Raw genomic sequence first — 72089 nt, 5'->3', positions numbered from 1 at the left:
AATTGTGACCGCGCGCCTTAGGGTTTTTTTCAAAAAAAGTTGTTCAGAGGTCGCGGGCTAATTCTGTTTCCGGTGATAAAAACTCATCTGTTTCCACTGAAAAACCTTTCAGGGGATCGTTTGCAACAGTTTGGCACCATTTCTGAGTGAATTGCAGAACGTCAGAAATTTTGAAGAAATTGTGACCGCGCGGCTTAGGGATTTTTTCAAAAAAAGTTGTTCAGACGTCGAGGGCTAATTCTGTTTCCGATGAAAAAAACCCACCTGATTCCACCGAAAAACCCTTCAGGGGATCCTTTGCAACAGTTTAGCACCATCTTTGAATGAATTGCAGAACGTCAGATTTTTGCTGAAATTGTGACCGCGCGGCTTAGGGATTTTTTCAAAAAAAGTTGTTCAGACGTCGAGGGCTAATTCTGTTTCCGGTGATAAAAACTCACCTGTTTCCACTGAAAAACCTTTCAGGGGATCGTTTGCAACAGTTTAGCACCATCTTTGAATGAATTGCAGAACGTCAGAAATTTTGAAGAAATTGTGACCGCGCGGTTAGGGATTTTTTCAAAAAAAGTTGTTCAGACGTCGAGGGCTAATTCCGTTTCCGGTGATAAAAACTCACCTGTTTCCACTGAAAAACCTTTCTGGGGATCGTTTGCAACAGTTTGGCACCATTTCTGAGTGAATTGCAGAACGTCAGAAATTTTGAAGAAATTGTGAATGCGCCGCTTAGGGATTTTTTCAAAAAAAGTTGTTCAGACGTCGTGGGCTAATTCTGTTTCCGATGATAAAAACCCACCTGATTCCACTGAAAAACCTTTCAGGGGATCCTTTGCAACAGTTCAGCACCATCTTTGACTGAATTGCAGAACGTCAGATTTTTGCTGAAATTGTGACCGCGCGGCTTAGGGATTTTTTCAAAAAAAGTTGTTCAGACGTCGAGGGCTAATTCTGTTTCCGGTGATAAAAACTCACCTGTTTCCACTGAAAAACCTTTCAGGGGATCGTTTGCAAACCCTTCAGGGGATCGTTTGCAACAGTTTAGCACCATCTTTGAATGAATTGCAGAACGTCAGAAATTTTGAAGAAATTGTGAATGCGCCGCTTAGGGATTTTTTCAAAAAAAGTTGTTCAGACGTCGTGGGCTAATTATGTTTCCGATGATAAAAACCCACCTGATTCCACTGAAAAACCTTTCAGGGGTTCCTTTGCAACAGTTCAGCACCATATTTTTGCTGAAATTGTGACCGCGAGCCTTGGGGATTTTTTCAAAAAAAGTTGTTCAGACGTCGAGGGCTAATTCTGCTTCCGATGATAAATACCCACCTGTTTCCACCGGAAAACCCTTCAGGGGATCGTTTGCAACAGTTTAGCACCATTTTTGAGTGAATTGCAGAACGCCAGAAATTTTGAAGAAATTGTGACCGCGCGGCTTAGGGATTTTTGCAAAAAAAGTTGTTAAGACGTCGAGGGCTAATTCTGTTTCTGATGATAAAAACCCACCTGATTCCACTGAAAAACCTTTCAGGGGATCGTTTGCAACAGTTTAGCACCATTTTTGAGTGAATTGCAGAACGCCAGAAATTTTGAAGAAATTGTGACCGCGCGGCTTAGGGATTGTTTCAAAAAAAGTTGTTCAGACGTCGAGGGCTAATTCTGTTTCCGATGATAAATACCCACCTGTTTCCACCGAAAAACCTTCAGGGGATCGTTTGCAACAGTTTAGCACCATTTTTGAGTGAATTGCAGAACGCCAGAAATTTTGAAGAAATTGTGACCGCGCGGCTTAGGGATTTTTGCAAAAAAAGTTGTTAAGACGTCGAGGAATAATTCTGTTTCTGATGATAAAAACCCTCCTGATTCCACTGAAAAACCTTTCAGGGGATCCTTTCCAACAGTTCAGCACCATTTTTGAATGAATTGCAGAACGTCAGATTTTTGCTGAAATTGTGACCGCGCGCCTTAGGGATTTTTTCAAAAAAAGTTGTTCAGAGGTCGAGGGCTAATTCTGTTTCCGATGAAAAAAATCCACCTGTTTCCACCGAAAAACCTTTCAGGGGATCGTTTGCAACAGTTTGGCACCATTTCTGAGTGAATTGCAGAACGTCGGAAATTCTGAAGAAATTGACACCGCGCAGCTTAGGGATTTTTTCAAAAAAAGTTGTTCAGACGTCGAGGGCTAATTCTGTTTCCGATGATAAATACCCACCTGTTTTGTTCAGACGTCGAGGGCTAATTCTGTTTCCGATGATAAATACCCACCTGTTTCCACCGAAAAACCCTTCAGGGGATCCTTTGCAACAGTTTAGCACCATCTTTGAATGAATTGCAGAACGTCAGATTTTTGCTGAAATTGTGACCGCGCGGCTTAGGGATTTTTGTAAAAAAAGTTGTTAAGACGTCGAGGGCTAATTCTGTTTCTGATGATAAAAACCCACCTGATTCCACTGAAAAACCTTTCAGGGGATCCTTTGCAACAGTTCAGCACCATCTTTGAATGAATTGCAGAACGTCAGATTTTTGCTGAAATTGTGACCGCGCGCCTTAGGGATTTTTTCAAAAAAAGTTTTTCAGATGTCGAGGGCTAATTTTGTTTCCGATGATAAATACCCACCTGTTACCACCGAAAAACCATTCAGGGCATCGTTTCCAACAGTTTGGCACCATTTCTGAGCGAATTGCAGAACGCCAGAAATTTTGAAGAAATTGTGACCGCGCGGCTTAGGGATTTTTTCAAAAAAAGTTGTTCAGACGTCGAGGGCTAATTCTGTTTCCGATGATAAAAATCCACCTGTTTCGACCGAAAAACCTTTGAGGGGATCGTTTGCAACAGTTTAGCACAATCTTTGAATGAATTATAGAACGTCAGAAATTTTGAAGAAATTGTGACCGCGCGGCTTAGGGATTTTTTCAAAAAAAGTTGTTCAGACGTCGAGGGCTAATTCTGTTTCCGATGATAAATACCCACCTGATTCCACCGAAAAACCCTTCAGGGGATCCTTTGCAACAGTTTGGCACCATTTCTGAGTGAATTGCAGAATGTCAGAAATTTTGAAGAAATTGTGACCGCGCGGCTTAGGGATTTTTTCAAAAAAAGTTGTTCAGACGTCGAGGGCTAATTCTGTTTCCGATGATAAATACCCACATGTTTCCACTGAAAAACCGTTCAGGGGATCCTTTGCAACACTTTAGCACCATCTTTGAATGAATTGCAGAACGTCAGATTTTTGCTGAAATTGTGACCGCGCGGCTTAGGGATTTTTTCAAAAAAAGTTGTTCAGACGTCGTGGGCTAATTCTGTTTCCGATGATAAATTCCCACCTGTTTCCAGCGAAAAACCCTTCAGGGCATAGTTTGCAACAGTTTAGCACCATTTTTGGGTGAATTGCAGAACGCCAGAAATTTTGAAGAAATTGTGACCGCGCGGCTTAGGGATTTTTTCAAAAAACGTTGTTCCGACTTCGAGGGCTAATTCTGTTTCCGATGATAAAAACCCACCTTTTTCCACCGAAAAACCCTTCAGGGGATCGTTTGCAACAGTTTGGCACCATCTCTGAGTGAATTGCTGAACGTCAGAAATTTTGAAGAAATTGTGACCGCGCGTCTTAGGGATTTTTTCAAAAAAAGTTTTTCAGACGTCGTGGGCTAATTCTGTTTCCGATGATAAAAACCCACCTGTTTCCACCGAAAAACCCTTCAGGGGATCGTTTGCAACAGTTTGGCACCATCTCTGAGTGAATTGCTGAACGTCAGAAATTTTGAAGAAATTGTGACCGCGCGTCTTAGGGATTTTTTCAAAAAAAGTTGTTCAGACGTCGTGGGCTAATTCTGTTTCCGATGATAAAAACCCACCTGATTCCACTGAAAAACCTTTCAGGGGATCCTTTGCAACAGTTCAGCACCATTTTTGAATGAATTGCAGAACATCAGATTTTTGCTGAAATTGTGACCGCGCGGCTTAGGGATTTTTTCAAAAAAAGTTGTTCAGAGGTCGAGGGCTAATTCTGTTTCCGATGATAAATACGCACCTGTTTCCACCGAAAAACCCTTCAGGGGATCCTTTGCAACAGTTTAGCACCATCTTTGAATGAATTGCAGAACGTCAGATTTTTGCTGAAATTGTGACCGCGCGGCTTAGGGATTTTTTCAAAAAAAGTTTTTCAGATGTCGAGGGCTAATTTTGTTTCCGATGATAAAAATCCACCTGTTTCGACGGAAAAACCTTTCAGGGGATCGTTTGCAACAGTTTGGCACCATTTCTGAGTGAATTGCAGAACGCCAGAAATTTTGAAGAAATTGTGACCGCGCGGCTTAGGGATTTTTTTAAAAAAAGTTGTTCAGACGTCGTGGGCTAATTCGGTTTCCGATGATAAATACCCACCTGTTTCCAACGAAAAACCCTTCAGGGCATCGTTTGCAACAGTTTAGCACCATTTCTGAGTGAATTGCAGAACGCCAGAAATTTTGAAGAAATTGTGACCGCGCGGCTTAGGGATTTTTTCAAAAAAAGTTGTTCAGACGTCGTGGGCTAATTCTGTTTCCGGTGATAAAAACTCACCTGTTTCCACCGAAAAACCCTTCAGGGGATCGTTTGCAACAGTTTAGCACCATCTTTGAATGAATTGCAGAACGTCAGATTTTTGCTGAAATTGTGACCGCGCGGCTTAGGGATTTTTTCAAAAAAAGTTTTTCAGATGTCGAGGGCTAATTTTGTTTCCGATGATAAAAATCCACCTGTTTCGACCGAAAAACCTTTCAGGGGATCGTTTGCAACAATTTGGCACCATTTCTGAGTGAATTGCAGAACGTCAGAAATTTTGAAGAAATTGTGACCGCGCGTCTTAGGGATTTTTTCAAAAAAAGTTGTTCAGACGTCGTGGGCTAATTCTGTTTCCGATGATAAAAACCCACCTGATTCCACTGAAAAACCTTTCAGGGGATCCTTTGCAACAGTTTAGCACCATCTTTGAATGAATTGCAGAACGTCAGATTTTTGCTGAAATTGTGACCGCGTGGCTTAGGGATTTTTTCAAAAAAGTTTTTCAGATGTCGAGGGCTAATTTTGTTTCCGATGATAAAAATCCACCTGTTTCGACCGAAAAACCTTTCAGGGGATCGTTTGCAACAGTTTGGCACCATTTCTGAGTGAATTGCAGAACGTCAGAAATTTTGAAGAAATTGTGACCGCGCGGCTTAGGGATTTTTTCAAAAAAAGTTGTTCAGACGTCGTGGGCTAATTCGGTTTCCGATGATAAATACCCACCTGTTTCCAACGAAAAACCCTTCAGGGCATCGTTTGCATCAGTTTAGCACCATTTTGGAGTGAATTGCAGAACGCCAGAAATTTTGAAGAAATTGTGACCGCGCGGCTTAGGGATTTTTTCAAAAAAAGTTGTTCAGACGTGGTGGGCTAATTCTGTTTCCGGTGATAAAAACTCACCTGTTTCCACCGAAAAACCCTTCAGGGGATCGTTTGCAACAGTTTAGCACCATCTTTGAATGAATTGCAGAACGTCAGATTTTTGCTGAAATTGTGACCGCGCGGCTTAGGGATTTTTTCAAAAAAAGTTTTTCAGATGTCGAGGGCTAATTTTGTTTCCGATGATAAAAATCCACCTGTTTCGACCGAAAAACCTTTCAGGGGATCGTTTGCAACAATTTGGCACCATTTCTGAGTGAATTGCAGAACGTCAGAAATTTTGAAGAAATTGTGACCGCGCGTCTTAGGGATTTTTTCAAAAAAAGTTGTTCAGACGTCGTGGGCTAATTCTGTTTCCGATGATAAAAACCCACCTGATTCCACTGAAAAACCTTTCAGGGGATCCTTTGCAACAGTTTAGCACCATCTTTGAATGAATTGCAGAACGTCAGATTTTTGCTGAAATTGTGACCGCGTGGCTTAGGGATTTTTTCAAAAAAGTTTTTCAGATGTCGAGGGCTAATTTTGTTTCCGATGATAAAAATCCACCTGTTTCGACCGAAAAACCTTTCAGGGGATCGTTTGCAACAGTTTGGCACCATTTCTGAGTGAATTGCAGAACGTCAGAAATTTTGAAGAAATTGTGACCGCGCGGCTTAGGGATTTTTTCAAAAAAAGTTGTTCAGACGTCGTGGGCTAATTCGGTTTCCGATGATAAATACCCACCTGTTTCCAACGAAAAACCCTTCAGGGCATCGTTTGCATCAGTTTAGCACCATTTTGGAGTGAATTGCAGAACGCCAGAAATTTTGAAGAAATTGTGACCGCGCGGCTTAGGGATTTTTTCAAAAAAAGTTGTTCAGACGTGGTGGGCTAATTCTGTTTCCGGTGATACAAACTCACCTGTTTCCACCGAAAAACCCTTCAGGGGATCGTTTGCAACAGTTTAGCACCATCTTTGAATGAATTGCAGAACGTCAGATTTTTGCTGAAATTGTGACCGCGCGGCTTAGGGATTTTTGCAAAAAAAGTTGTTAAGACGTCGAGGGCTAATTCTGTTTCTGATGATAAAAAGCCACCTGATTCCATTGAAAAACCTTTCAGGGGATCCTTTGCAACAGTTCAGCACCATCTTTGAATGAATTGCAGAACGTCAGATTTTTGCTGAAATTGTGACCGCGCGCCTTAGGGATTTTTTCAAAAAAAGTTATTCAGACATCGAAGGCTAATTTGGTTTCCGATGATAAATACCCACCTGTTTCCAACGAAAAACCCTTCAGGGCATCGTTTCCAACAGTTTAGCACTATTTTGGAGTGAATTGCAGAACGCCAGAAATTTTGAAGAAATTGGGACCGCGCGGCTTAGGGATTTTTTCAAAAAAAAGTTGTTCAGACGTCGTGGGCTAATTCTGTTTCCGGTGATAAAAACTCACCTGTTTCCACCGAAAAACCATTCAGGGGACCCTTTGCAACAGTTTAGCACCATCTTTGAATGAATTGCAGAACGTCAGATTTTTGCTGAAATTGTGACCGCGCGGCTTAGGGATTTTTGCAAAAAAAGTTGTTAAGACGTCGAGGGCTAATTCTGTTTCTGATGATAAGAAGCCACCTGATTCCATTGAAAAACCTTTCAGGGGATCCTTTGCAACAGTTCAGTACCATCTTTGAATGAATTGCAGAACGTCAGATTTTTGCTGAAATTGTGACCGCGCGCCTTAGGGATTTTTTCAAAAAAAGTTATTCAGACATCGAAGGCTAATTCGGTTTCCGATGATAAATACCCACCTGTTTCCAACGAAAAACCCTTCAGGGCATCGTTTCCAACAGTTTAGCACTATTTTGGAGTGAATTGCAGAACGCCAGAAATTTTGAAGAAATTGTGACCGCGCGGCTTAGGGATTTTTTCAAAAAAAGTTGTTCAGACGTCGTGGGCTAATTCTGTTTCCGATGATAAAAACCCACCTGATTCCACTGAAAAACCTTTCAGGGGATCCTTTGCAACAGTTCAGCACCATTTTTGAATGAATTGCAGAACATCAGATTTTTGCTGAAATTGTGACCGCGCGGCTTAGGGATTTTTTCAAAAAAAGTTGTTCAGAGGTCGAGGGCTAATTCTGTTTCCGATGATAAATACCCACCTGTTTCCACCGAAAAACCCTTCAGGGGATCCTTTGCAACAGTTTAGCACCATCTTTGAATGAATTGCAGAACGTCAGATTTTTGCTGAAATTGTGACCGCGCGGCTTAGGGATTTTTTCAAAAAAAGTTTTTCAGATGTCGAGGGCTAATTTTGTTTCCGATGATAAAAATCCACCTGTTTCGACGGAAAAACCTTTCAGGGGATCGTTTGCAACAGTTTGGCACCATTTCTGAGTGAATTGCAGAATGTCAGAAATTTTGAAGAAATTGTGACCGCGCGGCTTAGGGATTTTTTCAAAAAAAGTTGTTCAGACGTCGTGGGCTAATTCTGTTTCCGGTGATAAAAACTCACCTGTTTCCACCGAAAAACCCTTCAGTGGAAACAGGTGGGTATTTATCACCGGAAACAGAATTAGCCCTCGACGTCTGAACAACTTTTTTTGAAAAAATCCCTAAGCCGCGCGGTCACAATTTCTTCAAAATTTCTGACGTTCTGCAATTCACTCAGAAATGGTGCCAAACTGTTGCAAACGATTCCCTGAAAGGTTTTTCGGTGGAAAGAGGTGGGTATTTATCATCGGAAACAGAATTAGCCCTCGACGTCTGAACAACTTTTTTTGAAACAATCCCTAAGCCGCGCGGTGACAATTTCTTCAAAATTTCTGACATTCTGCAATTCACTCAGAAATGGTGCCAAACTGTTGAAAACGATCCCCTGAAAGGTTTTTCAGTGGAAACAGGTGAGTTTTTATCACCGGAAACAGAATAAGCCCTCGACGTCTGAACAACTTTTTTTGAAAAAATCCCTAAGCCGCGCGGTCACAATTTCAGCAAAAATCTGACGTTCTGCATTTCATTCAAAGATGGTGCTAAACTGTTGGAAAGGATCCCCTGAAGGGTTTTTCGGTGGAAACAGGTGGGTATTTATCATCGGAAACAGAATTAGCCCTCGACGTCTGACCAACTTTTTTTGAAAAAATCCCTAAGCCGCGCGGTCACAATTTCTTCAAAATTTCTGACGTTCTGCAATTCACTCAAAAATGGTGCTAAACTGTTGCAAACGATCCCCTGAAGGGTTTTCCGGTGGAAACAGGTGGGTATTTATCATCGGAAACAGAATTAGCCCTCGACGTCTGAACCACTTTTTTTGAAAAAATCCCTAAGCCGCACGGTCACAATTTTTTACAAAATTTCTGACGTTCTGCAATTCACTCAGAAATGGTGCCAAACTGTTGCAAAGGATCCCCTGAAAGGTTTTTCAGTGGAATCAGGTGGGTTTTTATCATCAGAAACAGAATTAGCCCTCGACGTCTTAACAACTTTTTTTGCAAAAATCCCTAAGCCGTGCGGTCACAATTTCAGCAAAAATCTGACGTTCTGCAATTCATTCAAAGATGGCACTAAACTGTTGCAAAAGATCCCCTGAAGGGTTTTTCGGTGGAAACAGGTGGGTATTTATCATCGGAAACAGAATTAGCCCACGACGTCTGAACAACTTTTTTTGAAAAAATCCCTAAGCCGCGCGGTCACAATTTCTTCAAAATTTCTGGCGTTCTGCAATTCACTCAAAAATTGTGCTAAACTATTGCAAACAATCCCCTGAAGGGTTTTTCGGTGGAAACAGGTGGGTATTTATCATCGGAAACACAATTAGCCCTCGACGTCTGAACAACTTTTTTTGAAAAAATCCCTAAGACGAGCGGTCACAATTTCTTCAAAATTTGTGACGTTCAGCAATTCACTCAGAGATGGTGCCAAACTGTTGCAAACGATCCCCTGAAGGGTTTTTCGGTGGAAACAGGTGGGTTTTTATCATCGGAAACAGAATTAGCCCTCGACGTCGGAACAACTTTTTTTGAAAAAATCCCTAAGCCGCGCGGTCACAATTTCAGCAAAAATCTGACGTTCTGCAATTCATTCAAAGATGGCACTAAACTGTTGCAAAAGATCCCCTGAACGGTTTACCGGTGGAAACAGGTGGGTATTTATCATCGAAAACAGAATTAGCCCCCTACGTCTGAACAACTTTTTTTGAAAAAATCCCTAAGCCGCGCAGTCACAATTTCTTCAAAATTTCTGACGTTCTGCAATTCACTCAGAAATGGTGCCAAACTGTTGCAAACGATCCCCTGAAAGGTTTTTCAGTGGAAACAGGTGAGTTTTTATCACCGGAAACAGAATTAGCCCTCGACGTCTGAACAACTTTTTTTGAAAAAATCCCTAAGCCGCGCGGTCACAATTTCAGCAAAAATCTGACGTTGTGCAATTCAGTCAAAGATGGTGCTGAACTGTTGCAAAGGATCCCCTGAAAGGTTTTTCGGTGGAATCAGGTGGGTTTTTATCATCGGAAACAGAATTAGCCCACGACGTCTGTACAACTTTTTTTGAAAAAATCCCTAAGCCGCGCGGTCACAATTTCTTCAAAATTTCTGGCGTTCTGCAATTCACTCCAAAATAGTGCTAAACTGTTGCAAAGGGTCCCCTGAAGGGTTTTTCGGTGGAAACAGGTGGGTATTTATCATCGGAAACAGAATTAGCCCACGACGTCTGAACAACTTTTTTTGAAAAAATCCCTAAGCCGCGCGGTCACAATTTCTTCAAAATTTCTGGCGTTCTGCAATTCACTCCAAAATAGTGCTAAACTGTTGCAAAGGGTCCCCTGAAGGGTTTTTCGGTGGAAACAGGTGGGTATTTATCATCGGAAACAGAAATAGCCCTCGACGTCTGAATAACTTTTTTTGAAAAAATCCCTAAGCCGCGCGGTCACAATTTCTTCAAAATTTCTGGCGTTCTGCAATTCACTCAGAAATGGTGCCAAACTGTTGCAAACGATCCCCTGAAAGGTTTTTCAGTGGAAACAGATGGGTTTGTATCATCGGAAACAGAATTAGCCCTCGACGTCTGAACAACATTTTTTTAAAAAATCCCTAAGCAGCGCATGCACAATTTCTTCAAAATTTCTGGCGTTCTGCAATTCACACAGAAATGGTGCCAAACTGTTGAAAACGATCCCCTGAAAGGTTTTTCAGTGGAAACAGGTGAGTTTTTATCACCGGAAACAGAATTAGCCCTCGACGTCTGAACAACTTTTTTTGAAAAAATCCCTAAGCCGCGCGGTCACAATTTCAGCAAAAATCTGACGTTCTGCAATTCATTCAAAGATGGTGCTAAACTGTTGGAAAGGATCCCCTGAAGGGTTTTTCGGTGGAAACAGGTGGGTATTTATCATCGGAAACTGAATTAGCCCTCGACGTCTGACCAGCTTTTTTTGAAAAAATCCCTAAGCCGCGCGGTCACAATTTCTTCAAAATTTCTGACGTTCTGCAATTCACTCAGAAATGGTGCCAAACTGTTGCAAACGATCCCCTGAAAGGTTTTTCGGTGGAAACAGGTGGATTTTTATCATCAGAAACAGAATTAGCCCTCGACCTCTGAACCAATTTTTTTGAAAAAATCCCTAAGCCGCGCGGTCACAATTTCTTCAAAATTTCTGACGTTCAGCAATTCACTCAGAGATGGTGCCAAACTGTTGCAAACGATCCCCTGAAGGGTTTTTCGGTGGAAACAGGTGGGTTTTTATCATCGGAAACAGAATTAGCCGTCGACGTCGGAACAACTTTTTTTGAAAAAATCCCTAAGCCGCGCGGTCACAATTTCAGCAAAAATCTGACGTTCTGCAATTCATTCAAAGATGGCACTAAACTGTTGCAAAAGATCCCCTGAACGGTTTTCCGGTGGAAACAGGTGGGTATTTATCATCGAAAACAGAATTAGCCCCCTACGTCTGAACAACTTTTTTTGAAAAAATCCCTAAGCCGCGCAGTCACAATTTCTTCAAAATTTCTGACGTTCTGCAATTCACTCAGAAATGGTGCCAAACTGTTGCAAACGATCCCCTGAAAGGTTTTTCAGTGGAAACAGGTGAGTTTTTATCACCGGAAACAGAATTAGCCCTCGACGTCTGAACAACTTTTTTTGAAAAAACCCCTAAGCCGCGCGGTTACAATTTCAGTAAAAATCTGACGTTGTGCAATTCAGTCAAGGATGGTGCTGAACTGTTGCAAAGGATCCCCTGAAAGGTTTTTCGGTGGAATCAGGTGGGTTTTTATCATCGGAAACAGAATTAGCCCACGACGTCTGTACAACTTTTTTTGAAAAAATCCCTAAGCCGCTCGGTCACAATTTCTTCAAAATTTCTGGCGTTCTGCAATTCACTCCAAAATAGTGCTAAACTGTTGCAAAGGGTCCCCTGAATGGTTTTTCGGTGGAAACAGGTGGGTATTTATCATCGGAAACAGAATTAGCCCACGACGTCTGAACAACTTTTTTTGAAAAATTCCCTAAGCCGCGCGGTCACAATTTCTTCAAAATTTCTGGCGTTCTGCAATTCACTCCAAAATAGTGCTAAACTGTTGCAAAGGGTCCCCTGAAGGGTTTTTCGGTGGAAACAGGTGGGTATTTATCATCGGAAACAGAAATAGCCCTCGACGTCTGAATAACGTTTTTTGAAAAAATCCCTAAGCCGCGCGGTCACAATTTCTTCAAAATTTCTGGCGTTCTGCAATTCACTCAGAAATGGTGCCAAACTGTTGCAAACGATCCCCTGAAAGGTTTTTCAGTGGAAACAGATGGGTTTGTATCATCGGAAACAGAATTAGCCATCGACGTCTGAACAACTTTTTTTGAAAAAATCCCTAAGCCGCGCGTTCACAATTTCAGCAAAAATCTGACGTTCTGCAATTCATTCAAAGATGGTGCTAAACTGTTGCAAAGGATCCCCTGAACGGTTTTTCAGTGGAAACAGGTGGGTATTTATCATCGGAAACAGAATTAGCCCTTGACGTCTGAACAACTTTTTTTGAAAAAATCCCTAAGCCGCGCGGTCACAATTTCTTCAAAATTTCTGACGTTCTGCAATTCACTCAGAAATGGTGCCAAACTGTTGCAAACGATCCCCTGAAGGGTTTTCCGGTGGAAACAGGTGGGTATTTATCATCGGAAACAGAATTAGCCCTCGACGTCTGAACCAATTTTTTTGAAAAAATCCCTAAGCCGCGCGGTCACAATTTCTTCAAAATTTCTGACGTTCAGCAATTCACTCAGAGATGGTGCCAAACTGTTGCAAACGATCCCCTGAAGGGTTTTTCGGTGGAAACAGGTGGGTTTTTATCATCGGAAACAGAATTAGCCGTCGACGTCGGAACAACTTTTTTTGAAAAAATCCCTAAGCCGCGCGGTCACAATTTCAGCAAAAATCTGACGTTGTGCAATTCAGTCAAAGATGGTGCTGAACTGTTGCAAAGGATCCCCTGAAAGGTTTTTCGGTGGAATCAGGTGGGTTTTTATCATCGGAAACAGAATTAGCCCACGACGTCTGAACAACTTTTTTTGAAAAAATCCCTAAGCCGCGCGGTCACAATTTCTTCAAAATTTCTGGCGTTCTGCAATTCACTCCAAAATAGTGCTAAACTGTTGCAAAGGGTCCCCTGAAGGGTTTTTCGGTGGAAACAGGTGGGTATTTATCATCGGAAACAGAATTAGCCCACGACGTCTGAACAACTTTTTTTGAAAAAATCCCTAAGCCGCGCGGTCACAATTTCTTCAAAATTTCTGGCGTTCTGCAATTCACTCCAAAATAGTGCTAAACTGTTGCAAAGGGTCCCCTGAAGGGTTTTTCGGTGGAAACAGGTGGGTATTTATCATCGGAAACAGAAATAGCCCTCGACGTCTGAATAACTTTTTTTGAAAAAATCCCTAAGCCGCGCGGTCACAATTTCTTCAAAATTTCTGGCGTTCTGCAATTCACTCAGAAATGGTGCCAAACTGTTGCAAACGATCCCCTGAAAGGTTTTTCAGTGGAAACAGATGGGTTTGTATCATCGGAAACAGAATTAGCCATCGACGTCTGAACAACTTTTTTTGAAAAAAATCCCTAAGCCGCGCGGTCACAATTTCAGCAAAAATCTGATGTTCTGCAATTCATTCAAAGATGGTGCTAAACTGTTGCAAAGGATCCCCTGAACGGTTTTTCAGTGGAAACAGGTGGGTATTTATCATCGGAAACACAATTAGCCCTCGACGTCTGAACAACTTTTTTTGAAAAAATCCCTAAGCCGCGCGGTCACAATTTCTTCAAAATTTCTGACGTTCTGCAATTCACTCAGAAATGGTGCCAAACTGTTGCAAACGATCCCCTGAAAGGTTTTTCAGTGGAATCAGGTGGGTTTTTATCATCAGAAACAGAATTAGCCCTCGACGTCTTAACAACTTTTTTTGCAAAAATCCCTATGCCGCGCGGTCACAATTTCTTCAAAATTTCTGGCGTTCTGCAATTCACTCAAAAATGGTGCTAAACTGTTGCAAACGATCCCCTGAAAGGTTTTTCGGTTGAAACAGGTGGATTTTTATCATCGGAAACAGAATTAGCCCTCGACATCTGAAAAACTTTTTTTGAAAAAATCCGTAAGCCGCGCGGTCACAATTTCAGCAAAAATCTGACGTTCTGCAATTCATTCAGAGATGGTGCTAAACTCATGCAAAGGATCCCCTGAAGGGTTTTTCGGTGGAAACAGGTGGGTATTTATCATCGGAAACAGAATTAGCCCTTGACCTCTGAACAACTTTTTTTGAAAAAATCCCTAAGCCGCGCGGTCACAATTTCAGCAAAAATCTGACCTTCTGCAATTCATTCAAAAATGGTGCTGAACTGTTGCAAAGGATCCCCTGAAAGGTTTTTCAGTGGAATCAGGTGGGTTTTTATCATCGGAAACAGAATTAGCCCACGACGTCTGAACAACTTTTTTTGAAAAAATCCCTAAGACGCGCGGTCACAATTTCTTCAAAATTTCTGACGTTCAGCAATTCACTCAGAGATGGTGCCAAACTGTTGCAAACGATCCCCTGAAAGGTTTTTCGGTTGAAACAGGTGGATTTTTATCATCGGAAACAGAATTAGCCCTCGACGTCTGAACAACTTTTTTTGAAAAAATCCCTAAGACGCGCGGTCACAATTTCTTCAAAATTTCTGACGTTCTGCAATTCATTCAGAGATGGTGCCAAACTGTTGCAAACGATCCCCTGAAGGGTTTTTCGGTGGAAACAGGTGGGTATTTATCGTCGGAAACAGAATTAGCCCTCGACCTCTGAACAACTTTTTTTGAAAAAATCCCTAAGCCGCGCGGTCACAATTTCAGCAAAAATCTGACCTTCTGCAATTCATTCAAAAATGGTGCTGAACTGTTGCAAAGGATCCCCTGAAAGGTTTTTCAGTGGAATCAGGTGGGTTTTTATCATCGGAAACAGAATTAGCCCTTGACCTCTGAACAACTTTTTTTGAAAAAATCCCTAAGCCGCGCGGTCACAATTTCTTCAAAATTTCTGACGTTCAGCAATTCACTCAGAGATGGTGCCAAACTGTTGCAAACGATCCCCTGAAGGGTTTTTCGGTGGAAACAGGTGGGTTTTTATCATTGGAAACAGAATTAGCCCACGACGTCTGAACAACTTTTTTTGAAAAAATCCCTAAGACGCGCGGTCACAATTTCTTCAAAATTTCTGACGTTCAGCAATTCACTCAGAGATGGTGCCAAACTGTTGCAAACGATCCCCTGAAGGGTTTTTCGGTGGAAACAGGTGGGTTTTTATCATCGGAAACAGAAGTAGCCCTCGACGTCTGAACAACTTTTTTTGAAAAAATCCCTAAGCCGCGCGGTCACAATTTCTTCAAAATTTCTGACGTTCAGCAATTCACTCAGAGATGGTGCCAAACTGTTGCAAACGATCCCCTGAAGGGTTTTTCGGTGGAAACAGGTGGGTTTTTATCATCGGAAACAGAATTAGCCCACGACGTCTGAACAACTTTTTTTGAAAAAATCCCTAAGACGCGCGGTCACAATTTCTTCAAAATTTCTGACGTTCAGCAATTCACTCAGAAATGGTGCCAAACTGTTGCAAACGATCCCCTGAAAGGTTTTTCGGTCGAAACAGGTGGATTTTTATCATCGGAAACAGAATTCGCCCTCGACGTCTGAACAACTTTTTTTGAAAAAATCCCTAAGCCGCGCGGTCACAATTTCAGCAAAAATCTGACGTTCTGCAATTCATTCAAAGATGGTGCTAAACTGTTGCAAAGGATCCCCTGAAGGGTTTTTCGGTGGAAACAGGTGGGTATTTATCATCGGAAACAGAATTAGCCCTCGACGTCTGAACAACTTTTTTTGAAAAAATCCCTAAGACGCGCGGTCACAATTTCTTCAAAATTTCTGACGTTCTGCAATTCATTCAGAGATGGTGCCAAACTGTTGCAAACGATCCCCTGAAGGGTTTTTCGGTGGAAACAGGTGGGTATTTATCGTCGGAAACAGAATTAGCCCTCGACCTCTGAACAACTTTTTTTGAAAAAATCCCTAAGCCGCGCGGTCACAATTTCAGCAAAAATCTGACCTTCTGCAATTCATTCAAAAATGGTGCTGAACTGTTGCAAAGGATCCCCTGAAAGGTTTTTCAGTGGAATCAGGTGGGTTTTTATCATCGGAAACAGAATTAGCCCACGACGTCTGAACAACTTTTTTTGAAAAAATCCCTAAGACGCGCGGTCACAATTTCTTCAAAATTTCTGACGTTCAGCAATTCACTCAGAGATGGTGCCAAACTGTTGCAAACGATCCCCTGAAGGGTTTTTCGGTGGAAACAGGTGGGTTTTTATCATTGGAAACAGAATTAGCCCACGACGTCTGAACAACTTTTTTTGAAAAAATCCCTAAGACGCGCGGTCACAATTTCTTCAAAATTTCTGACGTTCAGCAATTCACTCAGAGATGGTGCCAAACTGTTGCAAACGATCCCCTGAAGGGTTTTTCGGTGGAAACAGGTGGGTTTTTATCATCGGAAACAGAAGTAGCCCTCGACGTCTGAACAACTTTTTTTGAAAAAATCCCTAAGCCGCGCGGTCACAATTTCTTCAAAATTTCTGACGTTCAGCAATTCACTCAGAGATGGTGCCAAACTGTTGCAAACGATCCCCTGAAGGGTTTTTCGGTGGAAACAGGTGGGTTTTTATCATCGGAAACAGAATTAGCCCACGACGTCTGAACAACTTTTTTTGAAAAAATCCCTAAGACGCGCGGTCACAATTTCTTCAAAATTTCTGACGTTCAGCAATTCACTCAGAAATGGTGCCAAACTGTTGCAAACGATCCCCTGAAAGGTTTTTCGGTCGAAACAGGTGGATTTTTATCATCGGAAACAGAATTCGCCCTCGACGTCTGAACAACTTTTTTTGAAAAAATCCCTAAGCCGCACGGTCACAATTTCAGCAAAAATCTGACGTTCTGCAATTCATTCAAAGATGGTGCTAAACTGTTGCAAAGGATCCCCTGAAGGGTTTTTCGGTGGAAACAGGTGGGTATTTATCATCAGAAACAGAATTATCCCTCGACCTCTGAACAACTTTTTTTGAAAAAATCCCTAAGCCGCGCGGTCACAATTTCAGCAAAAATCTGATGTTCTGCAATTCATTCAAAAATGGTGCTGAACTATTGCAAAGGATCCCCTGAAAGGTTTTTCGGTGGAATCAGGTGGGTTTTTATCATCGGAAACAGAATTAGCCCATGACGTCTGAACAACTTTTTTTGAAAAAATCCCTAAGCCGCGCGGTCACAATTTCTTCAAAATTTCTGGCGTTCTGCAATTCACCCAAAAATGGTGCTAAACTGTTGGAAACGATGCCCTGAAGGGTTTTTAATTTGATGAATTTATTGATTTTTTGAAATAAATTAGACGTTTTCAGGAGAAAAATTTGATAAATGAATCAAATTTTAACTTGATGAATTGATCGACGTTTTAAGAAATACTAGAAGCTTTCAGGATAAAAATTTGATAAATGAATCAAATTTTAACTTGATGAATTGATTGATTTTTTGAAATAAATTAGAAGTTTTCAGGAGAAAAATTTGATAAATGAATCAAATTTTAACTTGATGAATTGATAAACGTTTTAAGAAATACTAGAAGCTTTCAGGATAAAAATTTGATAATTAATCAAATTTTAATTTGATGAATTGATTGATTTTTTGAAATAAATTAGAAGTTTTCAGGAGAAAAATTTGATAAATGAATCAAATTTTAACTTGATGAATTGATTGATTTTTGAAATAAATTAGAAGTTTTCAGGAGAAAAATTTGATAAATGAATCAAATTTTAACTTGATGAATTGATTGATTTTTTGAAATAAATTAGAAGTTTTCAGGAGAAAAATTTGATAAATGAATCAAATTTTAACTTGATGAATTGATAAATTTTTAAGATATACTAGAAGTTTTCAGGAGAAAAATTTGATAAATGAATCAAATTTTAACAAGGGTTTAAACAAAAAAATTGTAGTTGCATCTATACTTTAAATAGTGTAGTGTTGACTGTAATTAACCGATTATTGATCAGTTTAGTTGAATCTCGTTTTAGGGGTTTGGCGAGGAAAAAATTTGATTAAACAGGAAAAATTATTGGTAGGGGGGTAGGGGGGTTTGCCATAAAAAAATGTATTGTTTTTTAGTTAAATTTTAATTTATATGGTTAAATTTAGTATTATAATTATTTTAGTTGTTGTAGAAAAAATATTAATATTTTTTTTAGTTTCGTGTGATGAGCACGGACGCGGAGTATTTTGTGTAAAATTTTGTATTAGAAGTTTTTTTGATAATTTAATTAAAATTTTGTTAAAATTTATCGAAAATTGTATGGGAAATTTTAGGGTTGCGTTCGTGGTGTAAAAAAATATGTCTACCAAGCATTAAGACAATAATACCATATAGAGAACTTGCGCGAAGTGCATTGCACTGTTAGCTCAGGCTGAAACCGTAAAGGTAGGAGCACTTGAGATGAGGTCTGAAGGGAAAGAGAAATAAAAAATACCAGCTGCCAGGAAAACCAGTTATGCTATGAGCAAGGGTACGAGGGTAACTAACCCATTAACCAGAGGCCTTGGAAAAGGTGAGAAAGTGGTGATGGAGAGTAGGATGGTCCTGACCTAACAACCAGAGGCCTTGGAAAAGGTGAGAAAGTGGTGCAACCTCATGTTATGGACGTGAGACTAGGGAGGGGGGCCTTATACGCAGGGGTTGATGATTCTCACGTGAGAAGCTAGATTAAGAGATAACCATGTATAAAATACACTTCCGTGTTGAAGAGAATGATTGCAGGTAATGTCTGAATGTAAGATTATGGAGGGTAGTGATTGATGGATATCCATGAGGTTGTACAGTAATGCACGATATACATAAATATTCTTAAGTCAAAGATATAGGTTAATAATACTTAAATAATAGTCGTATGGTAATTATATATATGCACGATTAGTTAATATGTATTATGTAAAATATATAGAAGATAGTATATATATGATATTCATGGGGTAAATATATTAATGCATAATTATACATATACGTATAATGTCTTATTTAAAGGATAATGTATATGTAATTTTTCATGGGGTAAATAGGTTAATGCACTATATACATAATAGTAAATTAATCATCGGGCATAAAATAGTTAGGCGTTTGGAGCGGCGTAGATGAAAGGCCGCTAAAGGGGTTTTATAAAGAGAAGGGGAGGAAGATACTTGTATTTGGTGGGGAGTGGCGGAGACAGGAATGGTGGGGAGTGGCGGAGACAGGAAAGTTATGGAATAAGCCAGAAGATAGTTTAATAAAAATGCTAGTTTTGGGGACTGGCGATGAGGGTATGTGGCCTTCTCTTTTGATGGCCTAGGAGGGAGGTGTCTCATTTCTGGTTTACAAGACCAGTGCTTTAGGTTTAAGCTACTAGGACTATTATCATTTAAGGAGTTTATTTTCTATTAGTGCTAATATTGGTATTAAAATAAGAAAAATAATGAAGTATAGGGTAGAAGCTAGTTGTCCGATAATAATAAAGGGGTGTTCTACTGGTTGGCCTCCAATTCATGTTAAGATAATAATATCAGCAATCAGGAGTCAGAAGAGTAGTTGGGATAGTGGGCGATAAGCTAGGGTGCGTTGTTTTGAGAGGTGAATTATTGGTACAACTAGAAGAATAAGAATTGAGAAGAGGAGGGCTAAGACACCACCTAGTTTGTTTGGAATTGAGCGAAGAATTGCATAGGCAAAGAGGAAGTACCACTCTGGTTTAATGTGTGGTGGGGTGACTAGAGGATTTGCGGGGGAGAAATTTTCAGGATCACCAAGGAGGTTGGGTATAAAAAGAGCAAGAAGTAGGAGTAGGGTAATAATTAATATAACACCTAGTAAGTCTTTGTACGAGTAGTACGGGTGGAATGGAATTTTGTCTGTGTTGGAGTTTAAGCCTGTTGGATTATTTGATCCTGTTTCATGTAAGAAGAGCAGGTGAACTATAGAGGTTCCTATAATAAGAAAAGGCAAGAGGAAGTGGAAGGTAAAAAATCGGGTTAGGGTTGCGTTGTCTACTGCAAATCCGCCTCAGATTCATTCAACGAGTGAGGCGCCGATGTAGGGGATTGCGGAAAGAAGATTGGTAATAACAGTGGCACCTCAAAATGATATTTGACCCCAAGGAAGAACATAGCCTATGAAGGCTGTGGCTATTACGAGAAGTAGTAGTAGGACTCCAATGTTTCAGGTTTCAATATACATGTAAGAACCATAATATAAGCCTCGTCCAATGTGTAGATAAATGCAGACAAAAAATATGGATGCACCGTTGGCGTGTAGATTGCGAATAAGTCATCCATATTGGACATCTCGATGAATGTGGGCAACAGATGAAAATGCGGAAGAAATGTCGGGGGTATAGTGTATGGCTAGAAAAAGGCCTGTGATGGTTTGGATAATTAGGCAGAGACCTAAGAGTGATCCAAAATTTCATCAGGCAGAGATGTTTGATGGAGTTGGGAGGTCAATAAAGGAGGAGTTGATGATTTTAATAATCGGGTGATGTTTACGTATATTAAGTGTCATTAGAGGTTTTAATAGTTGAATACAACGGCGGTTTTTCAAGTTGCAGGTTTTGGTGAAAGACCAAATTAAAATAATGATATATTTGATTGAATTTTTTATGATTTGTTTAGTAATTAGTTTAATTGGTGTTGCATCTAACCCATCTCCTTATTTTGGGGCGGGAAGTTTAGTGGTAGGTGCTAGTATGGGTTGTGGAGTTTTAATTTTATTAGGGAGCTCTTTTGTGTCTCTTGTGTTACTATTAATTTATTTGGGTGGGATGCTAGTTGTTTTTGCTTATTCTGTTGCTTTGGCGGCGGATCCGTTTCCGGAGGCATGAGGAAAGGTTGGAGGGTATTTTGGTGGATATATTGTGTTAGTACTATTTTTGATGGTGGTGTTTAGTGAAGGGGGTTTTATTAGTTTTGGGGTTAGTGGGGCAGATTCACAAGGTTTATCCGTTGTTCGTGTAGATTTAAGTGGTGTGTCATTATTATATTATTTGGGTGGGTGGGGTTTATTGATTTGTGGGTGGGCATTGTTGTTAGCACTGTTTGTTGTATTAGAATTGACTCGTGGACTAGTGCGGGGGGGTCTTCGTGTAGTTAGGTTCATATTATTGTAATAAAGCATGCTGAGGTAATAATAAAAATGGAGAGATAAAATTTTATTAGGCCTTTTTGTGCTAAAGTGTTAGCTTTAATGTTAGGAAGGTTTAAGGAGACTAAGCCTTTAGGTCCTGATTTTTCTAGTCAAAGAAGGTCATTGATATGAAGGGCTATGTTTTGTCCTATAAATAATGAGGTTAGGGGGATAATGCGATGAAGTGTTGGGTTGAAGAAGCCTAGTTGGTTAGAAAAGTTGTGGTGTTTTGATCGTTTTGTGGTTATAAGTCAGGTTGTTTTTTTTGCAACATGGAGGGCAAAAGTGCTCCAAGGATAGTAATAATAATAGCGGTTAGTTTTATGGAGGTTGGTATTGTGGTTGGAGTAGGTTTTGTTGGAAGGAGGGTGGTTATAAGGATTAAGCCTGCTACAAGGCTTCCGATGGCAAGACGGATAAGGGGATTAGAAAGGGTTGGTGGTGTATCATTTATTATTGATATTGTAGTTCGTGGAGTATTTATTTGGACATAAAAAGTTATTCGTATGGTGTAGGTAGCGGTCAGTATTGTTGCAAAGAGTGTAAGTATAAGGGCCCAGGCGTTTAGGTGGGAGTTGTTTATGGTTTCGATAATTGTATCTTTTGAATAAAAACCTGATAAGAAGGGGGTTCCTGTTAGAGCAAGATTACCAATTGTTAGGCAAGTGGCTGTAGTTGGTAATATTTTTTGTATACCTCCTATTTTTCGGATATCTTGTTCGTTGTTAAGATTATGAATAATTGCGCCAGAGCATAGGAATAATATGGCTTTTAAAAAAGCATGTGTTGAAATGTGAAGGAAGGCAAGCTGTGGTTGGTTTAGACCAATAGTTACTATTATAAGGCCTAGTTGGCTAGAGGTTGAGAAGGCGATAATTTTTTTAATATCATTTTGTGTTAGAGCACAAAGAGCTGTAAATAAGGTAGTGAGTGCTCCTAGGCAAAGGCAAATAGTTAAAGCTGTTTTGTTATTTTGTAAAATTGGGTGTAGTCGGATAAGAAGAAAAATGCCAGCTACAACTATTGTGCTGGAGTGCAGTAGGGCTGAAACAGGTGTTGGACCTTCTATGGCAGCTGGGAGTCAGGGGTGGAGTCCGAATTGTGCGGATTTACCTGCGGAGGCAAGAATAAGGCCGAAGAGAGGAAGTAGGGGGGGAGTTTTAGTTTCAATTGTTATTTCTTGAATGTTTCAAGTTGCTAAGTGTATTGCAAGTCAGGCGAGGGCTAGTATAAGTCCAATGTCCCCTACGCGGTTAAAAATAATGGCTTGAAGGGCTGCGGTATTGGCGTCTGGGCGGGCAAACCATCAACCGATTAGTATAAAGGATATGATTCCTACGCTCTCTCAGCCGACGAATAGTTGAAATATATTGTTGGCTGTAACGAGTGTTAGTATGGCTAGTAAAAATACTAGGAGATATTTGAAGAATCGGGTTATGTGGGGGTCTTGTGATATATATCAGTTGGCAAATTCAAGGATTGATCATGTGACGAACAGACTAATTGGAATAAATGTAAGGGAATATATGTCTAAAACAAGGTTAATATTAATGTCTATATTAGCAATGTTAGTTCATGTAAAATTAGTTGTGGAGGCCTCTATTCCGTAGTTCATAAAAATAGCTAATGGAATAAGGCTAACTTTGAATGCTAGTTGTACGGCAGTTTTTGCGTAAAGTATGCCTCACCCTATTATCATGGGAATCGGGTTTATAGCTGTGAGAATGGGATGTGTTAAGATGAATAGGACTGTAAGCAGGGTTGAATGTAGGAGAAGATCATGCATTTTTACTTCTACTTGGAGTTGCACCAAGATTTTTGGTACCTAAAACCAATGGATTGCTGCTTTCCTATAGAAGTAAGAGGTCTAAGAATTTTATTCTTAGTTATTTGAGTTAGCAGCTCTAATTGTTAATACACCTCTTGGTAAATAAGAAGATGGGGCTTCTATCTCTAGAGTCACAGTCTAGTGTTTTAAATAAACTATATTTACAGGTAAACAGGCCTGAGATTAAGGTGGGTTTTATAATTAAAAGTCCTAAGGGTAGTAAGTGTAGGGTTAAAGTTAAATGTTCTCGAGTATGCGTTGGGGGAAGGAGTCGAAATTGTGTTGAGATACTTCCTCGTTGGGTTATTAAGAACATATAAAGGGAATAGGTGGCAGTGATAAGGGTTCCAATTCCGGTAATAATAATTGTTGGAGTAGATCAATTAAATAGGGTGGAGATAATAAATAGTTCGCCTAATAGGTTGATTGTTGGAGGTATAGCTATGTTAGTTAAATTAATGAGGAGCCATCAGGTTGATATTAATGGGAAGGCTAATTGTAGACCTCGAACAAGAAGAAGGGTTCGAGTGTGTGTACGTTCATAATTGGTATTTGCTAAGGCAAAGAGTGCTGATGATGTTAGGCCGTGTGCAATTATTAAGGTTATGGCTCCAGTTAACCCTCATGGTGTTTGTACAATAATAGCAGCGGTTACAAGACCTATATGACTTACAGATGAGTAAGCAATAAGAGCTTTTAGGTCTGTTTGTCGTAAGCAGATTGAGCTGGTTAGTAGAATGCCTCAGAGGGCAAGAATCATCAGGCAAGTCAGAGCATGGGGTTAGAATCTGTGGGAAGTAGTTCTGGTTGAGTTATAAAGAGGAGTTCTATTGAGGTATGAAAATATTTATTGTTAAAATATATGAGTGTAATTAAGAGTGGTAAAGAGCTTGCTAGAGTATAAAATAAAAAATAAAGGCCAGCACTTAAGCGCTCAGCTTGGTTTCCTCAGCGCGTAATAATAATTAGGGTAGGAATTAAGGTTGTTTCAAATAAAATATAAAATAAAATAAACTCTGAGGCAGCAAAAGTTATGATTAGGGTTGTTTGTAATGTTGCTAAAATTATTAGAAAAGTCCGCTTACGGTTTATAGGTTCAGTTTTTAAGTGGTTTTGGCTAGCTAAAATTATGAGAGGGAGTAGTCAACAAGAGAGAATAATTAGGGGGGCTGAGGTAGTATCAATATTAAAATATGTGGTTATGTTAGAAATTTTTAGGAGCATAGGATGATTAAATAATATAAGACTTAAAAGTGCTAAAAGTATAGAATATCCAATTATGACTGGAAATAATGTGTTTGAGCTAAGTAAGAAAGCTGAGGGAATTAAAAAAGCAGTTGGGATAATAATTTTTAGCATTTTAGTAAGTTTAGGGATTTTATGTGGTCAGTTCCGTGTGTTCGAGAAGTGGCAACTAGAAGAGCAAGGCCTGTGCTGGCTTCACAGGCGGATAATGCTAAAAGTAAAATAGGTAATATGGCAGTGGTTGGGGTGTTTATAGAGGTTGTAAATGTAGCTATTATTAAAAAAAGAGTTAGCATTATTCCCTCGAGACAAATTAAAATGGATATAAAGTGGGTTCGGTGAATGGACAAGCCTAGGAGACCAAGTAAAAATATGATATTTAATAAAAATAAGATCATTGACATGTTGGGGGTTCTAACAGTTTTAGAATTTATTAAGTCGAAATTAATTGTCTTGATTAGACTAACCCCCATACTCAGCTCAGTCCAGACCGCCTTGAGTTCATTCATAAATTAAACCAGTAGTTAGAAGAATAATAATTGCAGAGGTTCATATTATGGTTGTTGTAGGTTGTGTTAAGTTGATTGCTCATGGGGTTGGAAGTAGAAGAGCAATTTCTAGATCAAAAAGAAGGAATAAGATAGCTACTAGGAAAAAACGGATGGAGAATGGAAGGCGTGCTGATCCTAGTGGATCAAATCCACATTCATAGGGGGAAAGTTTTTCTATGTCTGGTAATATTTGAGGTAGTCAAAAGCTTACTAGTATTAAGATAAGGGAAATTAGTGTAGCAAAAATCAGTATTAATATAAGGTTCATTACTTTTTCCCAGGTTAAACTGGGGTTGGATGATTGGAAGTCATCTATATTAGTTATATTAAAAAAGTAAGAGCCTCATCAGTAGATAGATACATATAGGAATAGTCATACAACATCTACAAAATGTCAATATCAGGCGGCTGCTTCAAATCCGAAGTGGTGATTTGTTGTAAAATGAAAGAGAGATTGTCGAATAAGGCAAATAATGAGAAATGTAGATCCAATAATTACATGGAGGCCATGAAAACCGGTAGCTACAAAGAAGGTTGCGCCGTAAACACTGTCTGAGATAGTAAATGATGTTTCGTGATATTCGCTGGCTTGTAGAACTGTAAAATATATGCCAAGTAAGATTGTTAAAGATAGTGCTTGAATAGCATCGGTTCGTTTTCCTTCTATTAAGGCATGGTGGGCTCATGTTACTGTTACTCCGGAAGCTAATAAGACAGCTGTGTTTAGTAGTGGGACTTCAAAGGCGTTTAAAGGATTGATTCCTGTTGGAGGCCATTGGCCTCCAAGTTCAGGGGTAGGGGCGAGACTTGAGTGATAAAAAGCTCAGAAAAATCCGGCAAAGAATAATACTTCTGAGGTAATAAATAAAATTATGCCATATCGTAGGCCTTTTTGAACTGGCATAGTATGGTGTCCTTGATATGTGCCTTCGCGAACAATATCTCGTCATCATTGTTGTATTGTTAAGAGTATAATAATAAAGCCAAGATATATTAGGTTTGTATTATTGAAGTGAAATCATGCTGCAAGGCCTGATGTTAATAAAAGGGCTGCAATAGCCCCTGTTAGAGGTCATGGGCTAGGGTCAACTATGTGAAATGGGTGTGCTTGGTGAGTCATTAGATGTTTTCTTGTAGGTAAAGGGTTAGAAGTAGTACGAAAACATATGCTTGAATTAAGGCAACAGCTATTTCTAAGCAGGTTAATAGGACTAATGTAATAAGAGTTATTGAAGCAGTTAAAATTATAGTATTTATTAGGGCTAGTACTGCTGTTGAGGTTAGTTGAATTAGTAAATGTCCGGCTGTTAGGTTGGCTGTTAGGCGTACTCCTAGTGCAATTGGACGAATGAGCAAGCTAGCTGTTTCGATTATTACTAGTATGGGAATTAGTGGTGTTGGTGTACCTTCTGGGAGAAGGTGGCCTAGTGAAGCGGTTGGTTGATTTCGTAGGCCGATTAAGACTGTTATTAATCAGGTTGGAATGGCAAGGGCCATATTTATTGAAAGCTGAGTGGTTGGGGTAAAAGTATAAGGTAATAAGCCTAGGGTATTAAATAGTGTAAGCATCAGTAGGAGTGCTATAAAAGTACTTGCTCATTTGTGTCCTGTAATACTAATAGGTAATATTATTTGTTTTGTGGCATTGATGATGAGTGAGGATTGAATGGTTGAGTAGCGATTTTGGATGAGGCGGTTGGTTGAAAATCAGATAGTTAATGGAAAGAATAAAGCTGGAATAATTAACGGAATTCCTAGTATACTAGGAATAGCAAATTGATCAAAAAAGTTTAGGGCCATGGTCAGGTTCAGTAAAAGTTATTGGATTGTTTTTTATGTTGTGGGGCTGAGGAGTAAAAATTGGTACTAATAATTTTTGTAAAAAACATAATAAGGGCTATTCATACTAGTATAAATATTATGAATCAGGAGGAGGGGTTAAGTTGAGGCATATCACTAAGGGAAATTATTTCCCTCTCTAGCTTAAAAGGCTAGTGCTGTAAGTTAGCTTCTTAGTGATGAAGAAATTATTATTTTAGATCATGCTTCGAAGTGTTTTAGGGGTGTTGACTCTACAATAATGGGTATAAAGCTATGATTTGACCCACAAATTTCTGAGCATTGACCATAAAATAGACCGGGGTGGGATGTAATTAAGGTGGTTTGGTTTAATCGACCTGGGACTGCATCAGTTTTAATGCCAAGTGCCGGGATAGCTCATGAATGTAGAACATCTTCTGCTGAAATTAAGATTCGAATGGGGGATTCTATTGGAATTACAACTCGGTGATCTACTTCTAGTAGGCGAAAATTTCCTGGATTTAAATCATGTGTTGGGATTATATAGGAGTCGAACAGCAGGTTTTCGTAGTCTGTATATTCGTAGCTTCAGTATCATTGGTGACCAATAGCTTTGATAGTTAGATGTGGGTTATTAATTTCGTCTATTAAGTAAAGAATTTGGAGGGATGGAAGTGCAATTAAAATAAGAATAATTGCAGGAAGGATGGTTCAAATTATTTCAACTTCTTGGGCGTCTATTGTATTAGTATGTGTTAGTTTTGTTGATAATATTAGGCTAATAATATATAGTACTAGGGCACTAATTAAAAAAACAATTATTAATGCATGATCGTGAAAATGAAGGAGCTCTTCTATGATGGGGGAGGCTGCATTTTGGAAGCCTAGTTGTGCTGGGTGTGCCACCAAGGTTCACAGGTTGTGTGGTCTGTAATTTAGCACTGACAGAGCTATGTAATTGTTTTACTAGAACCTTATAAGGGGAGAAACATAAGAGGATGTGTGACTGGCTTGAAACTAGTTAGAGGTGGTTCAAGTCCCCCCTCCCTTGAGGTCTGTACATAGGTTGATTCTTCGTATGTATGGTATGGAGGAGGACAGCCGTGAAGTCACTCTAAGTTTGTATGTGTTAATTCAAGAGTAAAGACTTCGCGTTTAGCTGCTAGGGCTTCTCAAATAATAAATATTATTATGACTACAGCTGTAAGGGAAATTAGAGAGCCAATTGATGAAATAGTATTTCAAAGAGTATATGCGTCTGGGTAATCAGAGTAACGTCGGGGTATACCTGCTAACCCAAGAAAATGTTGTGGAAAAAATGTTATGTTGACTCCAGTAAATATTACGCCAAATTGGATTTTTGTTCATGAAGAGTGTAAAGTATAACCTGTAAAGAGGGGGAATCAGTGGACGAACCCACCTATAATTGCAAATACAGCGCCTATTGACAGGACATAGTGGAAATGAGCAACTACATAATAGGTATCATGGAGGACAATATCTAATGAGGAGTTAGCTAAAATAATGCCTGTAAGACCCCCTACTGTAAATAAAAAAATAAAGCCCAATGCTCATAATATAGCGGCATCTCATTTAATTGTTCCACCATGAAGAGTTGCAAGTCAGCTAAAGACTTTTACCCCAGTAGGAATAGCAATAATTATTGTAGCTGAGGTAAAGTAGGCTCGGGTATCAACGTCTATTCCTACTGTAAATATGTGATGAGCTCACACAATAAAGCCTAAAAAACCAATTGATATTATAGCTCACACTATTCCTATATAACCAAAGGGTTCTTTTTTACCTGCATAATATGTAACAATGTGGGAGATTATGCCAAAACCTGGAAGAATAAGGATATATACTTCTGGGTGGCCAAAGAATCAAAATAAGTGTTGGTAAAGAATTGGGTCTCCTCCACCAGCTGGATCAAAAAAGGATGTATTTAAGTTTCGATCTGTTAATAATATAGTGATGCCAGCAGCTAATACAGGAAGAGAAAGGAGAAGAAGCACAGCTGTAATTAGGACAGATCATACAAATAAAGGAGTCTGATATTGTGTTATATTAGGGGGTTTTATATTAATGCAAGTGGTAATAAAGTTAATTGCACCTAGGATAGAGGAAACTCCGGCTAAATGAAGCGAAAAGATGGTTAGATCTACTGAGGCTCCTGCATGGGCTATATTTCCAGCTATGGTGGGTAAACAGTTCAGCCAGTACCAGCACCTGCTTCAATGCCTGAAGACGAAAGAAGTAAGAGTAAAGATGGGGGCAATAGTCAGAAGCTTATGTTGTTTATTCGTGGAAATGCTATATCAGGAGCACCAATTATTAGGGGAATTAATCAATTTCCAAAGCCTCCAATTATTACAGGTATAACTAAAAAGAAAATTATAACAAAAGCATGTGCTGTAACAATAACGTTATAAACTTGGTCGTCACCAAGAAGGGTTCCGGGCTGACTTAGTTCTGTTCGAATTAGAAGACTGAGGGCTGTGCCGACTATACCAGCTCAGGCACCAAATAGAAGGTATAAGGTACCAATATCTTTATGGTTGGTTGAAAATAATCAACGAATCAATGACACAGGTAGAATGGCCGAGTAATTAGGTGGGGGGCTGTAAACCCCTTTATGGAGGTTTGAGTCCTCTTTTTACCAGCAGTCCCGAGGTGTTTTCACACCAAAATGCAAATTTGGAGAAGTACCCTATAAGTGCTGGGGCTTCCCCCGTTTTTTTTCCAAACGGGGGAAGAGAAATAGGTAGAAGATGAAGGATGGAAGCCCGCTGGGTAGGGTTTTTAGCTGTTAACTAAAGTTTTGCAGGATCGAGGCCTGTCCATCTAGTTTAGGCCTTAGGTTAATTAAAGTGTTTGGTTTGCATTCAGAAGATGTATATTAGAATTATACAGGTCTTAATCAGAAGCTAGGGGGTTTATAGACCCTATTAGAGGCTTTGAAGGCTTCTGGTTTTGGATTTAACCTAAGCTTCTAAGTATAAATTAGAGGTGTAATTGGGATTAATAGAAGTGTACTAATAATTATAGGGGTTGGGCTAATTGGTTTGGTGGGTTTAAATCGTCATTTTATAGGACTATTGGATGTATTTGGAGAAATAGTTAGAGTTGAGACATAACTTAGGCGTATGTAGAATATTAGGCTTAATAAGGAGGATAGGGCGAGAGCAGTCGCTAATGGTAGTAGGAGGTTGGTGGTTAATTCTTTTAAAATTAATCATTTTGGAATGAAGCCGGTTAGTGGAGGTAGTCCTCCTAATGCTATAAGAGTAATTAGTATAATTGTAGAAAGTGTTGGGGAAATTGTTCATATTGTTCCTAAATCTTTGGTGGTTTTGGTTATTGAGGTAATAAGGATAATAAATATTGAAGTTGTTATTAATAAATAAATTGCTAAGGTTAGAAGAAGAAGTTTTTGGGAAATAAGTGAAATGGAGATTATTCATCCTAAATGTCCGATTGATGAGAATGCTATAATTTTTCGTAATTGGGTTTGATTAAGTCCGGATCAGCCTCCGATTAGGGTGGAGGAGATGGCTAGTAATGATAAAAGTATTATTGGGAATTGGTTGGAGATAAGGTAAAGTAAAGATATTGGTGGTAATTTTTGTCATGTTGCAATGATTAGGGCTGTAACTGTATCAGTGCCTTGTATAACTTCTGGTAATCAAAAGTGTATGGGAGCTAGACCTAGTTTTATGGCTAGGGCAATTAATAGTATGATAGGGGTTGGTTGTGTTGTAAGTTGAGTAATATCTCAGGTTCCAGTGTATCATGCATTAATAATACTTGAAAATAGAATAATAGATGAAGCAGTTGCTTGAATAATAAAATATTTAGTTGCGGCTTCAGTAGCTCGTGGGTGATGATGTTTGGCTAGAATAGGGATGATGGCGAAGGTGTTTAGTTCTAGACCAACCCAGGCTAGGAATCAATGATAGCTAGCGGCTGTAATAATTGTTCCAAGGGCTAAATTACAGATTAGGATGGATATAATGTAGGGGTTCATTAGTAAAGGAAGGGTTTGACCAACATTTTTGGGGTATGGGCCCAAGAGCTTTATTAGCTGACTTTACTAGGGGATAGTATATCGGTAGTACAAAGAGTTTTGGAGTCTTAGGTGTGGGTTCAAATCCCATTCTTCTAGAGGAGGTGAGGGGTTAATAAGTCCCTGTGGTTTACTCTATCAAAGTAACCCCTAAATCTCGGGCACACGTCCTAATGGGTTAGTTTAATGGTGGAAGGCCGGCTAACGAAATTGGGAGTGAGACATATCATAAGTATAGTGCTAAGGTAATTGGGAGGAATTGTTTTCATAGAAGATGTATTAGTTGGTCGTAGCGAAATCGTGGGTAAGAGGCTCGGGCTCACAGAAATCCAATAGTTAGTAGGGTAGTTTTTGTTATTAGGTTAATTGTAAAAAGTTCTGTTTGTAAAGTAGTTGTTGGGCTGAAGAATAGAATGCATGATAGTGTGTTTATTATTAAAATGTTTATGTATTCAGCTAGAAAAAAAAGTGCGAAAGGTCCTGCTGCATATTCTACATTGAACCCTGAAACAAGTTCAGACTCTCCTTCTGTTAGGTCAAATGGTGCTCGGTTTGTTTCTGCTAGGGTTGACACATATCATATTATGGCTAGAGGTCAGGTAGGTAAAATTAATCATGTGTGTTCTTGTGTAATAATGAGGGTGGATATTGTAAAGGCACCGGTTAGCATAATGATGGAAAGTAAAATAATGCCTAAGGTGACTTCGTAGGAAATTGTTTGTGCGATGGCTCGGAGAGCTCCTATTAGAGCATATTTTGAGTTGGATGCTCATCCGGATCAAAGAATTGTATAGACTATTATGCTTGAGAGGGCAAGGAGAAATCGGAGACCTAAGTTTATATCTGCTAAGGGATAGGGTATGGGTATAGGGGTTCATATTATTAGAGCTAGTAATAGGGCTATGGTTGGGGCTAAAATAAAGAGTGTTGGGGATGCATGTGTTGGGCGAATAGGTTCTTTAATAAATAGTTTAATACCATCGGCAATTGGTTGTAGAATTCCAAAAGGTCCAACTATGTTTGGGCCTTTTCGGAGTTGCATGTAACCTAAAACCTTTCGTTCAAGTAGTGTTAAGAATGCTACAGCGATAAGAATAGGAATAATATATGAGATTGGGTTAATAATATATGTTATAAATTTCTGCATTATTAAGAAGGGAATTTGCTTCCCTGTAGAAAGATTTTAGGTCTTTTGCATTACTTGACTCTGCCACCTTAATAAATCTTATTTTGATAAAGAAGGTGGGCATATTAACTACTTTAGTAGAAGTCAGCAGTTTTTATTAGGACTTTTGTTTAGCATGGGTCCCACTATTTTGGTCCTTTCGTACTAAAAATAGTGCTGCATAGATAGAAACTGACCTGGATTTCTCCGGTCTGAACTCAGATCACGTAGGACTTTAATCGTTGAACAAACAAACCTTTTATAGCGGTTGCACTATAGGGGTGTCCTGATCCAACATCGAGGTCGTAAACCCTCTTGTCGATAGGGACTCTAGAAGAGGATGGCGCTGTTATCCCTGGGGTAACTTGGTTCATTGGTCAGACAATATAAAGCATTGCTGGGTCTAGTAAAATTATTTTTGGTGTGTTAATCTTAATAATTAAATTCATGTTTTGGAGGGTTTTTTTTGCTCCAAAGTCGCCCCAACTAAAAACCCAAGAAGCATGTTTAGTGGTTTTGGTTTTGAAGCTCCACAGGGTCTTCTCGTCTTATGGGTTTATTCCAGCTTTTGTACTGGAAGATCAATTTCATTGGCCAGTCCGTAAGAGACAGTTTTGTCCTCATTTAGCCGTTCATTCCAGTCCCTATTTAGGGGACAAGTGATTATGCTACCTTTGCACAGTTAGGATACCGCGGCCGTTTAAAGAGTCACTGGGCAGGCGGGACCTTTAATACTTGTGGGGCTAAAGGCTATGTTTTTGGTAAACAGTTGGGACAAGTTTTTGCCGAGTTCCTTTTACGGCTTTTTGCCTTTCTTTTATGCATGCCTGTGTTGGGTTAACAAGTTTTTAAGATGACTTTTGTCTAGGGTAAATATGTGGTCATGTGGTATTGTTAATTATCAGTAGGTTTTCTATTCTGATTTAAGGGAATGCAAAGAGAAATTAATGTTTCTTATTACTAATTTTAGCATTGGTATTTCTATAGTATTATAGAATGGCTCAGAGGTATGTCAGGAGATTAATTTAGATTGTTGGAATTATCTTGGTTAAAATGCTATAACGCGATTGTATGGTGGCTGCTTTGAGGCCTACTTAAAATAAGTAAATAGGTTTCTCTCAGTTCGGGCTGTATTCCGGTTCAATGGGGCTGTACCCCCATTGATTTTCTTTAGGGGGAAAAATGAATTTGGAGGTGTTGGTTGGTATATGCCTAAAGTTGAACTTAAATTCTTTTATTGAGCAGCCAGCTATCACCAAGCTCGATTGGCTTTTTGCCTCTATTTTTAGGTCTTCCCACCCTTTTGCTACAGGGACGGGTGTGCTCTAATTTATAGCTGCCCAAAAATAGCTCGTTTGGTTTCGGGGGGGCAGGCTAAAGGTTCGCTTTGTCTGAAGGGGTATTGCTAAACCATGATGCAGGAGGTATAGGGGTTGGTCTTTGCTGTTTTATGCTTAAAGTTTTTCATTATTCTTTCATTATTCCCTTGCGGTACTTGTAAGGCCAAGGAGGGGTTTAATCTCATTTACTGGCCAGAAAAATGTTTTGGTTTGTGGGCGTTGTTTGGGGTTTTGTAGGTTTGTTTGGCTGAAGTTGTGGGCTCAAAAAGGTCGTGTTTTAAAATGCGGCATCTCCCAGTTGTAAGCTGGGTGCTTTAAGTAAGCTACTTTTTGTTGGTCCAAGCACACCTTCCGGTACGCTTACCATGTTACGACTTACCTCCTCTAGTCTAAGTAGTTTTGTTTATGAAAGTTGTTTTATTTTTGTTGAGGAGGGTGACGGGCGGTGTGTACGCGTCCCAGAGCATTGTTAAAACAGATTTTTGCTGAAATTGTGACCGCGCGGCTTAGGGATTTTTTCAAAAAAAGTTGTTCAGACGTCGAGGGCTAATTCTGTTTCCGATGATAAATTCCCACCTGTTTCCAACGAAAAACCCTTCAGGGCATCGTTTGCAACAGTTTAGCACCATTTTTGGGTGAATTGCAGAACGCCAGAAATTTTGAAGAAATTGTGACCGTGCGGCTTAGGGATTTTTTCAAAAAAAGTTGTTCAGACGTCGAGGGCTAATTCTGTTTCCGATGATAAAAACCCACCTGATTCCACCGAAAAACCCTTCAGGGGATCCTTTGCAACAGTTTAGCACCATCTTTGAATGAATTGCAGAACGTCAGATTTTTGCTGAAATTGTGACCGCGCGGCTTAGGGATTTTTTCAAAAAAAGTTGTTCAGACGTCGAGGGCTAATTGTGTTTCCGATGATAAATACCCACCTCTTTCCACCGAAAAACCTTTCAGGGAATCGTTTGCAACAGTTTGGCACCATTTCTGAGTGAATTGCAGAACGTCAGAAATTTTGAAGAAATTGTGACCGCGCGGCTTAGGGATTTTTTCAAAAAAAGTTGTTCAGACGTCGAGGGCTAATTCTGTTTCCGATGATAAATACCCACCTGTTTCCACTGAAGGGTTTTTCGGTGGAAACAGGTGAGTTTTTATCACCGGAAACAGAATTAGCCCACGACGTCTGAACAACTTTTTTTGAAAAAATCCCTAAGCCGCGCGGTCACAATTTCTTCAAAATTTCTGACATTCTGCAATTCACTCAGAAATGGTGCCAAACTGTTGCAAACGATCCCCTGAAAGGTTTTTCCGTCGAAACAGGTGGATTTTTATCATCGGAAACAAAATTAGCCCTCGACATCTGAAAAACTTTTTTTGAAAAAATCCCTAAGCCGCGCGGTCACAATTTCAGCAAAAATCTGACGTTCTGCAATTCATTCAAAGATGGTGCTAAACTGTTGCAAAGGATCCCCTGAAGGGTTTTTCGGTGGAAACAGGTGGGTATTTATCATCGGAAACAGAATTAGCCCTCGACGTCTGAACAACTTTTTTTGAAAAAATCCCTAAGCCGCGCGGTCACAATTTCAGCAAAAATCTGATGTTCTGCAATTCATTCAAAAATGGTGCTGAACTGTTGCAAAGGATCCCCTGAAAGGTTTTTCAGTGGAATCAGGTGGGTTTTTATCATTGGAAACAGAATTAGCCCACGACGTCTGAACAACTTTTTTTGAAAAAATCCCTAAGCCGCGCGGTCACAATTTCTTCAAAATTTCTGGCGTTCTGCAATTCACTCCAAAATAGTGCTAAACTGTTGGAAACGATGCCCTGAAGGGTTTTTCGTTGGAAACAGGTGGGTATTTATCATCGGAAACCGAATTAGCCTTCGATGTCTGAATAACTTTTTTTGAAAAAATCCCTAAGGCGCGCGGTCACAATTTCAGCAAAAATCTGACGTTCTGCAATTCATTCAAAGATGGTACTGAACTGTTGCAAAGGATCCCCTGAAAGGTTTTTCAATGGAATCAGGTGGCTTCTTATCATCAGAAACAGAATTAGCCCTCGACGTCTTAACAACTTTTTTTGCAAAAATCCCTAAGCCGCGCGGTCACAATTTCAGCAAAAATCTGACGTTCTGCAATTCATTCAAAGATGGTGCTAAACTGTTGCAAAGGGTCCCCTGAATGGTTTTTCGGTGGAAACAGGTGAGTTTTTATCACCGGAAACAGAATTAGCCCACGACGTCTGAACAACTTTTTTTGAAAAAATCCCTAAGCCGCGCGGTCCCAATTTCTTCAAAATTTCTGGCGTTCTGCAATTCACTCCAAAATAGTGCTAAACTGTTGGAAACGATGCCCTGAAGGGTTTTTCGTTGGAAACAGGTGGGTATTTATCATCGGAAACCAAATTAGCCTTCGATGTCTGAATAACTTTTTTTGAAAAAATCCCTAAGGCGCGCGGTCACAATTTCAGCAAAAATCTGACGTTCTGCAATTCATTCAAAGATGGTGCTGAACTGTTGCAAAGGATCCCCTGAAAGGTTTTTCAATGGAATCAGGTGGCTTTTTATCATCAGAAACAGAATTAGCCCTCGACGTCTTAACAACTTTTTTTGCAAAAATCCCTAAGCCGCGCGGTCACAATTTCAGCAAAAATCTGACGTTCTGCAATTCATTCAAAGATGGTGCTAAACTGTTGCAAACGATCCCCTGAAGGGTTTTTCGGTGGAAACAGGTGAGTTTGTATCACCGGAAACAGAATTAGCCCACGACGTCTGAACAACTTTTTTTGAAAAAATCCCTAAGCCGCGCGGTCACAATTTCTTCAAAATTTCTGGCGTTCTGCAATTCACTCCAAAATGGTGCTAAACTGATGCAAACGATGCCCTGAAGGGTTTTTCGTTGGAAACAGGTGGGTATTTATCATCGGAAACCGAATTAGCCCACGACGTCTGAACAACTTTTTTTGAAAAAATCCCTAAGCCGCGCGGTCACAATTTCTTCAAAATTTCTGACGTTCTGCAATTCACTCAGAAATGGTGCCAAACTGTTGCAAACGATCCCCTGAAAGGTTTTTCGGTCGAAACAGGTGGATTTTTATCATCGGAAACAAAATTAGCCCTCGACATCTGAAAAACTTTTTTTGAAAAAATCCCTAAGCCACGCGGTCACAATTTCAGCAAAAATCTGACGTTCTGCAATTCATTCAAAGATGGTGCTAAACTGTTGCAAAGGATCCCCTGAAAGGTTTTTCAGTGGAATCAGGTGGGTTTTTATCATCGGAAACAGAATTAGCCCACGACGTCTGAACAACTTTTTTTGAAAAAATCCCTAAGACGCGCGGTCACAATTTCTTCAAAATTTCTGACGTTCTGCAATTCACTCAGAAATGGTGCCAAATTGTTGCAAACGATCCCCTGAAAGGTTTTTCGGTCGAAACAGGTGGATTTTTATCATCGGAAACAAAATTAGCCCTCGACATCTGAAAAACTTTTTTTGAAAAAATCCCTAAGCCGCGCGGTCACAATTTCAGCAAAAATCTGATGTTCTGCAATTCATTCAAAGATGGTGCTAAACTGTTGCAAACGATCCCCTGAAGGGTTTTTCGGTGGAAACAGGTGAGTTTTTATCACCGGAAACAGAATTAGCCCACGACGTCTGAACAACTTTTTTTGAAAAAATCCCTAAGCCGCGCGGTCACAATTTCTTCAAAATTTCTGGCGTTCTGCAATTCACTCAGAAATGGTGCTAAACTGTTGCAAACGATGCCCTGAAGGGTTTTTCGTTGGAAACAGGTGGGTATTTATCATCGGAAACCGAATTAGCCCACGACGTCTGAACAACTTTTTTTTAAAAAATCCCTAAGCCGCGCGGTCACAATTTCTTCAAAATTTCTGGCGTTCTGCAATTCACTCAGAAATGGTGCCAAACTGTTGCAAACGATCCCCTGAAAGGTTTTTCCGTCGAAACAGGTGGATTTTTATCATCGGAAACAAAATTAGCCCTCGACATCTGAAAAACTTTTTTTGAAAAAATCCCTAAGCCGCGCGGTCACAATTTCAGCAAAAATCTGACGTTCTGCAATTCATTCAAAGATGGTGCTAAACTGTTGCAAAGGATCCCCTGAAGGGTTTTTCGGTGGAAACAGGTGCGTATTTATCATCGGAAACAGAATTAGCCCTCGACCTCTGAACAACTTTTTTTGAAAAAATCCCTAAGCCGCGCGGTCACAATTTCAGCAAAAATCTGATGTTCTGCAATTCATTCAAAAATGGTGCTGAACTGTTGCAAAGGATCCCCTGAAAGGTTTTTCAGTGGAATCAGGTGGGTTTTTATCATCGGAAACAGAATTAGCCCACGACGTCTGAACAACTTTTTTTGAAAAAATCCCTAAGCCGCGCGGTCACAATTTCTTCAAAATTTCTGACGTTCTGCAATTCACTCAGAAATGGTGCCAAACTGTTGCAAACGATTCCCTGAAAGGTTTTTCGGTGGAAAGAGGTGGGTATTTATCATCGGAAACACAATTAGCCCTCGACGTCTGAACAACTTTTTTTGAAAAAATCCCTAAGCCGCGCGGTCACAATTTCAGCAAAAATCTGACGTTCTGCAATTCATTCAAAGATGGTGCTAAACTGTTGCAAAGGATCCCCTGAAGGGTTTTTCGGTGGAATCAGGTGGGTTTTTATCATCGGAAACAGAATTAGCCCTCGACGTCTGAACAACTTTTTTTGAAAAAATCCCTAAGCCGCACGGTCACAATTTCTTCAAAATTTCTGGCGTTCTGCAATTCACCCAAAAATGGTGCTAAACTGTTGCAAACGATGCCCTGAAGGGTTTTTCGTTGGAAACAGGTGGGAATTTATCATCGGAAACAGAATTAGCCCTCGACGTCTGAACAACTTTTTTTGAAAAAATCCCTAAGCCGCGCGGTCACAATTTCAGCAAAAATCTGTTTTAACAATGCTCTGGGACGCGTACACACCGCCCGTCACCCTCCTCAACAAAAATAAAACAACTTTCATAAACAAAACTACTTAGACTAGAGGAGGTAAGTCGTAACATGGTAAGCGTACCGGAAGGTGTGCTTGGACCAACAAAAAGTAGCTTACTTAAAGCACCCAGCTTACAACTGGGAGATGCCGCATTTTAAAACACGACCTTTTTGAGCCCACAACTTCAGCCAAACAAACCTACAAAACCCCAAACAACGCCCACAAACCAAAACATTTTTCTGGCCAGTAAATGAGATTAAACCCCTCCTTGGCCTTACAAGTACCGCAAGGGAATAATGAAAGAATAATGAAAAACTTTAAGCATAAAACAGCAAAGACCAACCCCTATACCTCCTGCATCATGGTTTAGCAATACCCCTTCAGACAAAGCGAACCTTTAGCCTGCCCCCCCGAAACCAAACGAGCTATTTTTGGGCAGCTATAAATTAGAGCACACCCGTCCCTGTAGCAAAAGGGTGGGAAGACCTAAAAATAGAGGCAAAAAGCCAATCGAGCTTGGTGATAGCTGGCTGCTCAATAAAAGAATTTAAGTTCAACTTTAGGCATATACCAACCAACACCTCCAAATTCATTTTTCCCCCTAAAGAAAATCAATGGGGGTACAGCCCCATTGAACCGGAATACAGCCCGAACTGAGAGAAACCTATTTACTTATTTTAAGTAGGCCTCAAAGCAGCCACCATACAATCGCGTTATAGCATTTTAACCAAGATAATTCCAACAATCTAAATTAATCTCCTGACATACCTCTGAGCCATTCTATAATACTATAGAAATACCAATGCTAAAATTAGTAATAAGAAACATTAATTTCTCTTTGCATTCCCTTAAATCAGAATAGAAAACCTACTGATAATTAACAATACCACATGACCACATATTTACCCTAGACAAAAGTCATCTTAAAAACTTGTTAACCCAACACAGGCATGCATAAAAGAAAGGCAAAAAGCCGTAAAAGGAACTCGGCAAAAACTTGTCCCAACTGTTTACCAAAAACATAGCCTTTAGCCCCACAAGTATTAAAGGTCCCGCCTGCCCAGTGACTCTTTAAACGGCCGCGGTATCCTAACTGTGCAAAGGTAGCATAATCACTTGTCCCCTAAATAGGGACTGGAATGAACGGCTAAATGAGGACAAAACTGTCTCTTACGGACTGGCCAATGAAATTGATCTTCCAGTACAAAAGCTGGAATAAACCCATAAGACGAGAAGACCCTGTGGAGCTTCAAAACCAAAACCACTAAACATGCTTCTTGGGTTTTTAGTTGGGGCGACTTTGGAGCAAAAAAAACCCTCCAAAACATGAATTTAATTATTAAGATTAACACACCAAAAATAATTTTACTAGACCCAGCAATGCTTTATATTGTCTGACCAATGAACCAAGTTACCCCAGGGATAACAGCGCCATCCTCTTCTAGAGTCCCTATCGACAAGAGGGTTTACGACCTCGATGTTGGATCAGGACACCCCTATAGTGCAACCGCTATAAAAGGTTTGTTTGTTCAACGATTAAAGTCCTACGTGATCTGAGTTCAGACCGGAGAAATCCAGGTCAGTTTCTATCTATGCAGCACTATTTTTAGTACGAAAGGACCAAAATAGTGGGACCCATGCTAAACAAAAGTCCTAATAAAAACTGCTGACTTCTACTAAAGTAGTTAATATGCCCACCTTCTTTATCAAAATAAGATTTATTAAGGTGGCAGAGTCAAGTAATGCAAAAGACCTAAAATCTTTCTACAGGGAAGCAAATTCCCTTCTTAATAATGCAGAAATTTATAACATATATTATTAACCCAATCTCATATATTATTCCTATTCTTATCGCTGTAGCATTCTTAACACTACTTGAACGAAAGGTTTTAGGTTACATGCAACTCCGAAAAGGCCCAAACATAGTTGGACCTTTTGGAATTCTACAACCAATTGCCGATGGTATTAAACTATTTATTAAAGAACCTATTCGCCCAACACATGCATCCCCAACACTCTTTATTTTAGCCCCAACCATAGCCCTATTACTAGCTCTAATAATATGAACCCCTATACCCATACCCTATCCCTTAGCAGATATAAACTTAGGTCTCCGATTTCTCCTTGCCCTCTCAAGCATAATAGTCTATACAATTCTTTGATCCGGATGAGCATCCAACTCAAAATATGCTCTAATAGGAGCTCTCCGAGCCATCGCACAAACAATTTCCTACGAAGTCACCTTAGGCATTATTTTACTTTCCATCATTATGCTAACCGGTGCCTTTACAATATCCACCCTCATTATTACACAAGAACACACATGATTAATTTTACCTACCTGACCTCTAGCCATAATATGATATGTGTCAACCCTAGCAGAAACAAACCGAGCACCATTTGACCTAACAGAAGGAGAGTCTGAACTTGTTTCAGGGTTCAATGTAGAATATGCAGCAGGACCTTTCGCACTTTTTTTTCTAGCTGAATACATAAACATTTTAATAATAAACACACTATCATGCATTCTATTCTTCAGCCCAACAACTACTTTACAAACAGAACTTTTTACAATTAACCTAATAACAAAAACTACCCTACTAACTATTGGATTTCTGTGAGCCCGAGCCTCTTACCCACGATTTCGCTACGACCAACTAATACATCTTCTATGAAAACAATTCCTCCCAATTACCTTAGCACTATACTTATGATATGTCTCACTCCCAATTTCGTTAGCCGGCCTTCCACCATTAAACTAACCCATTAGGACGTGTGCCCGAGATTTAGGGGTTACTTTGATAGAGTAAACCACAGGGACTTATTAACCCCTCACCTCCTCTAGAAGAATGGGATTTGAACCCACACCTAAGACTCCAAAACTCTTTGTACTACCGATATACTATCCCCTAGTAAAGTCAGCTAATAAAGCTCTTGGGCCCATACCCCAAAAATGTTGGTCAAACCCTTCCTTTACTAATGAACCCCTACATTATATCCATCCTAATCTGTAATTTAGCCCTTGGAACAATTATTACAGCCGCTAGCTATCATTGATTCCTAGCCTGGGTTGGTCTAGAACTAAACACCTTCGCCATCATCCCTATTCTAGCCAAACATCATCACCCACGAGCTACTGAAGCCGCAACTAAATATTTTATTATTCAAGCAACTGCTTCATCTATTATTCTATTTTCAAGTATTATTAATGCATGATACACTGGAACCTGAGATATTACTCAACTTACAACACAACCAACCCCTATCATACTATTAATTGCCCTAGCCATAAAACTAGGTCTAGCTCCCATACACTTTTGATTACCAGAAGTTATACAAGGCACTGATACCGTTACAGCCCTAATCATTGCAACATGACAAAAATTACCACCAATATCTTTACTTTACCTTATCTCCAACCAATTCCCAATAATACTTTTATCATTACTAGCCATCTCCTCCACCCTAATCGGAGGCTGATCCGGACTTAATCAAACCCAATTACGAAAAATTATAGCATTCTCATCAATCGGACATTTAGGATGAATAATCTCCATTTCACTTATTTCCCAAAAACTTCTTCTTCTAACCTTAGCAATTTATTTATTAATAACAACTTCAATATTTATTATCCTTATTACCTCAATAACCAAAACCACCAAAGATTTAGGAACAATATGAACAATTTCCCCAACACTTTCTACAATTATACTAATTACTCTTATAGCATTAGGAGGACTACCTCCACTAACCGGCTTCATTCCAAAATGATTAATTTTAAAAGAATTAACCACCAACCTCCTACTACCATTAGCGACTGCTCTCGCCCTATCCTCCTTATTAAGCCTAATATTCTACATACGCCTAAGTTATGTCTCAACTCTAACTATTTCTCCAAATACATCCAATAGTCCTATAAAATGACGATTTAAACCCACCAAACCAATTAGCCCAACCCCTATAATTATTAGTACACTTCTATTAATCCCAATTACACCTCTAATTTATACTTAGAAGCTTAGGTTAAATCCAAAACCAGAAGCCTTCAAAGCCTCTAATAGGGTCTATAAACCCCCTAGCTTCTGATTAAGACCTGTATAATTCTAATATACATCTTCTGAATGCAAACCAAACACTTTAATTAACCTAAGGCCTAAACTAGATGGACAGGCCTCGATCCTGCAAAACTTTAGTTAACAGCTAAAAACCCTACCCAGCGGGCTTCCATCCTTCATCTTCTACCTATTTCTCTTCCCCCGTTTGGAAAAAAAACGGGGGAAGCCCCAGCACTTATAGGGTACTTCTCCAAATTTGCATTTTGGTGTGAAAACACCTCGGGACTGCTGGTAAAAAGAGGACTCAAACCTCCATAAAGGGGTTTACAGCCCCCCACCTAATTACTCGGCCATTCTACCTGTGTCATTGATTCGTTGATTATTTTCAACCAACCATAAAGATATTGGTACCTTATACCTTCTATTTGGTGCCTGAGCTGGTATAGTCGGCACAGCCCTCAGTCTTCTAATTCGAACAGAACTAAGTCAGCCCGGAACCCTTCTTGGTGACGACCAAGTTTATAACGTTATTGTTACAGCACATGCTTTTGTTATAATTTTCTTTTTAGTTATACCTGTAATAATTGGAGGCTTTGGAAATTGATTAATTCCCCTAATAATTGGTGCTCCTGATATAGCATTTCCACGAATAAACAACATAAGCTTCTGACTATTGCCCCCATCTTTACTCTTACTTCTTTCGTCTTCAGGCATTGAAGCAGGTGCTGGTACTGGCTGAACTGTTTACCCACCATAGCTGGAAATATAGCCCATGCAGGAGCCTCAGTAGATCTAACCATCTTTTCGCTTCATTTAGCCGGAGTTTCCTCTATCCTAGGTGCAATTAACTTTATTACCACTTGCATTAATATAAAACCCCCTAATATAACACAATATCAGACTCCTTTATTTGTATGATCTGTCCTAATTACAGCTGTGCTTCTTCTCCTTTCTCTTCCTGTATTAGCTGCTGGCATCACTATATTATTAACAGATCGAAACTTAAATACATCCTTTTTTGATCCAGCTGGTGGAGGAGACCCAATTCTTTACCAACACTTATTTTGATTCTTTGGCCACCCAGAAGTATATATCCTTATTCTTCCAGGTTTTGGCATAATCTCCCACATTGTTACATATTATGCAGGTAAAAAAGAACCCTTTGGTTATATAGGAATAGTGTGAGCTATAATATCAATTGGTTTTTTAGGCTTTATTGTGTGAGCTCATCACATATTTACAGTAGGAATAGACGTTGATACCCGAGCCTACTTTACCTCAGCTACAATAATTATTGCTATTCCTACTGGGGTAAAAGTCTTTAGCTGACTTGCAACTCTTCATGGTGGAACAATTAAATGAGATGCCGCTATATTATGAGCATTGGGCTTTATTTTTTTATTTACAGTAGGGGGTCTTACAGGCATTATTTTAGCTAACTCCTCATTAGATATTGTCCTCCATGATACCTATTATGTAGTTGCTCATTTCCACTATGTCCTGTCAATAGGCGCTGTATTTGCAATTATAGGTGGGTTCGTCCACTGATTCCCCCTCTTTACAGGTTATACTTTACACTCTTCATGAACAAAAATCCAATTTGGCGTAATATTTACTGGAGTCAACATAACATTTTTTCCACAACATTTTCTTGGGTTAGCAGGTATACCCCGACGTTACTCTGATTACCCAGACGCATATACTCTTTGAAATACTATTTCATCAATTGGCTCTCTAATTTCCCTTACAGCTGTAGTCATAATAATATTTATTATTTGAGAAGCCCTAGCAGCTAAACGCGAAGTCTTTACTCTTGAATTAACACATACAAACTTAGAGTGACTTCACGGCTGTCCTCCTCCATACCATACATACGAAGAATCAACCTATGTACAGACCTCAAGGGAGGGGGGACTTGAACCACCTCTAACTAGTTTCAAGCCAGTCACACATCCTCTTATGTTTCTCCCCTTATAAGGTTCTAGTAAAACAATTACATAGCTCTGTCAGTGCTAAATTACAGACCACACAACCTGTGAACCTTGGTGGCACACCCAGCACAACTAGGCTTCCAAAATGCAGCCTCCCCCATCATAGAAGAGCTCCTTCATTTTCACGATCATGCATTAATAATTGTTTTTTTAATTAGTGCCCTAGTACTATATATTATTAGCCTAATATTATCAACAAAACTAACACATACTAATACAATAGACGCCCAAGAAGTTGAAATAATTTGAACCATCCTTCCTGCAATTATTCTTATTTTAATTGCACTTCCATCCCTCCAAATTCTTTACTTAATAGACGAAATTAATAACCCACATCTAACTATCAAAGCTATTGGTCACCAATGATACTGAAGCTACGAATATACAGACTACGAAAACCTGCTGTTCGACTCCTATATAATCCCAACACATGATTTAAATCCAGGAAATTTTCGCCTACTAGAAGTAGATCACCGAGTTGTAATTCCAATAGAATCCCCCATTCGAATCTTAATTTCAGCAGAAGATGTTCTACATTCATGAGCTATCCCGGCACTTGGCATTAAAACTGATGCAGTCCCAGGTCGATTAAACCAAACCACCTTAATTACATCCCACCCCGGTCTATTTTATGGTCAATGCTCAGAAATTTGTGGGTCAAATCATAGCTTTATACCCATTATTGTAGAGTCAACACCCCTAAAACACTTCGAAGCATGATCTAAAATAATAATTTCTTCATCACTAAGAAGCTAACTTACAGCACTAGCCTTTTAAGCTAGAGAGGGAAATAATTTCCCTTAGTGATATGCCTCAACTTAACCCCTCCTCCTGATTCATAATATTTATACTAGTATGAATAGCCCTTATTATGTTTTTTACAAAAATTATTAGTACCAATTTTTACTCCTCAGCCCCACAACATAAAAAACAATCCAATAACTTTTACTGAACCTGACCATGGCCCTAAACTTTTTTGATCAATTTGCTATTCCTAGTATACTAGGAATTCCGTTAATTATTCCAGCTTTATTCTTTCCATTAACTATCTGATTTTCAACCAACCGCCTCATCCAAAATCGCTACTCAACCATTCAATCCTCACTCATCATCAATGCCACAAAACAAATAATATTACCTATTAGTATTACAGGACACAAATGAGCAAGTACTTTTATAGCACTCCTACTGATGCTTACACTATTTAATACCCTAGGCTTATTACCTTATACTTTTACCCCAACCACTCAGCTTTCAATAAATATGGCCCTTGCCATTCCAACCTGATTAATAACAGTCTTAATCGGCCTACGAAATCAACCAACCGCTTCACTAGGCCACCTTCTCCCAGAAGGTACACCAACACCACTAATTCCCATACTAGTAATAATCGAAACAGCTAGCTTGCTCATTCGTCCAATTGCACTAGGAGTACGCCTAACAGCCAACCTAACAGCCGGACATTTACTAATTCAACTAACCTCAACAGCAGTACTAGCCCTAATAAATACTATAATTTTAACTGCTTCAATAACTCTTATTACATTAGTCCTATTAACCTGCTTAGAAATAGCTGTTGCCTTAATTCAAGCATATGTTTTCGTACTACTTCTAACCCTTTACCTACAAGAAAACATCTAATGACTCACCAAGCACACCCATTTCACATAGTTGACCCTAGCCCATGACCTCTAACAGGGGCTATTGCAGCCCTTTTATTAACATCAGGCCTTGCAGCATGATTTCACTTCAATAATACAAACCTAATATATCTTGGCTTTATTATTATACTCTTAACAATACAACAATGATGACGAGATATTGTTCGCGAAGGCACATATCAAGGACACCATACTATGCCAGTTCAAAAAGGCCTACGATATGGCATAATTTTATTTATTACCTCAGAAGTATTATTCTTTGCCGGATTTTTCTGAGCTTTTTATCACTCAAGTCTCGCCCCTACCCCTGAACTTGGAGGCCAATGGCCTCCAACAGGAATCAATCCTTTAAACGCCTTTGAAGTCCCACTACTAAACACAGCTGTCTTATTAGCTTCCGGAGTAACAGTAACATGAGCCCACCATGCCTTAATAGAAGGAAAACGAACCGATGCTATTCAAGCACTATCTTTAACAATCTTACTTGGCATATATTTTACAGTTCTACAAGCCAGCGAATATCACGAAACATCATTTACTATCTCAGACAGTGTTTACGGCGCAACCTTCTTTGTAGCTACCGGTTTTCATGGCCTCCATGTAATTATTGGATCTACATTTCTCATTATTTGCCTTATTCGACAATCTCTCTTTCATTTTACAACAAATCACCACTTCGGATTTGAAGCAGCCGCCTGATATTGACATTTTGTAGATGTTGTATGACTATTCCTATATGTATCTATCTACTGATGAGGCTCTTACTTTTTTAATATAACTAATATAGATGACTTCCAATCATCCAACCCCAGTTTAACCTGGGAAAAAGTAATGAACCTTATATTAATACTGATTTTTGCTACACTAATTTCCCTTATCTTAATACTAGTAAGCTTTTGACTACCTCAAATATTACCAGACATAGAAAAACTTTCCCCCTATGAATGTGGATTTGATCCACTAGGATCAGCACGCCTTCCATTCTCCATCCGTTTTTTCCTAGTAGCTATCTTATTCCTTCTTTTTGATCTAGAAATTGCTCTTCTACTTCCAACCCCATGAGCAATCAACTTAACACAACCTACAACAACCATAATATGAACCTCTGCAATTATTATTCTTCTAACTACTGGTTTAATTTATGAATGAACTCAAGGCGGTCTGGACTGAGCTGAGTATGGGGGTTAGTCTAATCAAGACAATTAATTTCGACTTAATAAATTCTAAAACTGTTAGAACCCCCAACATGTCAATGATCTTATTTTTATTAAATATCATATTTTTACTTGGTCTCCTAGGCTTGTCCATTCACCGAACCCACTTTATATCCATTTTAATTTGTCTCGAGGGAATAATGCTAACTCTTTTTTTAATAATAGCTACATTTACAACCTCTATAAACACCCCAACCACTGCCATATTACCTATTTTACTTTTAGCATTATCCGCCTGTGAAGCCAGCACAGGCCTTGCTCTTCTAGTTGCCACTTCTCGAACACACGGAACTGACCACATAAAATCCCTAAACTTACTAAAATGCTAAAAATTATTATCCCAACTGCTTTTTTAATTCCCTCAGCTTTCTTACTTAGCTCAAACACATTATTTCCAGTCATAATTGGATATTCTATACTTTTAGCACTTTTAAGTCTTATATTATTTAATCATCCTATGCTCCTAAAAATTTCTAACATAACCACATATTTTAATATTGATACTACCTCAGCCCCCCTAATTATTCTCTCTTGTTGACTACTCCCTCTCATAATTTTAGCTAGCCAAAACCACTTAAAAACTGAACCTATAAACCGTAAGCGGACTTTTCTAATAATTTTAGCAACATTACAAACAACCCTAATCATAACTTTTGCTGCCTCAGAGTTTATTTTATTTTATATTTTATTTGAAACAACCTTAATTCCTACCCTAATTATTATTACGCGCTGAGGAAACCAAGCTGAGCGCTTAAGTGCTGGCCTTTATTTTTTATTTTATACTCTAGCAAGCTCTTTACCACTCTTAATTACACTCATATATTTTAACAATAAATATTTTCATACCTCAATAGAACTCCTCTTTATAACTCAACCAGAACTACTTCCCACAGATTCTAACCCCATGCTCTGACTTGCCTGATGATTCTTGCCCTCTGAGGCATTCTAATAACCAGCTCAATCTGCTTACGACAAACAGACCTAAAAGCTCTTATTGCTTACTCATCTGTAAGTCATATAGGTCTTGTAACCGCTGCTATTATTGTACAAACACCATGAGGGTTAACTGGAGCCATAACCTTAATAATTGCACACGGCCTAACATCATCAGCACTCTTTGCCTTAGCAAATACCAATTATGAACGTACACACACTCGAACCCTTCTTCTTGTTCGAGGTCTACAATTAGCCTTCCCATTAATATCAACCTGATGGCTCCTCATTAATTTAACTAACATAGCTATACCTCCAACAATCAACCTATTAGGCGAACTATTTATTATCTCCACCCTATTTAATTGATCTACTCCAACAATTATTATTACCGGAATTGGAACCCTTATCACTGCCACCTATTCCCTTTATATGTTCTTAATAACCCAACGAGGAAGTATCTCAACACAATTTCGACTCCTTCCCCCAACGCATACTCGAGAACATTTAACTTTAACCCTACACTTACTACCCTTAGGACTTTTAATTATAAAACCCACCTTAATCTCAGGCCTGTTTACCTGTAAATATAGTTTATTTAAAACACTAGACTGTGACTCTAGAGATAGAAGCCCCATCTTCTTATTTACCAAGAGGTGTATTAACAATTAGAGCTGCTAACTCAAATAACTAAGAATAAAATTCTTAGACCTCTTACTTCTATAGGAAAGCAGCAATCCATTGGTTTTAGGTACCAAAAATCTTGGTGCAACTCCAAGTAGAAGTAAAAATGCATGATCTTCTCCTACATTCAACCCTGCTTACAGTCCTATTCATCTTAACACATCCCATTCTCACAGCTATAAACCCGATTCCCATAATAATAGGGTGAGGCATACTTTACGCAAAAACTGCCGTACAACTAGCATTCAAAGTTAGCCTTATTCCATTAGCTATTTTTATGAACTACGGAATAGAGGCCTCCACAACTAATTTTACATGAACTAACATTGCTAATATAGACATTAATATTAACCTTGTTTTAGACATATATTCCCTTACATTTATTCCAATTAGTCTGTTCGTCACATGATCAATCCTTGAATTTGCCAACTGATATATATCACAAGACCCCCACATAACCCGATTCTTCAAATATCTCCTAGTATTTTTACTAGCCATACTAACACTCGTTACAGCCAACAATATATTTCAACTATTCGTCGGCTGAGAGAGCGTAGGAATCATATCCTTTATACTAATCGGTTGATGGTTTGCCCGCCCAGACGCCAATACCGCAGCCCTTCAAGCCATTATTTTTAACCGCGTAGGGGACATTGGACTTATACTAGCCCTCGCCTGACTTGCAATACACTTAGCAACTTGAAACATTCAAGAAATAACAATTGAAACTAAAACTCCCCCCCTACTTCCTCTCTTCGGCCTTATTCTTGCCTCCGCAGGTAAATCCGCACAATTCGGACTCCACCCCTGACTCCCAGCTGCCATAGAAGGTCCAACACCTGTTTCAGCCCTACTGCACTCCAGCACAATAGTTGTAGCTGGCATTTTTCTTCTTATCCGACTACACCCAATTTTACAAAATAACAAAACAGCTTTAACTATTTGCCTTTGCCTAGGAGCACTCACTACCTTATTTACAGCTCTTTGTGCTCTAACACAAAATGATATTAAAAAAATTATCGCCTTCTCAACCTCTAGCCAACTAGGCCTTATAATAGTAACTATTGGTCTAAACCAACCACAGCTTGCCTTCCTTCACATTTCAACACATGCTTTTTTAAAAGCCATATTATTCCTATGCTCTGGCGCAATTATTCATAATCTTAACAACGAACAAGATATCCGAAAAATAGGAGGTATACAAAAAATATTACCAACTACAGCCACTTGCCTAACAATTGGTAATCTTGCTCTAACAGGAACCCCCTTCTTATCAGGTTTTTATTCAAAAGATACAATTATCGAAACCATAAACAACTCCCACCTAAACGCCTGGGCCCTTATACTTACACTCTTTGCAACAATACTGACCGCTACCTACACCATACGAATAACTTTTTATGTCCAAATAAATACTCCACGAACTACAATATCAATAATAAATGATACACCACCAACCCTTTCTAATCCCCTTATCCGTCTTGCCATCGGAAGCCTTGTAGCAGGCTTAATCCTTATAACCACCCTCCTTCCAACAAAACCTACTCCAACCACAATACCAACCTCCATAAAACTAACCGCTATTATTATTACTATCCTTGGAGCACTTTTGCCCTCCATGTTGCAAAAAAAACAACCTGACTTATAACCACAAAACGATCAAAACACCACAACTTTTCTAACCAACTAGGCTTCTTCAACCCAACACTTCATCGCATTATCCCCCTAACCTCATTATTTATAGGACAAAACATAGCCCTTCATATCAATGACCTTCTTTGACTAGAAAAATCAGGACCTAAAGGCTTAGTCTCCTTAAACCTTCCTAACATTAAAGCTAACACTTTAGCACAAAAAGGCCTAATAAAATTTTATCTCTCCATTTTTATTATTACCTCAGCATGCTTTATTACAATAATATGAACCTAACTACACGAAGACCCCCCCGCACTAGTCCACGAGTCAATTCTAATACAACAAACAGTGCTAACAACAATGCCCACCCACAAATCAATAAACCCCACCCACCCAAATAATATAATAATGACACACCACTTAAATCCACACGAACAACGGATAAACCTTGTGAATCTGCCCCACTAACCCCAAAACTAATAAAACCCACTTCACTAAACACCACCATCAAAAATAGTACTAACACAATATATCCACCAAAATACCCTCCAACCTTTCCTCATGCCTCCGGAAACGGATCCGCCGCCAAAGCAACAGAATAAGCAAAAACAACTAGCATCCCACCCAAATAAATTAATAGTAACACAAGAGACACAAAAGAGCTCCCTAATAAAATTAAAACTCCACAACCCATACTAGCACCTACCACTAAACTTCCCGCCCCAAAATAAGGAGATGGGTTAGATGCAACACCAATTAAACTAATTACTAAACAAATCATAAAAAATTCAATCAAATATATCATTATTTTAATTTGGTCTTTCACCAAAACCTGCAACTTGAAAAACCGCCGTTGTATTCAACTATTAAAACCTCTAATGACACTTAATATACGTAAACATCACCCGATTATTAAAATCATCAACTCCTCCTTTATTGACCTCCCAACTCCATCAAACATCTCTGCCTGATGAAATTTTGGATCACTCTTAGGTCTCTGCCTAATTATCCAAACCATCACAGGCCTTTTTCTAGCCATACACTATACCCCCGACATTTCTTCCGCATTTTCATCTGTTGCCCACATTCATCGAGATGTCCAATATGGATGACTTATTCGCAATCTACACGCCAACGGTGCATCCATATTTTTTGTCTGCATTTATCTACACATTGGACGAGGCTTATATTATGGTTCTTACATGTATATTGAAACCTGAAACATTGGAGTCCTACTACTACTTCTCGTAATAGCCACAGCCTTCATAGGCTATGTTCTTCCTTGGGGTCAAATATCATTTTGAGGTGCCACTGTTATTACCAATCTTCTTTCCGCAATCCCCTACATCGGCGCCTCACTCGTTGAATGAATCTGAGGCGGATTTGCAGTAGACAACGCAACCCTAACCCGATTTTTTACCTTCCACTTCCTCTTGCCTTTTCTTATTATAGGAACCTCTATAGTTCACCTGCTCTTCTTACATGAAACAGGATCAAATAATCCAACAGGCTTAAACTCCAACACAGACAAAATTCCATTCCACCCGTACTACTCGTACAAAGACTTACTAGGTGTTATATTAATTATTACCCTACTCCTACTTCTTGCTCTTTTTATACCCAACCTCCTTGGTGATCCTGAAAATTTCTCCCCCGCAAATCCTCTAGTCACCCCACCACACATTAAACCAGAGTGGTACTTCCTCTTTGCCTATGCAATTCTTCGCTCAATTCCAAACAAACTAGGTGGTGTCTTAGCCCTCCTCTTCTCAATTCTTATTCTTCTAGTTGTACCAATAATTCACCTCTCAAAACAACGCACCCTAGCTTATCGCCCACTATCCCAACTACTCTTCTGACTCCTGATTGCTGATATTATTATCTTAACATGAATTGGAGGCCAACCAGTAGAACACCCCTTTATTATTATCGGACAACTAGCTTCTACCCTATACTTCATTATTTTTCTTATTTTAATACCAATATTAGCACTAATAGAAAATAAACTCCTTAAATGATAATAGTCCTAGTAGCTTAAACCTAAAGCACTGGTCTTGTAAACCAGAAATGAGACACCTCCCTCCTAGGCCATCAAAAGAGAAGGCCACATACCCTCATCGCCAGTCCCCAAAACTAGCATTTTTATTAAACTATCTTCTGGCTTATTCCATAACTTTCCTGTCTCCGCCACTCCCCACCATTCCTGTCTCCGCCACTCCCCACCAAATACAAGTATCTTCCTCCCCTTCTCTTTATAAAACCCCTTTAGCGGCCTTTCATCTACGCCGCTCCAAACGCCTAACTATTTTATGCCCGATGATTAATTTACTATTATGTATATAGTGCATTAACCTATTTACCCCATGAAAAATTACATATACATTATCCTTTAAATAAGACATTATACGTATATGTATAATTATGCATTAATATATTTACCCCATGAATATCATATATATACTATCTTCTATATATTTTACATAATACATATTAACTAATCGTGCATATATATAATTACCATACGACTATTATTTAAGTATTATTAACCTATATCTTTGACTTAAGAATATTTATGTATATCGTGCATTACTGTACAACCTCATGGATATCCATCAATCACTACCCTCCATAATCTTACATTCAGACATTACCTGCAATCATTCTCTTCAACACGGAAGTGTATTTTATACATGGTTATCTCTTAATCTAGCTTCTCACGTGAGAATCATCAACCCCTGCGTATAAGGCCCCCCTCCCTAGTCTCACGTCCATAACATGAGGTTGCACCACTTTCTCACCTTTTCCAAGGCCTCTGGTTGTTAGGTCAGGACCATCCTACTCTCCATCACCACTTTCTCACCTTTTCCAAGGCCTCTGGTTAATGGGTTAGTTACCCTCGTACCCTTGCTCATAGCATAACTGGTTTTCCTGGCAGCTGGTATTTTTTATTTCTCTTTCCCTTCAGACCTCATCTCAAGTGCTCCTACCTTTACGGTTTCAGCCTGAGCTAACAGTGCAATGCACTTCGCGCAAGTTCTCTATATGGTATTATTGTCTTAATGCTTGGTAGACATATTTTTTTACACCACGAACGCAACCCTAAAATTTCCCATACAATTTTCGATAAATTTTAACAAAATTTTAATTAAATTATCAAAAAAACTTCTAATACAAAATTTTACACAAAATACTCCGCGTCCGTGCTCATCACACGAAACTAAAAAAAATATTAATATTTTTTCTACAACAACTAAAATAATTATAATACTAAATTTAACCATATAAATTAAAATTTAACTAAAAAACAATACATTTTTTTATGGCAAACCCCCCTACCCCCCTACCAATAATTTTTCCTGTTTAATCAAATTTTTTCCTCGCCAAACCCCTAAAACGAGATTCAACTAAACTGATCAATAATCGGTTAATTACAGTCAACACTACACTATTTAAAGTATAGATGCAACTACAATTTTTTTGTTTAAACCCTTGTTAAAATTTGATTCATTTATCAAATTTTTCTCCTGAAAACTTCTAGTATATCTTAAAAATTTATCAATTCATCAAGTTAAAATTTGATTCATTTATCAAATTTTTCTCCTGAAAACTTCTAATTTATTTCAAAAAATCAATCAATTCATCAAGTTAAAATTTGATTCATTTATCAAATTTTTCTCCTGAAAACTTCTAATTTATTTCAAAAATCAATCAATTCATCAAGTTAAAATTTGATTCATTTATCAAATTTTTCTCCTGAAAACTTCTAATTTATTTCAAAAAATCAATCAATTCATCAAATTAAAATTTGATTAATTATCAAATTTTTATCCTGAAAGCTTCTAGTATTTCTTAAAACGTTTATCAATTCATCAAGTTAAAATTTGATTCATTTATCAAATTTTTCTCCTGAAAACTTCTAATTTATTTCAAAAAATCAATCAATTCATCAAGTTAAAATTTGATTCATTTATCAAATTTTTATCCTGAAAGCTTCTAGTATTTCTTAAAACGTCGATCAATTCATCAAGTTAAAATTTGATTCATTTATCAAATTTTTCTCCTGAAAACGTCTAATTTATTTCAAAAAATCAATAAATTCATCAAATTAAAAACCCTTCAGGGCATCGTTTCCAACAGTTTAGCACCATTTTTGGGTGAATTGCAGAACGCCAGAAATTTTGAAGAAATTGTGACCGCGCGGCTTAGGGATTTTTTCAAAAAAAGTTGTTCAGACGTCATGGGCTAATTCTGTTTCCGATGATAAAAACCCACCTGATTCCACCGAAAAACCTTTCAGGGGATCCTTTGCAATAGTTCAGCACCATTTTTGAATGAATTGCAGAACATCAGATTTTTGCTGAAATTGTGACCGCGCGGCTTAGGGATTTTTTCAAAAAAAGTTGTTCAGAGGTCGAGGGATAATTCTGTTTCCGATGATAAATACCCACCTGTTTCCACCGAAAAACCCTTCAGGGGATCCTTTGCAACAGTTTAGCACCATCTTTGAATGAATTGCAGAACGTCAGATTTTTGCTGAAATTGTGACCGTGCGGCTTAGGGATTTTTTCAAAAAAAGTTGTTCAGACGTCGAGGGCGAATTCTGTTTCCGATGATAAAAATCCACCTGTTTCGACCGAAAAACCTTTCAGGGGATCGTTTGCAACAGTTTGGCACCATTTCTGAGTGAATTGCTGAACGTCAGAAATTTTGAAGAAATTGTGACCGCGCGTCTTAGGGATTTTTTCAAAAAAAGTTGTTCAGACGTCGTGGGCTAATTCTGTTTCCGATGATAAAAACCCACCTGTTTCCACCGAAAAACCCTTCAGGGGATCGTTTGCAACAGTTTGGCACCATCTCTGAGTGAATTGCTGAACGTCAGAAATTTTGAAGAAATTGTGACCGCGCGGCTTAGGGATTTTTTCAAAAAAAGTTGTTCAGACGTCGAGGGCTACTTCTGTTTCCGATGATAAAAACCCACCTGTTTCCACCGAAAAACCCTTCAGGGGATCGTTTGCAACAGTTTGGCACCATCTCTGAGTGAATTGCTGAACGTCAGAAATTTTGAAGAAATTGTGACCACGCGTCTTAGGGATTTTTTCAAAAAAAGTTGTTCAGACGTCGTGGGCTAATTCTGTTTCCAATGATAAAAACCCACCTGTTTCCACCGAAAAACCCTTCAGGGGATCGTTTGCAACAGTTTGGCACCATCTCTGAGTGAATTGCTGAACGTCAGAAATTTTGAAGAAATTGTGACCGCGCGTCTTAGGGATTTTTTCAAAAAAAGTTGTTCAGACGTCGTGGGCTAATTCTGTTTCCGATGATAAAAACCCACCTGATTCCACTGAAAAACCTTTCAGGGGATCCTTTGCAACAGTTCAGCACCATTTTTGAATGAATTGCAGAAGGTCAGATTTTTGCTGAAATTGTGACCGCGCGGCTTAGGGATTTTTTCAAAAAAAGTTGTTCAGAGGTCGAGGGCTAATTCTGTTTCCGACGATAAATACCCACCTGTTTCCACCGAAAAACCCTTCAGGGGATCGTTTGCAACAGTTTGGCACCATCTCTGAATGAATTGCAGAACGTCAGAAATTTTGAAGAAATTGTGACCGCGCGTCTTAGGGATTTTTTCAAAAAAAGTTGTTCAGACGTCGAGGGCTAATTCTGTTTCCGATGATAAAAATCCACCTGTTTCAACCGAAAAACCTTTCAGGGGATCGTTTGCAACAGTTTGGCACCATCTCTGAGTGAATTGCTGAACGTCAGAAATTTTGAAGAAATTGTGACCGCGCGTCTTAGGGATTTTTTCAAAAAAAGTTGTTCAGACGTCGTGGGCTAATTCTGTTTCCGATGATAAAAACCCACCTGATTCCACTGAAAAACCTTTCAGGGGATCCTTTGCAACAGTTCAGCACCATTTTTGAATGAATTGCAGAAGGTCAGATTTTTGCTGAAATTGTGACCGCGCGGCTTAGGGATTTTTTCAAAAAAAGTTGTTCAGAGGTCAAGGGCTAATTCTGTTTCCGATGATAAATACCCACCTGTTTCCACCGAAAAACCCTTCAGGGGATCGTTTGCAACAGTTTGGCACAATCTCTGAATGAATTGCAGAACGTCAGCAATTTTGAAGAAATTGTGACCGCGCGTCTTAGGGATTTTTTCAAAAAAAGTTGTTCAGACGTCGAGGGCTAATTCTGTTTCCGATGATAAAAATCCACCTGTTTCAACCGAAAAACCTTTCAGGGGATCGTTTGCAACAGTTTGGCACCATCTCTGAGTGAATTGCTGAACGTCAGAAATTTTGAAGAAATTCTGACCGCGCGTCTTAGGGATTTTTTCAAAAAAAGTTGTTCAGACGTCGTGGGCTAATTCTGTTTCCGATGATAAAAACCCACCTGATTCCACTGAAAAACCTTTCAGGGGATCCTTTGCAACAGTTCAGCACCATTTTTGAATGAATTGCAGAAGGTCAGATTTTTGCTGAAATTGTGACCGCGCGGCTTAGGGATTTTTTCAAAAAAAGTTGTTCAGAGGTCAAGGGCTAATTCTGTTTCCGATGATAAATACCCACCTGTTTCCACCGAAAAACCCTTCAGGGGATCCTTTGCATGAGTTTAGCACCATCTCTGAATGAATTGCAGAACGTCAGATTTTTGCTGAAATTGTGACCGCGCGGCTTACGGATTTTTTCAAAAAAAGTTTTTCAGATGTCGAGGGCTAATTCTGTTTCCGATGATAAAAATCCACCTGTTTCAACCGAAAAACCCTTCAGGGGACCCTTTGCAACAGTTTAGCACTATTTTGGAGTGAATTGCAGAACGCCAGAAATTTTGAAGAAATTGTGACCGCGCGGCTTAGGGATTTTTTCAAAAAAAGTTGTTCAGACGTCGTGGGCTAATTCTGTTTCCGATGATAAATACCCACCTGTTTCCACCGAAAAACCCTTCAGGGGACCCTTTGCAACAGTTTAGCACTATTTTGGAGTGAATTGCAGAACGCCAGAAATTTTGAAGAAATTGTGACCGCGCGGCTTAGGGATTTTTTCAAAAAAAGTTGTTCAGACGTCGTGGGCTAATTCTGTTTCCGATGATAAAAACCCACCTGATTCCACCGAAAAACCTTTCAGGGGATCCTTTGCAACAGTTCAGCACCATCTTTGACTGAATTGCACAACGTCAGATTTTTGCTGAAATTGTGACCGCGCGGCTTAGGGATTTTTTCAAAAAAAGTTGTTCCGACGTCGACGGCTAATTCTGTTTCCGATGATAAAAACCCACCTGTTTCCACCGAAAAACCCTTCAGGGGATCGTTTGCAACAGTTTGGCACCATCTCTGAGTGAATTGCTGAACGTCAGAAATTTTGAAGAAATTGTGACCGCGCGGCTTAGGGATTTTTTCAAAAAAATTGGTTCAGACGTCGAGGGCTAATTCTGTTTCCGATGATAAATACCCACCTGTTTCCACCGGAAAACCCTTCAGGGGATCGTTTGCAACAGTTTGGCACCATTTCTGAGTGAATTGCAGACCGTCAGAAATTTTGAAGAAATTGTGACCGCGCGGCTTAGGGATTTTTTCAAAAAAAGTTGTTCAGACGTCAAGGGCTAATTCTGTTTCCGATGATAAATACCCACCTGTTTCCACTGAAAAACCGTTCAGGGGATCCTTTGCAACAGTTTAGCACCATCTTTGAATGAATTGCAGAACGTCAGATTTTTGCTGAAATTGTGAACGCGCGGCTTAGGGATTTTTTCAAAAAAAGTTGTTCAGACGTCGATGGCTAATTCTGTTTCCGATGATACAAACCCATCTGTTTCCACTGAAAAACCTTTCAGGGGATCGTTTGCAACAGTTTGGCACCATTTCTGAGTGAATTGCAGAACGCCAGAAATTTTGAAGAAATTGTGACCGCGCGGCTTAGGGATTTTTTCAAAAAACGTTATTCAGACGTCGAGGGCTATTTCTGTTTCCGATGATAAATACCCACCTGTTTCCACCGAAAAACCCTTCAGGGGATCCTTTTCATGAGTTTAGCACCATCTCTGAATGAATTGCAGAACGTCAGATTTTTACTGAAATTGTGACCGCGCGGCTTACGGATTTTTTCAAAAAAAGTTTTTCAGATGTCGAGGGCTAATTCTGTTTCCGATGATAAAAATCCACCTGTTTCAACCGAAAAACCTTTCAGGGGATCGTTTGCAACAGTTTAGGACCATTTTTGAGTGAATTGCAGAACGCCAGAAATTTTGAAGAAATTGTGACCGCGCGGCTTAGGGATTTTTGCAAAAAAAGTTGTTAAGACGTCGACGGCTAATTCTGTTTCTGATGATAAAAACCCACCTGATTCCACTGAAAAGCCTTTCAGGGGATCGTTTGCAACAGTTTGGCACCATTTCTGAGTGAATTGCAGAACGTCAGAAATTTTGAAGAAATTGTGACCGCGCGGCTTAGGGATTTTTTCAAAAAAAGTTGTTAAGACGTCGAGGGCTAATTCTGTTTCCGATGATAAATACCCACCTGTTTCCACTGAAAAACCGTTCAGGGGATCCTTTGCATGAGTTTAGCACCATCTCTGAATGAATTGCAGAACGTCAGATTTTTGCTGAAATTGTGAACGCACGGCTTAGGGATTTTTTCAAAAAAAGTTGTTCAGACGTCGATGGCTAATTCTGTTTCCGATGATACAAACCCATCTGTTTCCACTGAAAAACCTTTCAGGGGATCGTTTGCAACAGTTTGGCACCATTTCTGAGTGAATTGCAGAACGCCAGAAATTTTGAAGAAATTGTGACCGCGCGGCTTAGGGATTTTTTCAAAAAAAGTTATTCAGACGTCGAGGGCTATTTCTGTTTCCGATGATAAATACCCACCTGTTTCCACCGAAAAACCCTTCAGGGGACCCTTTGCAACAGTTTAGCACTATTTTGGAGTGAATTGCAGAACGCCAGAAATTTTGAAGAAATTGTGACCGCGCGGCTTAGGGATTTTTTCAAAAAAAGTTGTTCAGACGTCGTGGGCTAATTCTGTTTCCGATGATAAATACCCACCTGTTTCCACCGAAAAACCCTTCAGGGGACCCTTTGCAACAGTTTAGCACTATTTTGGAGTGAATTGCAGAACGCCAGAAATTTTGAAGAAATTGTGACCGCGCGGCTTAGGGATTTTTTCAAAAAAAGTTGTTCAGACGTCGTGGGCTAATTCTGTTTCCGATGATAAAAACCCACCTGATTCCACCGAAAAACCTTTCAGGGGATCCTTTGCAACAGTTCAGCACCATCTTTGACTGAATTGCACAACGTCAGATTTTTGCTGAAATTGTGACTGCGCGGCTTAGGGATTTTTTCAAAAAAAGTTGTTCAGACGTAGGGGGCTAATTCTGTTTTCGATGATAAATACCCACCTGTTTCCACCGGAAAACCGTTCAGGAGATCTTTTGCAACAGTTTAGTGCCATCTTTGAATGAATTGCAGAACGTCAGATTTTTGCTGAAATTGTGACCGCGCGGCTTAGGGATTTCTTCAAAAAAAGTTGTTCCGACGTCGACGGCTAATTCTGTTTCCGGTGATAAAAACTCACCTGTTTCCACCGAAAAACCCTTCAGGGGATCCTTTGCATGAGTTTAGCACCATCTCTGAATGAATTGCAGAACGTCAGATTTTTGCTGAAATTGTGACCGCGCGGCTTACGGATTTTTTCAAAAAAAAAGTTTTTCAGATGTCGAGGGCTAATTCTGTTTCCGATGATAAAAATCCACCTGTTTCAACCGAAAAACCTTTCAGGGGATCGTTTGCAACAGTTTAGCACAATTTTTGAGTGAATTGCAGAACGCCAGAAATTTTGAAGAAATTGTGACCGCGCGGCTTAGGGATTTTTGCAAAAAAAGTTGTTAAGACGTCGAGGGCTAATTCTGTTTCTGATGATAAAAACCCACCTGATTCCACTGAAAAACCTTTCAGGGGATCGTTTGCAACAGTTTGGCACCATTTCTGAGTGAATTGCAGAACGTCAGAAATTTTGAAGAAATTGTGACCGCGCGGCTTAGGGATTTTTTCAAAAAAAGTTGTTAAGACGTCGAGGGCTAATTCTGTTTCCGATGATAAATACCCACCTGTTTCCACTGAAAAACCGTTCAGGGGATCCTTTGCATGAGTTTAGCACCATCTCTGAATGAATTGCAGAACGTCAGATTTTTGCTGAAATTGTGAACGCACGGCTTAGGGATTTTTTCAAAAAAAGTTGTTCAGACGTCGATGGCTAATTCTGTTTCCGATGATACAAACCCATCTGTTTCCACTGAAAAACCTTTCAGGGGATCGTTTGCAACAGTTTGGCACCATTTCTGAGTGAATTGCAGAACGCCAGAAATTTTGAAGAAATTGTGACCGCGCGGCTTAGGGATTTTTTCAAAAAAAGTTATTCAGACGTCGAGGGCTATTTCTGTTTCCGATGATAAATACCCACCTGTTTCCACCGAAAAACCCTTCAGGGGACCCTTTGCAACAGTTTAGCACTATTTTGGAGTGAATTGCAGAACGCCAGAAATTTTGAAGAAATTGTGACCGCGCGGCTTAGGGATTTTTTCAAAAAAAGTTGTTCAGACGTCGTGGGCTAATTCTGTTTCCGATGATAAATACCCACCTGTTTCCACCGAAAAACCCTTCAGGGGACCCTTTGCAACAGTTTAGCACTATTTTGGAGTGAATTGCAGAACGCCAGAAATTTTGAAGAAATTGTGACCGCGCGGCTTAGGGATTTTTTCAAAAAAAGTTGTTCAGACGTCGTGGGCTAATTCTGTTTCCGATGATAAAAACCCACCTGATTCCACCGAAAAACCTTTCAGGGGATCCTTTGCAACAGTTCAGCACCATCTTTGACTGAATTGCACAACGTCAGATTTTTGCTGAAATTGTGACTGCGCGGCTTAGGTATTTTTTCAAAAAAAGTTGTTCAGACGTAGGGGGCTAATTCTGTTTTCGATGATAAATACCCACCTGTTTCCACCGGAAAACCGTTCAGGAGATCTTTTGCAACAGTTTAGTGCCATCTTTGAATGAATTGCAGAACGTCAGATTTTTGCTGAAATTGTGACCGCGCGGCTTAGGGATTTCTTCAAAAAAAGTTGTTCCGACGTCGACGGCTAATTCTGTTTCCGGTGATAAAAACTCACCTGTTTCCACCGAAAAACCCTTCAGGGGATCCTTTGCATGAGTTTAGCACCATCTCTGAATGAATTGCAGAACGTCAGATTTTTGCTGAAATTGTGACCGCGCGGCTTACGGATTTTTTCAAAAAAAAAGTTTTTCAGATGTCGAGGGCTAATTCTGTTTCCGATGATAAAAATCCACCTGTTTCAACCGAAAAACCTTTCAGGGGATCGTTTGCAACAGTTTAGCACAATTTTTGAGTGAATTGCAGAACGCCAGAAATTTTGAAGAAATTGTGACCGCGCGGCTTAGGGATTTTTGCAAAAAAAGTTGTTAAGACGTCGAGGGCTAATTCTGTTTCTGATGATAAAAACCCACCTGATTCCACTGAAAAACCTTTCAGGGGATCGTTTGCAACAGTTTGGCACCATTTCTGAGTGAATTGCAGAACGTCAGAAATTTTGAAGAAATTGTGACCGCGCGGCTTAGGGATTTTTTCAAAAAAAGTTGTTCAGACGTCGAGGGCTAATTCTGTTTCCGATGATAAATACCCACCTGTTTCCACTGAAAAACCGTTCAGGGGATCCTTTGCAACAGTTTAGCACCATCTTTGAAAGAATTGCAGAACGTCAGATTTTTGCTGAAATTGTGAACGCGCGGCTTAGGGATTTTTTCAAAAAAAGTTGTTCAGACGTCGATGGCTAATTCTGTTTCCGATGATACAAACCCATCTGTTTCCACTGAAAAACCTTTCAGGGGATCGTTTGCAACAGTTTGGCACCATTTCTGAGTGAATTGCAGAACGCCAGAAATTTTGAAGAAATTGTGACCGCGCGGCTTAGGGATTTTTTCAAAAAAAGTTATTCAGACGTCGAGGGCTATTTCTGTTTCCGATGATAAATACCCACCTGTTTCCACCGAAAAACCCTTCAGGGGACCCTTTGCAACAGTTTAGCACTATTTTGGAGTGAATTGCAGAACGCCAGAAATTTTGAAGAAATTGTGACCGCGCGGCTTAGGGATTTTTTCAAAAAAAGTTGTTCAGACGTCGTGGGCTAATTCTGTTTCCGATGATAAATACCCACCTGTTTCCACCGAAAAACCCTTCAGGGGACCCTTTGCAACAGTTTAGCACTATTTTGGAGTGAATTGCAGAACGCCAGAAATTTTGAAGAAATTGTGACCGCGCGGCTTAGGGATTTTTTCAAAAAAAGTTGTTCAGACGTCGTGGGCTAATTCTGTTTCCGATGATAAAAACCCACCTGATTCCACCGAAAAACCTTTCAGGGGATCCTTTGCAACAGTTCAGCACCATCTTTGACTGAATTGCACAACGTCAGATTTTTGCTGAAATTGTGACCGCGCGGCTTAGGGATTTTTTCAAAAAAAGTTGTTCAGACGTCGAGGGCTAATTCTGTTTCCGGTGATAAAAACTCACCTGTTTCCACTGAAAAACCTTTCAGGGGATCGTTTGCAACAGTTTGGCACCATTTCTGAGTGAATTGCAGAACGTCAGAAATTTTGAAGAAATTGTGACTGCGCGGCTTAGGGATTTTTTCTAAAAAATTTGTTCAGACGTAGGGGGCTAATTCTGTTTTCGATGATAAATACCCACCTGTTTCCACCGGAAAACCGTTCAGGGGATCTTTTGCAACAGTTTAGTGCCATCTTTGAATGAATTGCAGAACGTCAGATTTTTGCTGAAATTGTGACCGCGCGGCTTAGGGATTTCTTCAAAAAAAGTTGTTCCGACGTCGACGGCTAATTCTGTTTCCGATGATAAAAACCCACCTGTTTCCACCGAAAAACCCTTCAGGGGATCGTTTGCAACAGTTTGGCACCATCTCTGAGTGAATTGCTGAACGTCAGAAATTTTGAAGAAATTGTGACCGCGCGGCTTAGGGATTTTTTCAAAAAAATTGGTTCAGACGTCGAGGGCTAATTCTGTTTCCGATGATAAATACCCACCTGTTTCCACCGAAAAACCTTTCAGGGGATCGTTTGCAACAGTTTGGCACCATTTCTGAGTGAATTGCAGAACGTCAGAAATTTTGAAGAAATTGTGACCGCGCGGCTTAGGGATTTTTTCAAAAAAAGCTGGTCAGAGGTCGAGGGCTAATTCTGTTTCCGATGATAAATACCCACCTGTTTCCACCGAAAAACCCTTCAGGGGATCCTTTCCAACAGTTTAGCACCATCTTTGAATGAATTGCAGAACGTCAGATTTTTGCTGAAATTGTGACCGCGCGGCTTAGGGATTTTTTCAAAAAAAGTTGTTCAGACGTCGTGGGCTAATTCTGTTTCCGATGATAAAAACCCACCTGTTTCCACCGAAAAACCCTTCAGGGGATCGTTTGCAACAGTTTGGCACCATCTCTGAGTGAATTGCTGAACGTCAGAAATTTTGAAGAAATTGTGACCGCGCGGCTTAGGGATTTTTTCAAAAAAATTGGTTCAGACGTCGAGGGCTAATTCTGTTTCCGATGATAAATACCCACCTGTTTCCACCGAAAAACCTTTCAGGGGATCGTTTGCAACAGTTTGGCACCATTTCTGAGTGAATTGCAGAACGTCAGAAATTTTGAAGAAATTGTGACCGCGCGGCTTAGGGATTTTTTCAAAAAAAGCTGGTCAGACGTCGAGGGCTAATTCTGTTTCCGATGATAAATACCCACCTGTTTCCACCGAAAAACCCTTCAGGGGATCCTTTCCAACAGTTTAGCACCATCTTTGAATGAATTGCAGAACGTCAGATTTTTGCTGAAATTGTGACCGCGCGGCTTAGGGATTTTTTCAAAAAAAGTTGTTCAGACGTCGTGGGCTAATTCTGTTTCCGATGATAAATACCCACCTGTTTCCACCGAAAAACCCTTCAGGGGACCCTTTGCAACAGTTTAGCACTATTTTGGAGTGAATTGCAGAACGCCAGAAATTTTGAAGAAATTGTGACCGCGCGGCTTAGGGATTTTTTCAAAAAAAGTTGTTCAGACGTCGTGGGCTAATTCTGTTTCCGATGATAAAAACCCACCTGATTCCACCGAAAAACCTTTCAGGGGATCCTTTGCAACAGTTCAGCACCATCTTTGACTGAATTGCACAACGTCAGATTTTTGCTGAAATTGTGACCGCGCGGCTTAGGGATTTTTTCAAAAAAAGTTGTTCAGACGTCGAGGGCTAATTCTGTTTCCGGTGATAAAAACTCACCTGTTTCCACTGAAAAACCTTTCAGGGGATCGTTTGCAACAGTTTGGCACCATTTCTGAGTGAATTGCAGAACATCAGAAATTTTGAAGAAATTGTGACTGCGCGGCTTAGGGATTTTTTCTAAAAAATTTGTTCAGACGTAGGGGGCTAATTCTGTTTTCGATGATAAATACCCACCTGTTTCCACCGGAAAACCGTTCAGGGGATCTTTTGCAACAGTTTAGTGCCATCTTTGAATGAATTGCAGAACGTCAGATTTTTGCTGAAATTGTGACCGCGCGGCTTAGGGATTTCTTCAAAAAAAGTTGTTCCGACGTCGACGGCTAATTCTGTTTCCGATGATAAAAACCCACCTGTTTCCACCGAAAAACCCTTCAGGGGATCGTTTGCAACAGTTTGGCACCATCTCTGAGTGAATTGCTGAACGTCAGAAATTTTGAAGAAATTGTGACCGCGCGGCTTAGGGATTTTTTCAAAAAAATTGGTTCAGACGTCGAGGGCTAATTCTGTTTCCGATGATAAATACCCACCTGTTTCCACCGAAAAACCTTTCAGGGGATCGTTTGCAACAGTTTGGCACCATTTCTGAGTGAATTGCAGAACGTCAGAAATTTTGAAGAAATTGTGACCGCGCGGCTTAGGGATTTTTTCAAAAAAAGCTGGTCAGACGTCGAGGGCTAATTCTGTTTCCGATGATAAATACCCACCTGTTTCCACCGAAAAACCCTTCAGGGGATCCTTTCCAACAGTTTAGCACCATCTTTGAATGAATTGCAGAACGTCAGATTTTTGCTGAAATTGTGACCGCGCGGCTTAGGGATTTTTTCAAAAAAAGTTGTTCAGACGTCGAGGGCTAATTCTGTTTCCGGTGATAAAAACTCACCTGTTTCCACTGAAAAACCTTTCAGGGGATCGATTTCAACAGTTTGGCACCATTTCTGTGTGAATTGCAGAACGCCAGAAATTTTGAAGAAATTGTGCATGCGCCGCTTAGGGATTTTTAAAAAAAAAGTTGTTCAGACGTCGAGGGCTAATTCTGTTTCCGATGATACAAACCCATCTGTTTCCACTGAAAAACCTTTCAGGGGATCGTTTGCAACAGTTTGGCACCATTTCTGAGTGAATTGCAGAACGCCAGAAATTTTGAAGAAATTGTGACCGCGCGGCTTAGGGATTTTTTCAAAAAAAGTTATTCCGACGTCGAGGGCTATTTCTGTTTCCGATGATAAATACCCACCTGTTTCCACCGAAAAACCCTTCAGGGGACCCTTTGCAACAGTTTAGCACTATTTTGGAGTGAATTGCAGAACGCCAGAAATTTTGAAGAAATTGTGACAGCGCGGCTTAGGGATTTTTTCAAAAAAAGTTGTTCAGACGTCGTGGGCTAATTCTGTTTCCGATGATAAAAACCCACCTGATTCCACCGAAAAACCTTTCAGGGGATACTTTGCAACAGTTCAGCACCATCTTTGACTGAATTGCACAACGTCAGATTTTTGCTGAAATTGTGACCGCGCGGCTTAGGGATTTTTTCAAAAAAAGTTGTTCAGACGTCGAGGGCTAATTCTGTTTCCGGTGATAAAAACTCACCTGTTTCCACTGAAAAACCTTTCAGGGGATCGTTTGCAACAGTTTAGCACCATTTTTGAGTGAATTGCAGAACGCCAGAAATTTTGAAGAGATTGTGACCGCGCGGCTTAGGGATTTTTGCAAAAAAAGTTGTTAAGACGTCGAGGGCTAATTCTGTTTCTGATGATAAAAACCCACCTGATTCCACTGAAAAACCTTTCAGGGGATCGTTTGCAACAGTTTGGCACCATTTCTGAGTGAATTGCAGAACGTCAGAAATTTTGAAGAAATTGTGACCGCGCGGCTTAGGGATTTTTTCAAAAAAAGTTGTTCAGACGTCGAGGGCTAATTCTGTTTCCGATGATAAATACCCACCTGTTTCCACTGAAAAACCATTCAGGGGATCCTTTGCAACAGTTTAGCACCATCTTTGAATGAATTGCAGAACGTCAGATTTTTGCTGAAATTGTGAACGCGCGGCTTAGGGATTTTTTCAAAAAAAGTTGTTCAGACGTCGATGGCTAATTCTGTTTCCGATGATACAAACCCATCTGTTTCCACTGAAAAACCTTTCAGGGGATCGTTTGCAACAGTTTGGCACCATTTCTGAGTGAATTGCAGAACGCCAGAAATTTTGAAGAAATTGTGACCGCGCGGCTTAGGGATTTTTTCAAAAAAAGTTATTCAGACGTCGAGGGCTATTTCTGTTTCCGATGATAAATACCCACCTGTTTCCACCGAAAAACCCTTCAGGGGACCCTTTGCAACAGTTTAGCACTATTTTGGAGTGAATTGCAGAACGCCAGAAATTTTGAAGAAATTGTGACCGCGCGGCTTAGGGATTTTTTCAAAAAAAGTTGTTCAGACGTCGTGGGCTAATTCTGTTTCTGATGATAAATACCCACCTGTTTCCACCGAAAAACCCTTCAGGGGACCCTTTGCAACAGTTTAGCACTATTTTGGAGTGAATTGCAGAACGCCAGAAATTTTGAAGAAATTGTGACCGCGCGGCTTAGGGATTTTTTCAAAAAAAGTTGTTCAGACGTCGTGGGCTAATTCTGTTTCCGATGATAAATACCCACCTGTTTCCACCGAAAAACCCTTCAGGGGACCCTTTGCAACAGTTTAGCACTATTTTGGAGTGAATTGCAGAACGCCAGAAATTTTGAAGAAATTGTGACCGCGCGGCTTAGGGATTTTTTCAAAAAAAGTTGTTCAGACGTCGTGGGCTAATTCTGTTTCCGATGATAAAAACCCACCTGATTCCACCGAAAAACCTTTCAGGGGATCCTTTGCAACAGTTCAGCACCATCTTTGACTGAATTGCACAACGTCAGATTTTTGCTGAAATTGTGACCGCGCGGCTTAGGGATTTTTTCAAAAAAAGTTGTTCAGACGTCGAGGGCTAATTCTGTTTCCGGTGATAAAAACTCACCTGTTTCCACTGAAAAACCTTTCAGGGGATCGTTTGCAACAGTTTGGCACCATTTCTGAGTGAATTGCAGAACGTCAGAAATTTTGAAGAAATTGTGACTGCGCGGCTTAGGGATTTTTTCAAAAAAAGTTGTTCAGACGTAGGGGGCTAATTCTGTTTTCGATGATAAATACCCACCTGTTTCCACCGGAAAACCGTTCAGGGGATCTTTTGCAACAGTTTAGTGCCATCTTGGAATGAATTGCAGAACGTCAGATTTTTGCTGAAATTGTGACCGCGCGGCTTAGGGATTTCTTCAAAAAAAGTTGTTCCGACGTCGACGGCTAATTCTGTTTCCGATGATAAAAACCCACCTGTTTCCACCGAAAAACCCTCCAGGGGATCGTTTGCAACAGTTTGGCACCATCTCTGAGTGAATTGCTGAACGTCAGAAATTTTGAAGAAATTGTGACCGCGCGGCTTAGGGATTTTTTCAAAAAAATTGGTTCAGACGTCGAGGGCTAATTCTGTTTCCGATGATAAATACCCACCTGTTTCCACCGAAAAACCTTTCAGGGGATCGTTTGCAACAGTTTGGCACCATTTCTGAGTGAATTGCAGAACGTCAGAAATTTTGAAGAAATTGTGACCGCGCGGCTTAGGGATTTTTTCAAAAAAAGCTGGTCAGACGTCGAGGGCTAATTCTGTTTCCGATGATAAATACCCACCTGTTTCCACCGAAAAACCCTTCAGGGGATCCTTTCCAACAGTTTAGCACCATCTTTGAATGAATTGCAGAACGTCAGATTTTTGCTGAAATTGTGACCGCGCGGCTTAGGGATTTTTTCAAAAAAAGTTGTTCAGACGTCGAGGGCTAATTCTGTTTCCGGTGATAAAAACTCACCTGTTTCCACTGAAAAACCTTTCAGGGGATCGTTTTCAACAGTTTGGCACCATTTCTGTGTGAATTGCAGAACGCCAGAAATTTTGAAGAAATTGTGCATGCGCCGCTTAGGGATTTTTTAAAAAAAAGTTGTTCAGACGTCGAGGGCTAATTCTGTTTCCGATGATACAAACCCATCTGTTTCCACTGAAAAACCTTTCAGGGGATCGTTTGCAACAGTTTGGCACCATTTCTGAGTGAATTGCAGAACGCCAGAAATTTTGAAGAAATTGTGACCGCGCGGCTTAGGGATTTTTTCAAAAAAAGTTATTCCGACGTCGAGGGCTATTTCTGTTTCCGATGATAAATACCCACCTGTTTCCACCGAAAAACCCTTCAGGGGACCCTTTGCAACAGTTTAGCACTATTTTGGAGTGAATTGCAGAACGCCAGAAATTTTGAAGAAATTGTGACCGCGCGGCTTAGGGATTTTTTCAAAAAAAGTTGTTCAGACGTCGTGGGCTAATTCTGTTTCAGATGATAAAAACCCACCTGATTCCACCGAAAAACCTTTCAGGGGATACTTTGCAACAGTTCAGCACCATCTTTGACTGAATTGCACAACGTCAGATTTTTGCTGAAATTGTGACCGCGCGGCTTAGGGATTTTTTCAAAAAAAGTTGTTCAGACGTCGAGGGCTAATTCTGTTTCCGGTGATAAAAACTCACCTGTTTCCACTGAAAAACCTTTCAGGGGATCGTTTGCAACAGTTTAGCACCATTTTTGAGTGAATTGCAGAACGCCAGAAATTTTGAAGAAATTGTGACCGCGCGGCTTAGGGATTTTTGCAAAAAAAGTTGTTAAGACGTCGAGGGCTAATTCTGTTTCTGATGATAAAAACCCACCTGATTCCACTGAAAAACCTTTCAGGGGATCGTTTGCAACAGTTTGGCACCATTTCTGAGTGAATTGCAGAACGTCAGAAATTTTGAAGAAATTGTGACCGCGCGGCTTAGGGATTTTTTCAAAAAAAGTTGTTCAGACGTCGAGGGCTAATTCTGTTTCCGATGATAAATACCCACCTGTTTCCACTGAAAAACCATTCAGGGGATCCTTTGCAACAGTTTAGCACCATCTTTGAATGAATTGCAGAACGTCAGATTTTTGCTGAAATTGTGAACGCGCGGCTTAGGGATTTTTTCAAAAAAAGTTGTTCAGACGTCGATGGCTAATTCTGTTTCCGATGATACAAACCCATCTGTTTCCACTGAAAAACCTTTCAGGGGATCGTTTGCAACAGTTTGGCACCATTTCTGAGTGAATTGCAGAACGCCAGAAATTTTGAAGAAATTGTGACCGCGCGGCTTAGGGATTTTTTCAAAAAAAGTTATTCAGACGTCGAGGGCTATTTCTGTTTCCGATGATAAATACCCACCTATTTCCACCGAAAAACCCTTCAGGGGACCCTTTGCAACAGTTTAGCACTATTTTGGAGTGAATTGCAGAACGCCAGAAATTTTGAAGAAATTGTGACCGCGCGGCTTAGGGATTTTTTCAAAAAAAGTTGTTCAGACGTCGTGGGCTAATTCTGTTTCCGATGATAAATACCCACCTGTTTCCACCGAAAAACCCTTCAGGGCACCCTTTGCAACAGTTTAGCACTATTTTGGAGTGAATTGCAGAACGCCAGAAATTTTGAAGAAATTGTGACCGCGCGGCTTAGGGATTTTTTCAAAAAAAGTTGTTCAGACGTCGTGGGCTAATTCTGTTTCCGATGATAAAAACCCACCTGATTCCACCGAAAAACCTTTCAGGGGATCCTTTGCAACAGTTCAGCACCATCTTTGACTGAATTGCACAACGTCAGATTTTTGCTGAAATTGTGACCGCGCGGCTTAGGGATTTTTTCAAAAAAAGTTGTTCAGACGTCGAGGGCTAATTCTGTTTCCGGTGATAAAAACTCACCTGTTTCCACTGAAAAACCTTTCAGGGGATCGTTTGCAACAGTTTGGCACCATTTCTGAGTGAATTGCAGAACGTCAGAAATTTTGAAGAAATTGTGACTGCGCGGCTTAGGGATTTTTTCAAAAAAAGTTGTTCAGACGTAGGGGGCTAATTCTGTTTTCGATGATAAATACCCACCTGTTTCCACCGGAAAACCGTTCAGGGGATCTTTTGCAACAGTTTAGTGCCATCTTGGAATGAATTGCAGAACGTCAGATTTTTGCTGAAATTGTGACCGCGCGGCTTAGGGATTTCTTCAAAAAAAGTTGTTCCGACGTCGACGGCTAATTCTGTTTCCGATGATAAAAACCCACCTGTTTCCACCGAAAAACCCTTCAGGGGATCGTTTGCAACAGTTTGGCACCATCTCTGAGTGAATTGCTGAACGTCAGAAATTTTGAAGAAATTGTGACCGCGCGGCTTAGGGATTTTTTCAAAAAAATTGGTTCAGACGTCGAGGGCTAATTCTGTTTCCGATGATAAATACCCACCTGTTTCCACCGAAAAACCTTTCAGGGGATCGTTTGCAACAGTTTGGCACCATTTCTGAGTGAATTGCAGAACGTCAGAAATTTTGAAGAAATTGTGACCGCGCGGCTTAGGGATTTTTTCAAAAAAAGCTGGTCAGACGTCGAGGGCTAATTCTGTTTCCGATGATAAATACCCACCTGTTTCCACCGAAAAACCCTTCAGGGGATCCTTTCCAACAGTTTAGCACCATCTTTGAATGAATTGCAGAACGTCAGATTTTTGCTGAAATTGTGACCGCGCGGCTTAGGGATTTTTTCAAAAAAAGTTGTTCAGACGTCGAGGGCTAATTCTGTTTCCGGTGATAAAAACTCACCTGTTTCCACTGAAAAACCTTTCAGGGGATCGTTTTCAACAGTTTGGCACCATTTCTGTGTGAATTGCAGAACGCCAGAAATTTTGAAGAAATTGTGCATGCGCCGCTTAGGGATTTTTTCAAAAAAAGTTGTTCAGACGTCGAGGGCTAATTCTGTTTCCGATGATAAATACCCACCTGTTTCCACTGAAAAACCATTCAGGGGATCCTTTGCAACAGTTTAGCACCATCTTTGAATGAATTGCAGAACGTCAGATTTTTGCTGAAATTGTGAACGCGCGGCTTAGGGATTTTTTCAAAAAAAGTTGTTCAGACGTCGATGGCTAATTCTGTTTCCGATGATACAAACCCATCTGTTTCCACTGAAAAACCTTTCAGGGGATCGTTTGCAACAGTTTGGCACCATTTCTGAGTGAATTGCAGAACGCCAGAAATTTTGAAGAAATTGTGACCGCGCGGCTTAGGGATTTTTTCAAAAAAAGTTATTCAGACGTCGAGGGCTATTTCTGTTTCCGATGATAAATACCCACCTGTTTCCACCGAAAAACCCTTCAGGGGACCCTTTGCAACAGTTTAGCACTATTTTGGAGTGAATTGCAGAACGCCAGAAATTTTGAAGAAATTGTGACCGCGCGGCTTAGGGATTTTTTCAAAAAAAGTTGTTCAGACGTCGTGGGCTAATTCTGTTTCCGATGATAAATACCCACCTGTTTCCACCGAAAAACCCTTCAGGGCA

At 39.8% G+C, this 72089-nt stretch overlaps 2 long non-coding RNA genes across 2 annotated transcripts; one reads left to right on the top strand and one right to left on the bottom strand.

Moving 5' to 3' along the window:
• Positions 1 to 27540: 27540 nt before the first annotated feature.
• On the bottom strand, positions 27541 to 42353 carry LOC309362385. Its single transcript, XR_014164943.1, has 2 exons — positions 42254 to 42353; positions 27541 to 29493 (listed from the first exon to the last, which is right to left on the bottom strand). It is a non-coding gene; the product is annotated as an uncharacterized lncRNA (long non-coding RNA).
• Positions 29344 to 44156, top strand: LOC309362386. The gene is made up of 2 exons (XR_014164944.1): positions 29344 to 29443; positions 42204 to 44156. It is a non-coding gene; the product is annotated as an uncharacterized lncRNA (long non-coding RNA).
• The last annotated feature ends 27933 nt before the right edge of the window (positions 44157 to 72089 follow it).

This window comes from Podarcis melisellensis, assembly GCF_964234715.1.
Source record: "Podarcis melisellensis genome assembly, contig: HAP1_SCAFFOLD_20, whole genome shotgun sequence".
Classification (NCBI taxonomy): Eukaryota; Metazoa; Chordata; class Lepidosauria; order Squamata; family Lacertidae; genus Podarcis; species Podarcis melisellensis.
This window is presented reverse-complemented; position numbering and strand designations above follow the sequence as displayed.